Here is a 70,953-nt window from a genome sequence, read left to right on the forward strand (position 1 = left end):
CATATTTATTTCTAGAAATAGATGAAGAATGCAGAGACATTTGCAGTTTTACGTCATTTATTATGCCTGAATGTGTCAGCAGGTGAGCCGCAGGTGACACCAGGAGTGTGTCACCTGCGGCTCCTTTTTTTCCCAGTCACAATTAAACACAGTCCTCGACCAAAACACATGCTCGGTATTGATATACGGTAGTTCATTGTATTCCTAAACAAAGTGTTTTGGCAGCATGTTGGCTGAATAAAAGATTGATCTTAAACTCTTCGACTAACGGAACAATTTTTAAACCACGGGCCCAAAGTGACACCACAGCTACTGTACTCTCTTCCTTCATGAGTTCATTTCCTCATCTGAATAAATGTACTTGTACTGTTTTTTGTACCTGCCACAAGGCAAGAAAACCAGCTTAAAACCTAAACCACACACTTAAATCACAACCACAGGGAGGTTGCAACAAGCTACTGTACTTTGCTGAATTGACACCAGGAGGGCTCAACCAAGACTGCAAAAGGTATCAATTAGTCACTGCCAGCTGTAAGTCACGCCTCAGCACTTTTCAACCATGCCAACTGACCGTTCTTATTGGAAGTACAGCCATGGTTTGAAAAACTGATCAATATGCCTTTCCAGTGTTCTTCCACTCACAAATATGTTTGTAGTGATGTCAGAGACAGTCACAATATAAAGTACAACCATTTAGTGCAGAAGCAAACAGCGCAGTAATCCTGTCAGGATGATACTGAACACAGCTCGCACCACTGGGACACATGCACATGGCCAGATATGCAATCAGCCAAAACTGTGATCAAAAAATCTATAACAGCAGGAGGTCTGGGGGTTTAAGGGAGAATCACCGACATAGGAGCAGAGAATAACCACAGAGAAAAACTGAATGAGACCAAGGACAAAATAATGGATGAAGTAGTAAAGCACAGCGAGAATAATCACTGGCAAGATCGGACTTACCTGTGAGGATTTAATCTCAGCCGCTGCCCGTCTCAAGGAGGTGATTCAAACCTGGAACAAAGAGGAGACCACATACATTAATGGTGCCATGATTAGAAAATCCCTTCCCACTGGACTAACCTCATACCACCAAATCGTAAAATAATGTGCTACTGCAACTATTACTCCTGTATCTATGGTGATATTATGCACTGATGGTTTCATTTTAACTCATTTGGCAAACAATTTCTTCGGTTAAAGTCCTGCGCAGCTTGCATTCATGTAAACTGGATCGGCATTCTCCCATTCCCTAATGAGGATCATCAGGACATCAACGAGCACTTAAATGACATGTTTGTATGACTGTTGGTACAAAGATGCAACATTTAAAACTCTTAATAGAGAACAGAAGTCTTTGGCTGAAGCCAAATGTAGTCGACAAAATATAATTGGGACAAAGGGATACTTTCGGTTCTGAAAGCTAACAGACTTGAGTCCATTCATCAGAAGACGCCAGTGTCTCACACACACACACACACACACACACACACACACACACACACACACACACACACACACACACACAATATGAATACATGGGCACATGCTCCGAGCTCTCCAGGGAATACCCAGTAAATGAATGTCTTGCTGAACACAAGGACGTTCAATCAATAACCAAAATGTCGCCAGTTATTTTTTATTACTTTTACCTCCAGCAGGGGACACACAAACTAAACAGTGCCCCCCCCCCCCACCTCCCGCAAACGGGCCTCCCTTCGTGACCGTGAATGCATTATCATAATCTCCAGAGAGTCTCTCCATTCATCTCACATTAGCAAAACAAATGTGACAGACAAAGAACGGCGGCCCATTTAGAGGTGAGGCCATGACAAGTGTGCAGCGAGCTCAGAGGAGAAAGACCGCCGGATCATTCCAGTCGCCGAGGTCGAGCCGTTTGAACTCGTCGAGTAATGCAAAAAGACGAGGAGGGGGGGGGGGGGGGGGTCTTTGAACTCCCCACGACGACACGGGCGAGTAGCTGCTGTCACTGAGTGACAGAGATTTGGAGGCAGGCCAGTGGCCCAACCCAACCCCACGCCATGACCCGTTACCATGGAAACAGATGGAGAGAGGCAAACGAAAAAAGGGAAAATTATTTGTCAATGTCTGACATCAGCACATTGGAATCAAACTAAACCTCAGTAAGTTTACCCGGACGTGTAAATGTACTAAGTAGGATTGAATGAATTTAATAACCAGGACTGAACCGATCTGAGACCAGAGAGGGCAAAGGCAGATGAGAAGGATGTTAATGAGAGGAGACAGGGACGCACCGTGACATCAGAAAACCCCGGCAGGAGAGGCAGAGCGAGGACGATGGGGGAGAGAGAGAGAAAACATGAAAAAAATGAAGGGCGAGTGGGAATAAGAAACATGCATTATTAACGGGCAAATCTAAAAGCGCTTCATCATCAGCACGCAAGAGAGGGGGGATGGAGAGAGAGACAGAGTAGAAGAAAGAGAGAGAGAGAGGAGAGCTGGGTGATGGCAGAAGAGAAAAGCTAGCAGGCCTGACACCAAGCTAGCACATTGCCATGGAAACGACAAGAGAGACGGACCATATGACAGCAAAGATGCCATTTCCTTTGAAAGGGAAATGTGCTTGTTTGCGCTTTTGAAGCCAGCTAAATATTAAGATTCATGCCACAGGGAGGAGCTGGTAAGCTTGGCTTAGAATAAAGACTGGAACCAGCTAGCCTAGCTCAGCCCAAAGATGACAGTTCAAATGTTGCACATTTATACCTTGTTTGTTCAATCTGTACAAAAAACAAAGTGTGAAGATGACAATTTGCTTTAGCCAGAGACAGGCTTGCTGTTTCTCTCTGGTTCCTGACTTCATGCTAAGCTAAGCTAATGGCTGCTGGTTGTAGCTTGAAATATAACGAACAGACGAGTGGGATCAATCTTCTCATCTAACTCTCTCAGCAAATCATTGTATTTGTCAAAATGTCAAACTGTACCTTTTGAAAATGTCTACTGCTACTTATAAAACACGATGTAGGCCTGACCTTTTAAATGTGTTGAAGCCTGTTCAATAGCTGAAACACTCACCAGCCGGCCAAGTGTGAAACTGTACGCTTGTTCGTACATTTTGATGTATTAGAATACAAACTTCTAGCACACTGACTCTATTTTGAACAAACTTTATTGGCCAACCAGGAAAGAGGAAGAGCAACCTGACGAGCGTTGAATTTTAAAAGTATTCCACAGTACGGTATATAGCGTATGAAGCAAAATAGATCTCATTCGTTCCCTTTATCTTCAGTAGAGAACTAAAATATCTCTGACAACAGTGTGGATGTGAGATGTAAACTCTGTGAATACTTGAACAATCCCCTGGAGATAAAGGCCAGCGTCACTCTGAATATCCTCAAACCAACTCCAGCGAGATCACAACGTCTGACTCCTGAAGCCCGGTGCACTTCCACTCTGATTTACTACCTGCCTCCTGTTTCAATTAGCTGCAAGAGTTTATGGATCCGAACCAGTACGCTGCATGTGTCTGAATGTTTCGGTGTGTGTGTGTGGGGAGGGGGGGTGGGGGGGTTGCAGACTGTGATAGAATAACTGACCCCAGGCATGAATAGAAATGTGTGTGTGTGTGTGTGCTGTAATCAAAATACACACTTAACCAAAATACACACGCCCTGACTGTCTGGCCCCCACACACACTTTTACCTTCATCCTACATAAGAACACATGCACACAAACTGGTGAATTCACATCCCCATTAGAGGGTTTAATACACATCCTTATAAAGCCAGGAGCAGACTCTGAATGTGGTTTGAAATGACTATCATTGACCAAAATGTAATACCAAGTTGCTTGCTATCCATTTAAGGAAGAAAAATACGCTTGAAATTCAACATAACATATTAAAGCCTCGATATTACACGAAGTAGCAGATGCACTGTAAACATTATGCAAAAGGATTTCTTCACTGCTGCTGGTCTTATTGCAAACATGAATTGCTTTTAAACCGTTTGCGTTGTCCTTCTGTTAACCATGCAGCTGGAGCCATGCAGCTCCGAACATGTAACTCCACAAAATAAAAGCAGGTGTAAACTGCCATCCAAATGGATCCACTCTTAATCCTTTGGCTGTTCTCTCCCACTAATAACAGAGGGAATAATTGAGCCCAGTGCCCTGGCTGCCATGGATGAAGTCGGACTTTCTCACTCCTGAGAAACTCGTTCCAGACTAGTTACCCTGGAGCCGGCTGTAGTGCAAACAGCAGAAAACACACGTTTGCTTCTTTAAACAAATACAGGGCATCAGCTGCACACCAACAAAGGAAAGAGGTTACAGGCAGGGACAAAAAAAAGTTTGTCACCAAGCAACGCAATGTAAAGTACACACCAGGCTTGTGAGACATGCCACGGTGACTTGGTAGTCAGCTATGGAAGCACCTGGGCAGCAAGGACTGTCTGGAGCCTTGAGCTTGTCTGTTCATCACGTATCAGATTGAAGTGTACGCCTTGGGGTTATTTATTACCCTGTGTGTGTGTTCTGTGCCAATGTGCATCTGTCTACATTAACCAACAGTCAAAGAAAATGACGAATGACCTAATTAATATCGTCGCCATGTTGGGTTCAGTGCACCGTGTGATTGTGTCATATGGATACAATGTTCCACACAGACATTTACAAAACCCCATGAATCTCTTTCTCACCCAGATCTTTTCCTACACCCAACCAAGTTGTTTCCTGTAAACACAGAAGTTTATTTTGGCAAGATGGCCCGTATGCATGTGACAAGTGGCAATTGACACACGCAAAAGTGACACGAGAGGGGTAGGAGGAGTGTCGCAGTTTGAAGCGTAGGGCCATAGCAGCCGCATTTGACGAGTTGAGAGCGAGGACACGGAACAGTTTAGAGTTTCCACACGCATGGCTGACAAAAGGATGAAATAGCACATCTTTCTTGAGGTATGGCTCGATTAAATAATGCCACAAGCCTGTGTCAGGATGGCGTTTACAGCACACACATTCCCTTGTAATGTGTGTGTTGGACATGGAGACTGAGAGGGGGGGTTGGTTACCATGGCTATTCAAAGCTTTTTCTGTGAGCATCCTTCAGATGACAGACAACATACACAGTCCAGTCTCACACAAGGAGGGCAGTCAGAGGGAGCTGGTTTAATCAGAGATTTACTGCCGCCTGAATGTTTTTTTTGTTTTCTTCCCTCTATAGAGGTTAAAAGGGACAACTCTCCCATCCCCGCTGTTCCCCCTCCACAACACACAATGGAGTCATCGAGAATGTCACGCACACACAGAGCCGGTGAGAGCACGTAGGATAAATCAAGATTAAGGAACAGTCTGGAAGTAGCATGCCGTCGCTGCTGAACCTCTACGATAAGCTTCTGCAGCTGAAGGCCAGCGTATTGTAAAAGTGTCCGGGTTGTGGGAGCCCTCTTGGGGATTGGATCCACTCGTCAGAGTCATTTTACAGCCCCGGCGGTGAGAGCGTATGAAGGGGCGAGAGGAAACGGGGGAGAATGACGGGGACGAACAGAAGAGTGGGAGGTCCGGAGCAACAGATGAAGAAACGGGCTGTCGAAAAAAGAAGATTTGTAAGCCGACTGAAAATGAAGAAGGCAGTTGGGCCACCGGCAATGCAGATGAGACACCTCGCCATATGGTGCTCCGCTCCATCAAATCATTCACAGTGATTCATAGAGTTTGATTTCTATGTTAATGCAAGGTTTCTGTAGGCTGTGCAGAGGTGTTACTTTACTTATGCATTATTAAAATACTTACTTATTGATATCCTGACAGGCTGAATCCAACTGCGGGCCTCTTTCTGTAAAGACATTATGCCACGTCACAGGTGGAACAATGACAATAATTATGACTGAAGTCCATTTAGCTGCATCAGTTTCTTGACATCCTGCATACTGGCTCACTCGAACATAACGGTGCCATCGTTGACGTTATTAGCAAAACCTTTGCTTTTCCTCCGATGATTCAAAATGTCTGCTGTTAAAAAGAGGCCTTTATATTGTAATGCAGATTTTCGATATCATCCAACCATATCAGGATGTTGATGATATAAAAGTGGTTCAGAAACATTTGATACTGATTTGGGCAGATATTAAAGTTATAGATATAAAACTATAAAAGTATTTTCTGAAAACAATACTCACATGGCCAGAGTTTAACAAATTAAGCCATTAAGTATTTTCCAATTCTTGACTTTACAGAACACAAATTGTCTTCGTGATGTTAAAACTAGCAGAAAGTGAGCTTTTTATATCAATATGCTTCCCATTTGATGTGACTAACTCAGACTGCATTGCTCATATGAGCTTTATCTGAATTAGAAGCACTTTTGCATGAAAAGAAAACTGTGGATTTTGTCATTTATCTCTTAAACTGGAGTCAGGAAGAGATGTGTTCACATCCAGTGTGGAGAGGAGGAATTATTGCAGCATATCAACTGTACGTATGTGCACATGAGTAATGTTTTGAGATAGTCTTGAACAAATGTACACTTGTCTTTATAAATGACGGGACTTTCCTAAAGCCATATTCGCAGAAGAATACGAAGCTTGACAAAACAGCCCGAGGGTTTAAAGGGTTAATGTAAACAATCCACCGAATGCTGTGTCAGCCATCACAATGAAACGCACAGCAGTGTCTGGCCTTGAGGGCATTTTGCATATACGGACACTGTAAAACAGTCAAGACAATCATTGTTAAGGGAGGAGATGGGGAAAGACAACAATTGTTTCAGAGTATTTCCTTTTATTAATTTCTCACAAAAAGACCAGATAGTGGCCAATATTGCTAAGGAAACCAGCTCGATCAAGATCTGAGAGGCTGCATCCCCATGGAGAGAGTAGAGCTCAGAGTGCTTAACTGAACAGAGCTTGGCCATCAGTGACATTGACATGTCAGAAACACGTTGGGAAAATACCCATGCAGCCGGCAACGCAGAGACCATCTCGTCTGACGGAACAACGCAATAGGGAGGCAAGGGAAAGACAAAGATGGAGACAGATGTAGAGGGCAAGGAGAAATGTAAACGTGGAAATGAGAGCGTGAGGAACAAAAGGGGCCGGGAGGGCAAACAGTGGAAGGTATAGACCCGTAGGACGCCTGGGAGATGTCTAATATTGACATAACTTCAACCGAAGACAGAGGAAAGACAGGAGAAGAAGAGAGGATTGAGGCCTGCTGATATTAGTAGCACCAGTGGAGAGGGATTTCTTGATGTGATCTCATTCATTTAGGACTCCTCACAAAAACCTTGTTCTCAGGCTTGACGCTGTGCTGAGGAAGCGGCGAGGTAACACAAAGGCTGCTCAGACACGCCACAACGGCTTACTGTGTCAGTGGGGCGTAGATATTACACTTACATTCTGTTTGGCAGTAAAGCTGTAACCAAGTGAGATTACTGTCAATGGACTCTCTCTTTCTTGGAAAAAATAAATGGTTCAACAAAGCCACCACGTGGACAGCGATGCCAGATTGTAGCTTTATCACACACAAAAAAAACTGTGTGTGCTTCTCACTCTTCTGCTATAGTCTCACACCACACAAGCAAAGCACCTCACAGCTGTGTAATCGGTCTGTCCTGCAGCAATCGTGCGATACAAGACTCTTTGAAGGCAGCTCAAAACTGAAAATGAGCAGTGGCAGCCGATGACATTACTGAATGTGCTATTTTTAGAAAATATCAAGGAACCATGGGGACTGGTGTTGCAAGTATGCCTCCCTGTATGTACGTATGCAAATGTGGGTCAAGCATGTCCTCCTGGCAGCACATCAAACATTAGAAATGTTCTGATGCCATTTTTTTCCCCCATTGCGATACCTCAACTTGCGTATCGTCCGATCCCATTAAAAGAAAGAAGCGATCGTTAGATACTTCCATCATCGATTTCGGTATATTTCATTACAGTCCCAAACCAGGACTATTGCACCTTAGATGAACTGAAGGTGAACCTCGCCCATTGGGGATTACCGGTAGTAGCATGATTCTTCGCATGGATCATGAACTGGCCTGCTGGAAACAGAGGGTCTATTTTGTCTGGCATAGGTTTGGAATCGTTTCAATGATCATCATTGTAAAAACACAACATTTCAGATGCCGAAGGCCATTCTGAACTGGAGACAACGAATGATCCAGGACCTCACATGAGCAACACAATGAAATAGCTTGGTCGGACTCCTTTGGATGCTGTCATGGTTATGTGACGCAGCAATGTTGTTGCTTCCTTGCTTTCCGGTGATGCAGGATCAACGTCTCATGAATTGGACACACGTGCATCTGTTTATTGCAATTCATACCCATGGATTTCCACAGACATACACATGAACTCAGGCCCCAGACGGACGCTATTTGCATCCCACGTTTGCCCTGATTTTCTTTAAGCAAATTCACACTGACACAACATTGACCTGCAGTCAAATCCAGTGAACAAAGCACACATCTGAGAGGCTCAACGAGGTGTGTTAGATGAGAATATCTGACAATGACAATCCATTGAGAAAGGACTCTGTGTGCCCCAATAAACTCATTATTTGACACCAATCTTGGAACTGAGGAGGAATGCTTGAATCTATCATTTCACACCCTTACATGGCTTTTTGAGCAAAAGAAAACAATATTTGAAGAGATGTTTTTTTTCCACATTTGCCAATCTCTGACTATTCCTTAAAATAACTATGATCAACATCTCTTCCCTTGAGTAGCCTCAAGACCAGTGAGTCTCTCAGATCACTTAAATAACAACGTCCAGTTATAATCAGCATGTTTGATTGATACAACAAATGAAACCTCTAATAGTCTGTACTTTCAAGCCGCTTAACTCACCTGTTTCGATTATTTAATCACCCTCCTTTAAGCATGCTGTTTGCTTTGATTGCCGCAAAAGGCAAAAGTCATTGGTTTGTACTCCTCTTGCCATACCAGCGTAATGTTACCATCAGGCTAAAAGCCAACATGTTCTGAGAACACAGTTAGATACAGAACAACATTTTGTTCCCTGTTTGGGCAGGCCCAGACCTGCAGAGTAAACGTGACTCCACGTGGACAGAGATCTGTCCTTCCTGTAGACCTAAATGACTGCAGCTCCACACGTACATTTAGCAGACCCTATAGCAGCTTGCTATCACTCAATCTCTCGTTGCACACGTCCACACAGGCGTACTCCATTCACTGCTGCCCACAGGGCTGTACAGGCCTGTGGGCAGCAGTGCCGAGCTCGTGGCGGGCCAGACAGCACGGACCCAGCTGTAAAGGCTCTCTCTATACAACGGCCACAGTCAGCACTTTGGTACTTTTGGTAAAAACACATGCTCGCCTTGTTTGAGAAATATACCGGTGTACATTATGATAGAATTTCATTGTTCTGTTCAGTAGATCTTTATTGTCTCACCTGGTTTATTTTGTTGCTTTGCTGAACAATGAAGTGGAGAAAAGCCAAAAGGAAGGCGGTATTGAGCATTGAAACGTGATTGATGCATGAAAACCGTTTGTCTCCGTCGAATAAAATGCCCATCTGACTGCTGGTACATTGGCTAAGCGAGAGAAACAGAGTCAACCCACTCCGGTCCGTGCTAATGAACTGGTGAAAGATCACACAGCTGTCCAAAAACAGGGGCTTCCGCTTTCAGCAACACTGATGCCCTCTGGGTCCCCGTGCCTAACCCCGGGGATCAATAATCTCATTGTCAATACAACCCCACGCAGCAGACACTTACGGATGTGTGATATCTGATACACACTATTAATCAATGTGCGTTAATGGGAATGCTCTGGTGTCGGTCAAGGGTGAGAACAGCCAGTGTCACAGTAAATTCCAAATCACTAAAAAAGGTGAGAGAAAGAAGAAACAACAGCCGGAACCAGAACAAACAAAGATTTTGAGACAGTATCCCTCTTCCGTTTATCCGACAGAACAAGGGCCGTGCATCCCCAATTAGCACACATTCAACCCTAGATGTAGGATTGTGAGTGCAAGTGACAAGAGCGGCACGGCACTCAATAATTCATCGCTCAGTATAGTATTTTGTGGCCTGACTTTGATACACCAAAGCAGTGGCAGGGCTTCTAAGCAGGAATATATATATTTTTTTGTTCATATGTGAGAGGATATCAATTATTCACTTGTAATATTCCTTGGAAGCTTGAAGCACACTAGACGGTGAGTAAAAAAACACCTTATAATATAATGTACAGCCGAAATAGCAGTTCTCAGGTTTTAATTCAATGTCTGAAGCATTCGAAAGTGTCATTATGTACAGTAGGTGGCTTTGTAGTTATGGTTAGCTGAATGTTTCTACATCCTTTTTTTAAATACTGTAAAATTGAATTATGTGGCAAGACAATAAGGCTCAAATATCAGTATGCCAATCACAGATAAACTGAGGAATAATGGTCATTAATGGGCCGAAAGACACTTAACAGCTTGACAAAAATGGCTCTCATTTCATAAATGTTCCTGAGAGAGCAGGCTGGTCACTGCCACAGCATTTATGGAGCAAATGGTGGTCAACATTGTCAGCAGTCCCCTGAGCACAAAAATAAGTGTACTATAGTGTATTATCTTAGTTCTACAGTCAAATGTAAGGCAGACACGCATCAGTCAGGTCTTCCCTGAGATCAACAGTCTCTGAGGAGAGGAGGATAAAGATTGATGTATGAATAGATGGATAATAGATAGGGAGGCAATAAAGTTGGGGAGTCAAAATGCATTAGAACAGCATCTAAGCTGTATCAGTCAAGTACTAATGTGTGTGTATAGATTAATAAACCAATGGAGAGATTTACAAGACTTTAAAATAATTGTAAGTCACACAGCTACATCGCCGCCGACCGAACAAGTTCCTGTGATCCAACAGTTCCGGGACCCTCCCGGGACACCTGATAGCTTACCTGGTTATGTGAGTGTTTACGCGCAGGACACCAGCGTGGGAAGAGTACGTGATACCCATTTAAGAAAGGTTCCACTTATTAATGGGTCTTTTGTGGAGTGAATAACTTGCAGGTAATATATCACGTAGCCGTAATGGATGACTGGCTTGAATGAACATGTAACAAAGTGGAGGGGCTTCCTGTGCTTCAGAAAGGACACACTGATACATTGTAGCCATCAATACCAGTCGTCTTTGAGCCAGTGTTCTCTTCCTTTTCTTCTCATCTATATTTGCTGGCATATGTTACCAAACTAAAATTGTCAGAATTTAAGTGGTCAAGTCCTAGAGACAAATATATATATATAGTATATATATATATATACACACTAATAAATAAACGTCAACAGTACAACAATTCCATAACACTAGCAGAAACGTGAGATTTGCTGCTTGCAGCCATGTGGGGAAGCAACCAAGCGCTGGGTAAAGGTTAAACGGGCTTTGTGAGTCATGGATCACAGCGGAGACTGGAAGAGCGATGGAGTGGGTAGAGGGTCAATACCAGTGTGTGTATGGTGGGAAAATGCTGGGAGGACACTGAGGCGTAGTGCAGAGCGATTATGAGCGAAGTGATTATGTTTTGCCATGTTAACTCTGTAGAAGGTGTTAATATGTCAGTGTTGTGTTTACAGATTGTTACCCTGTGCCCAAGCTGCAAAATCAATTCATGTAGGTTTATTTTTATTTTTTTTATGCATTTGCATGACCAACAATTAATCGTACATCTCTAAAGGACTGGTAGCAGCTTCAGTCATCGTATCCTTCGGGCAGGTGGCGCGTCTGAATTCAATCTCGCTGTGCGAGTATCATCACTGTGCATCTTCGCAGTCTGAGCAGGGGCATTAGGGTTATCTCCTCCCCGCAGAACAGACACCGGGAGAACAATCTGTTCCTCCTTTTGATCAGTATCAGCCACAGAGTTTCAGAGAGAAGAATCATTGAACGTTTGTTTCATGCTAAGCTGGTATCTACAGCTCTCACGTGCAACTGTAATAAGCTAAAGTGCTACAACAGCAGCCTGGCGCTGATAGGACAATGCAGAAGTATCTGGCAGGCCCAAAAAAAACAGTGGACTCAGCAGTTTTAGGGGTGAAAGAGATTGTGACAGAGAGGACAGAGTGGCAGGGTGGGGCATTACCACTAATGTGAAACGCCATTGACTTTTATGGGCCGACATCCAGAGGCATCGGATGATGCTGAGCAGGAACAAACAGGAAATGACTTGGTCTTTACAGTACGTCACAGAATACACAGTCTGGGCTGCATCGGGCTCTGTTGACAGGAAACACGCGCTGACTGTACAATAAAATGGGTTCATGTGGTGTTTACAACTGACTCATCAAACTGGCTCTTAAATCAAAACTTCTGTTTGCTTGTCATCTTTTAGCAAGTTTGGCTTCACCACACATGGTGTTTAGAGTCAGTAAAGGATGGATTGTCTCTATTGTAGCTTGAAATCACTCATTTGTATTGCAGATGCAAAGAAAATAAATACACTTTTGGCCAAAAAGTTGATATTTACCCTTTCTTGTGATGGATACATTTTGCATCTCCTAATCCACCATGGCAGTGGTGTGTTATACAATGTCCCAGTCTGGCCTCTCTTATGTAATGCATGTACATGACATGTCATCTCTTTACATAACCCATTGAAAACGTCATAATTCCCTGGAGCAGCACTGTAAATACGTCATATGGATGTTTTTCTGCGAGCCTGCACCACACAGTGTGGGCGTGTGGATTATACCGTTTTCATAAAAAATGAAAAGTTGGAATAAACAAGGAAGTCGAACAAGGCAGATGCTACACAACTCCCTTTCTCTCTTCAAGGCCCAGAAAGATGGCCGTCCTATCCGCCTTTAATTGGTTTATCAGTTAACAGACACGTCTTAAGCTGATAGATTACTTTTCCACTCTGAGAACTGCTTCTGTTCTCCGTCCTCATCATCTGCTCGCAGGACAGTTTATTTTCCGACAAAGACATTCTGTCAGTGTGACCGGAGGAGGGCTGGATTTAGGGCTTTGGAAGGGCCTTCTCTAAGGGGGTCAGGCGAGCAGGATCGAGGAAACGCATGCGGGCTCCATTGAACCGGAGCCGCTTTGTCCCCCACGCCACACACAAATTGACGATCAGCAGATGCTCAATGAAAGGTGTCCCCTGAACAACGGAGGCCAGACGAACTAACTCGGAGTTCCCCTGAACGCCACTAGAAGACTCGACTCCACAAATGCTGCTGAGAGCAACTTTTGCTCAATAATGGCGAGAGATTCATCAATACACATGGTAAAATGTGCCAAAATATGTTACCAGCATATTGTGCGGATATGAATGCCCCCTGAGGTGTAGGAAATGACACCAGTCTTGCGCCAGGGAGCATTAGGGGCCCCGTGTAGGTGTAGCATGAACACAGTCGGCTTCGGGCCAATGAAATACCGTAAAAAGCAATACATAATTACACACTCTACAAATCATGTGTAAAGGCTCTAAAGATACATTTCCCATCAAACTAATCTCTCCTCATGGCTGGGGGTTAAAAATATGTCGACCTTGGGGGGAAAAGAGAAATCTGTTTTTAAAAAGTGAAGATGCAGATAAATAAATCATCCATCGCTGACAGATTCAATTATGCCCTGTAACAACATCTTTAATAATCATTGTTTACGGCTGGTTGCCTGGTTGCTGGTGCCTTGAGCCAATTGGATGTTTGTCTTGATAAGAGGAGTTCTTCAATGGCTTCTTTGACCCAAATCCTCACTAATCATTTTACAGCTGTGACAAAGATTCTGGTGGATGGGGGGGGGGGGGGGGTGGGAATAATGTTTTTAAGCCTACTGTACAATGGATTAAGCTCCCACCACTGGGATTTGAACATTCCTCCTTTGTTTCCCTTAACGCTTGCTAAAAAAAAAGAGGATCCATGTGTAAATATATGAACCAGGCCTTTGATCTCTGTTTACATATTGTCTTTTCTCTCATCAAATGTCCCGTTTACTTTTTTTTTAAACTAGGAGTGGATTAAACAGGATTGGGATCACCTGTTATGCTAAAAAAAAACGAATCATCTTTGCCTGCATATGGCTCGGTATATCAAATGAAATCACCCGTTCAGACGGATATTGCCGACATGCTTTTACACTCGACAAGTCACAGCTACTACCAGTCTGGCAACTCCTCTGCTCCCGCCCACTCTCCCATCTGTTGCCCACCTGATCCACACGAACAACCGTCGAAACAAGACTCACACCTACTCACACGCTCTATTCAAACGAGACTGAGGACACGAAAAACATGTATGTTGGAATTATTGACTTTTTAAGCGTATATCATGCATCAGGTAGAAAGTGTGTGTGTGTGTGTGTGTGTGTGTGTAGTGCGGGAGTGGCGTGCTACGTCTCCTTTTATTAATCTCCAGTCTCTTGCTCTATTTCAGAAAGCTGGCACAGCTGGCGATCACAGCAGCTCTTCTATCAATTCTTCTTTACTTAACTCCTCCTCACCGGAGCTCTTCTCCTCTTCCTCAGTTATTCCCTGTACACGCTTTTCTTTCTCTCCTCTTTCTCCACTCTCCTTTCCCCCCGCTTGTCTACTCTCACCCTTTCCTTTCCATTCCCTTTCTCTCCTTAACTTCCTTTTCTCTCTCCTTTCGATTGCTCTCCTTTCCCCCCTCAACTCTCATCCCTCCTCCTTTCCTTTCCTCTCCTCTCCTGGTTTATAAACCTCAATTGATGATTTACAACATGGTACAATAAACTGTATACAGTGTTTAGTGTCAGGTTGGAACCTGGTTGCAACTCACAATTCTTTTCATGATCAATTCATCTTTAATCTGTGTTGATTATTACATCTATAAGACCGTCTATAAAACTTCACAAATTGTGAAACATGGACATCACACTTTCCCAGAGCCCCAGGGTGACATATTGGATGTTCTATCCAACCAAGAAAGGCAGCAAAGCAGTTTTTGCTTGAAAAGAGATTGTCGGAGTTGTTGAAGATTCATTTTCTGTCGATCGACTCATTGATCACTGATTGTCAGCTTTGGCTTCATGTTTAAAAATCACGTCGGCAGAAACATATACGTGTACACCTGACATTATAAACCCTTATGCTAAAATCAAGCCCGTCTTACACAGTTGGGTGCAAAACTCCTCATAGTCCTTCATTGTGCAGAAACTAGGTCTCTCCCATCTCCAAGCAATAACATCATCCCAAAAAAAACCCCATCTGTCTTTATGGAAGGCAGAGAGAACAACATCTGCTCTCTCAGAAGTCTACCAGCAGCAAAGTGTCACACTCCAGACCTGGCTTTAACTTTCCCCCATCTTCCAATTCATCAATCCTCAGTCATGTTCATTTAATGTGTCCCGGTCCCCTAATGAAAAAAAGCCACCCAAACACGCCCAGCTGTAAGCCAAGGGTGTGGGGGCGTTTATGTGCCTCCCGCCCCCCCCTAACCCGCCATCATCGCCGCAGGGTGCTGATGCTATTAACCCAAAGCATACAGAACAATATGATGCTAATTGTATTCATTTGGCGGCAGCTTCCACAGCGGTCTCAGGGACGCGAGCGAGGGGTTTATGAATCTAACCCGAGACAAAAACCCAGGATGGCTTCATTAACACGTGCACCTGCAGACTTTACTGGCGTTTGCTGGGAGTGAGCTTAACAAACTCCAGGGATGAATTTAAAAAAGAAGCATTGTTTCCCTCGTAGCAGCAGCAGCGCCTGTGGCAGTGCAGGGGCTGATAACCAAAACCATAATTGCTGCATAATATGCAGTGTTATAAACACACAAAGTCAGATGTGCAAACCAATTTTCTCACAGCATTTCCTCAGTATATCAGGAATGGTGTGGCAAAAACCAAACTCCCACTCATATCATATGGGTCATCACTATGAGCTCATATGATATGAGCTCATAGTGATGACCCATATGATATGGGTCATCACTATGAGCTCATAGTGATGCTATATGCAGTTTTTTGACATGCTTTGTTTAAGGTGAATATTATAAAATGAAATATTTGCTGGCACTACGTTCTCAAAATTGGATTTTGTTTTAGTTTAACACTTTAATTTATCCCTGCATATTCAATATCTATTCGTTTTGGACTCTTGGTCAAGACAAAACATAAGTTCATCATGTTGGGTGTTCAGTACTCGTGATGGGCATTTTCCACTATTTTTTTAAATATATTTCATCGGTGAACAATTCATAAAAAAATGAATTATGGAAAACAGAGCTAATACAATTCATTGATTATTCCTTCAACAGAACTACTTTAATACTCGACTAATCAAATGTGAGAATTTGCATTTTTTTTCTCTGCTTTATATAATTGTAAACTGAATACCTTTGGATTTTCAACCGTTAGACAAAACAAGCAATTTGAAGGCATCACCAAAACCATTAATTAATTAATTAATAAAGAAAGAAAAATAATGCCCAGAACATCATGTCACCAATGGGGATGGTGGTGCCAACGCACAATATCACATTGCATCATATGATTCATTTTCAAAATTAGATGCACTCATCAAACTAATTGATTAACGCTCAGGTAATTAAAAATAAATGACACGTAATATAATGTTTATTTTGAATGTGGAAAGATTCATTTGAGGCGTGTCTAATTTGATAAGGTATGCTTGAACATTGGGTATTTTTCATAGCAGACATTTTGACTCATTACAGTAGGAAAAGCACAGCTGTTCCTCATAACATTCACGATCAAGTGTCTTGATGGAATTCACCCATCGTTTAAGTTGATTGTTTACACCTGTGTGTCTCCCTCCGTGACGTGTCACGATGTCGGCGGTGAAAACAGGCTTGTTGATGTAACTTTGTGATTCGCAAACAAAAAAAGGTCATCCAATGGTTTAAAGTTTTCTTTATAGAGGAAAATACAGAAATCAGTGAGAGTATATGACAAACCTCCTCTCATGTCTCCTCTCTTCATATACTCCTACACAGATACTGACTGGAACTTTCTGAATGCCAACAGGCTGGTATTAGCAGTCTAGTGCAGCTTCAGGATTGCGCAACAGAAGGCTTCGCATTCACAGCAATTGACAAATACAAAGTTTTTTTTATATTACAAGATGGGTAAACATATAATACAGGGACCTATTTGCATGAAGTATGGCCGAGGGTCAAAGTCAACTCAATGCAACATGTCATCACATCACATGGTGTTACAACAGCAGCAGATGCTGGTCTTCAGCAATGGACCTGTCATGATATAGTTGCATCACACACACACACACCCCCAAGTCGCGGCTAATCACGGTCAAACAACGGTGATACAGTCTGGTTCACGGAAAAAAGACACCAGACTTCACCTTTACTACAAAACCTGGGTCTGGAGCGGCCAACTAAAAGGGCCCCAAACATCAAATAGATCTATTATGATGATTAGATATGAATATTATTCAACTATGTTACTATTCTAACTCATTATACTCTGAAATGACTTACAAAAGGCTGCCGAATCACTTTAAAATATACAACTCAGCTGTGTAAGCTACTTCTTACCGTTTACCGTGTACAAAGAGAAGGAAAGTTAAGGAAACGTTTTGAAAATGTAGTTGCTATATCCAGCATAAAGCAGCAAAAGTCAACTGCAATGAGCCGACGACATGCTGGACTGAAGAGCCCAGACGCTCCGCCCTGCTGCTACAGAGGGCTGTGTACTTGTTTATTTATTTTGTACGTGTCGCGTGGACCGATACACAGTGAAGTAAATGGGAATTAAACCACAAGTCAGTTTGTTGGCAATTCTCGACCACTGAGCAACAGGACAACACTGCATAGACGTCATTTTATTTCTTTAAATCACAATGTGGAAACATTATAGGCCTTTCTATGTCACAGTCATAACAGCATGCATACAGCTTCTATGACATGGTCAGCAACTGATAATAGATGAATCATTTTGTCTAGGCCTCTAAAATGTATGAAAATAGTCAAACTGTTCATATTTCTATCACATATGACGAGGAAAATTAGCAAATCGTCACATTTAAGATGCTAAAACCAGAGAGCGTTAACGATTGACTCGTATGATTTACTGAACAATCCTTTCAGCTCTACTATACTGACTGCAAGTTCCCGATGATTCGGCTTAGGAATCTTTAGCAAATGGGTTTTCAAATCCAAAAGATGAAATCCGCTTCTTTGATTGACTGTAACCAATCCAATGTCAACTCAAGCTGCAGAGTCAATCTTAAGTGTCATCCACTCCGTTCTGCCTTCATGTGCCTTTGCATTTGAAGCCATGTAGAAATATATATGAAACAATACAAATAACCTTCCATCATGGAACCCTCAAATTCATTTTTTACAGACGAATCCATAAAAGACCATTGATCAACAATGAATGAATAGGAGGCTGTTGCCCCCACCCCATATACTGATCATCAACAGACCCCTGCTGACTGTTAACATCTCCACACAGAATACCTGCAAACAAAGAACCAGTGCCTGCCTTGAAGTCCAAACCGTCATATGAGCTACATATGGCAGCATCACTGGCAGACATCAAATAATCCTCTCAGCCTGTGGGGCCTGCATGCACCGGCCGGCGGCAGCAGCAGCAACAATAAGCACAAAACCCTGCTGCTGCAACCCCCCCCCCCCCCCACATTCACTCAGCACAACAGCCGATCAACACATTGCCATCGCCTCCCTCTAGTTGCTTTGATGGTTCCTTTTCAAAATGCAGTGCATGCAGTGCTTCGAGGCTGCCTTTGATGCTCAGCAGAATCCAGATTTTATTTTTTATTTTTAAACGACAATCGGCGTCCATATTGCTATATTATTTGCACCTGGGCATCCTCGTCAAGCAAGCAGCACCGTGCAAATGAAAACGCAGACTTGACACATCCACTGCACCATTATCCTCAAGCTACCATATCGCTACAATGTGTTTAACAGTGAAGACAACGGGGTAAAATGCAATCTCCATCTTTAATAAATAAAAAAAAATTTAAAGAAAAAGAGGCATATTTAAACTCACCGTCTGCTGCAAATCGGCTGCTGTTTCCTCTCCCGGCAGTGTGTGTGTGTGTGATGATGATGCTGTAGAAAATGATGAGGTGTGAGTGTGTGTGTGTTTGAATGACCGTGCCTGGCCAGTGTGTGTGCGTTCCCCACTCAGCCGCTGCAGCAGCAAGCTGTGGTCCACACGGCTCCTCCGCTCTCCTCTCCAGCTCCCCCGCCTCTGTCAAAAAACCAGCAGCGACAAAGATCGTCTACGCCTTCGTGAGGATGACGCACCCCTGAGCATAAACACCTTGCCCACTTTCAAGACCGATTCGATATATGTCGCCGACCCGTGGTGCCTTATTTTCTTCCAATAGATCATTGGAATCAATACATATTTAAGCCTACACTTCCTTTTTTTAAGTGTAGTTTTATTTCGAGAATTACTCTGCATTGAGCTAATCATTTGGTGGCAGCCAGTATTACGTCTTTGCAAGCATGTCCAAAGCGCCACATTTCTGTATGTATAATAAATAAAGCAATCTATCTGTTGACTTCAATTGAGTTTGGTCTAATATGCATGGCTGCATTGGACGACTCCAGTCTCTGCCTTATGTCTGGTAGATGGATATTATATCAGAGTGAGATCTCTGTCTTTCTCCTCAACTATCTGTCAGTCGCTGCCAATCCGGAGCCGAAAGACAGAGACACAAAATCTCAACTACAGCGACCCCGTTTCAACAAGCGGCAGCAGTGGGACCTGCGTACAGATATGTGTGAAATAAACAATAACACCGCAGAGTTCTCTTGTTGTTCCTCACTGTATCTAATAACAGCTCTGTGTGTTCCTGAAATAAGTCGCATGTACATCTGTGGGACTCATGAGTAAGTTATTGTGTTGGCTAGTAGGAGGCCTATCTTTTAATGTGCATTTTTCCATCTGCTATTTATCATTGGATTGCCGAGAATAAAATATTATTAAGCAAATTAATCACTGGTTCTTCTGGTATCTTTATGGACTCTATTTGGTAAATACTTAATGCAGATGTTTGTGCAAAATAGTATGAGAAATGTACCATTAGGCACGGGTTTAGGGTCCTTGTTCTTCGCTACCTGTCATGTCACTGCTGTCGACTTGACAATAAAGCTTTAAAATGCCAAAATAATTTGAGTTTGGGAAGTTCTGGATATTTCCCATGCTGGATACGAGACACAGGTGTTTCTCTGCCATCAACACAGGACAGGTGTCTCATGCAGACGCTGACACGGTGGTGTTGGTGTCAAACGGCCCAATGCACATCATTACTGGCCCACCAATCAACGTCACATTTTGAACTGCAGAACTCACCCCTCACCCCCTCCCACATCACCCAATCCCAACCTGGGACAGACCAAGCATGTCTCACACACATTGAGGCCCCGTCAACACCCATCAGTACCAGTAATGTCCACTCTCTCACTCGCTTTGTCTGCCGGCCAAATGAGTGGTGAAGATAATCGACTTGACATCTGTTCAAAGGGCATATTTTCACAATGTTTCACGGCCACGGCTTACTCAGTCAGACTTCCCGGTCATCAGCACCGTGTGGGGAAAAATTGGCTATACATGTCAATTGCATGTTACACTCATCCAGGCTGAGGGCCATTAGCATTCACGACTGAGTCGTGTACCGTTGCTACTGGTGACAAGTCAATGGGAAGGCCGGGACCAAGACAAAAGGAGTTTTAATGATGGAGCTCTTCTCTCAAAAAATGATGATGGAAATGTGTTGGCTCTCTGCATACACACACAGACAACGTTCTGCACCAGCTCACTGAAGTAAACATGTTATTGTTTTCCATGGGTGTGCCTTTGAGAACATCTTAAGGCCAGAAGATTGAAGTTTACACTGCACAGACATTGCAACGGTTGGCACAGACAGTGTTTGACATTCATTCAGGGCTATTGGACAAATAGGATGCTTGCGTGTCTGTGTGTGTGTGTAGGTGTGTCCCCACACTAACTGGCTGGTGGAGATCCACACCACCGTGTAAACTGTTCTGCCGTTTCATGTCAATGAGACGACGCGGCAACAGACAGATGCGTTTGTTTACAGCGTGCCGGTACAGACATACCGCTGTGGGCTGTGAAATACTCCTTTTGTTATTTCCATTCCTGAAACTGTCTGTCTATAAGCATCATACTGTGTATCAAAACAAATTGAGAGCTGAAGCTAAATTGTTTGTGTCATTTAACTTTTTTTTTTTTGGATCCACGCCAAGCCTTCTCTAGAGCGCTGTGCACTTCAAAACCAGTTTGTACAGGCCAGGCTATATTATAGCACCACGATGTCTCGTTGACAGCTACCAGCTTCCTTACCGTTACCATTGACACAACAGCCTTCCCAACTTGGTCAGAGAGCTGCATAGCCCGAGACGACCCAGGTAAGAAGACGGGGGTCAGCCGGAAGAAAAAGTTACTGTATTGAATTTTCCTCAAGCCCTTTGGGGGATTTTGTCCTCTGCGATGACAGATGGTATGCATGGATCCTGTGTGGGCTTCACTCTCACACACTTCTAACCCCTCGGGGACTATTTGCTGGTTTGTGTCATTGGAGCTACTGTGTCCGAGATTAAGATCCCGTTTCGGGGTGGTCTCTTTGTTACATAACCGTTTTTATAGATTTGCATCTAAAGCCCACTGGGTGAGCGTCTCACACTTGCAGTGCATTTAAAAACAAAGCAGAGCCATGACGAAAAACAAGGTGAGACAACTTGTACGAACTTTTGCTCGCATGCGGCGCTGTTTGTTTAAGAACGTGGCACATCCTGGCAGACGTTAAGCTAATAAACGGAGCTTGAAAACAGGAGCAAATTAGAATGTGAAGATTTTTTTCTTTTTTTGTGCTTTACAATGTCAACTGACTAAAACCCACTTACATCGGCAAATAAAAAAAAAAAAGGTTGATTGCGTAACATTTCTGCCAGATCAGGGACAATTTTAGGCGAACGTGGGCACACATACATTGAGGGGATTGTAAACGAGAAGGGAACTACAACAGTTGCTAGGGAACACCGTGAGACCAGACAATCTAATTCTGCTTGAGGAGGAGGAGAGACCGACAACAAGCAACTAATAGCGCTGTGGTAGAAACTCCATATATCTCCCACTCCTTCATGTAAACACAGCCTGGCAGACTTCACTTTACCGTGGCACTTTGGCCTGTCACGCTCGAGGAAATTGCCAACAGGATGCACATCGCCAGAGAGCGTTACGCTCACGTTCACCACATTTGTCTGACGAACACACTCGAGACAAAGACACTTCAGTCTCCACACCGCTGGAAAGGAGACAAATAGGATGTTTGTGCTGTGACGATGGAATTTTTGTAATTTGGGTGAACTTCAGAAATTATTTTTTTACTCTTGCATCTGGAGCAACGCTGTTGGTTCCAAGAAGTGCCTCCATGCACCGAAAGTATTTTAATCCAACGTCCCATCAGCCCCAAAGACGTTCTCAGTGACATGAAACTTTGACATTCTCTGCCAAGTTGCCAGCTTTCAACCTAGATTCTCTTGTCGGTCACCCACTGAAAAGGCCCTTCTGGAACAAGGCCAAGTGGAAGCATCACAGCCATGAATCAGACCTTGAGGTTTGGGTGAAGCTCAAGCTGGCATTGAAAAAAAGAAAGTGCCATCAATCTATCAGTCAAGCCAGTTCTAACTTTGACCGTTTGACACCAGGAGAGAGGCATCAGTCAAGACGCGTCTTTGTGTCGTGCGTCATTGTTGTGGGTGTTTGTAGGTGTGCCTCCTCGTGGCGTATTGCTCACATTGATTGGGGCAACAACAGTGTGACTGGGAGGAATGGCGCGATGGAATTTGAGTGGATCTTCAATGGGATCAAAACAATAAAAGCAGAAAATCAATGTGTGCGATTGGGGAAAAAGGTAATTCATCATAGGAAGACACTGAGCATTCCTTTGTGACAACTCTATTGTGGGTCTCTTTGAGAAGTGTGTGGCATCAGAATTTAAAAGCAGATAAAACATGACATACATTCTATATCCACTAACCTTATTAAGCAGACTTTTAAAACAAATCATACAGAAGTCAAAAGGGAACAATATTTTAATCACGGTTTTGAAAACCCAAGTTTTATTTTTTTGCTGACATTGTTTTCTTTTTCGCATTCCATCAAGCAATGAATCCGGGCAATTAGGATTCTCACAATGTAGAAAGTGTGTCAAATGTATAAAGAGCGTCATACTGAACAATGGGCCACATTGGAGAACATGCTTTGTGCCATGAAGGGAAACAGATACGTTGTCATAAGTATGGGAAACAAGAGTTCAGTGTCTGTATGTGTCAACACAGCACAGTGGCATTAAGACATTTATTTTCTCAAATTCTAGGAACTCAAGCACTCAAATAAATTGACAATTACATCAAATATTATTTACATTTTCAAGGTTAAGAATTCTTATTTTACAAAGTGCATGAGGGCTTTCTTCTGTACAGTGTTATGAAGAGGATGTTTATGTTTTCACTGTGCAATAGTGTATTAATTACATCTTAATGTATTCAAGTTGCTGAAAATGAAAATCAGTGTTTGTTTTTCACAAAATAACTAGTCATATGAACAATATTCTTCATAATATGGTCGTGTATTAGTGTCATATTACCGCCATTGTGCGTTCAGTCAATCAACACTTTTTAACCAGCTAAAAATTCATAAATTTATGAACACATACATTTCATCGGAGTGTCAAAACTTGCTTAATTATTTTCAAATTAGATAATTATGTCTCCATATTAGACACATTGCATCACATTTTTAATTTCACACTATTTACAGAATACTATTGAATCAACATAGTTATACATTTCTCAAACAGTCCTTTTTAGACGATGATCAAAAGCTTGCCCCCTAATCTTTCATACCGTTGGTAGTTTTTACAGCCCGTGTCTTCTTACCTTAAAAACTCACTTGTGGTCAAACAGTTGGCGAGCCACCAACTACAGCTTGGAGACGAAGGGGAGGCCCTGGTACATGTTCGCCTTGAGCTTGGTCCACTCGGCCAGCCTCTGAATGGTGCTCTTCTCCTGGCCCAGCACGCCGGCCGCCTTCCTCAGCTTGGCCTCGTTGCGCTCCAGGTAGCGCTCCCCCTCGCCCTTGAGGAAGTTCAGCTTCTCCGCGCGGCTCTCGTTCATCGGGATGTCCTCGCTCATGTAGGGGTTGAAGCGGAAGTACGTGTCGGGGGGCAGGAGTGCGTCCAGCATGGTGTGCACCTCTGGGAAGAAAGACGGAGGCCATTAGCTACAGATGCTGGACACTAGTTGCCGGCATTTCCTCTTCAAGAGAGACTGCAGAGAAACTCGCATCACACTGCCCGTGACCACGCGCCTCTAATCTGGGGGTTTGTAAATAAATCTGCGTGGGACGTTAAACACATGCAAACATTTGGTTGTGTGGTCCTACCCTCGGTATCTGTGGCACTGCTGATGACGTGGCTGAGCTTGGTCTTGAGGCTCGTGTAGGCCGTGCTGTTGTTGCCCGCCGTCTCGTACCGCCCGGTGCCCAGAGACAACACGCACTGCAGCGGCGTGTTGGGCCACAGACACTTACACTCGTGGATGGCCAAAGCTGTGGGGTTGTTGATGAGTAGTCCTCCATCCTAAAAAAAAAAAAAAAAAAAAGGAGACAGATGGGAAATGATAAAAGGGGAACTGTGGTTGATGGGATTCCAGAAACTGTAAAGTCACCTTGCGTCAGTCACGTTTGCTAACTGAGCAAGGTTAATGCACATATAGGACACTTTGTTTGTAGGGGCCTATAGGGACAAATGCGGTGAAGTGGACAAGCTGTCCCAGAGTAGTACAGCTCTGGGGCCCGAGGAAAATAAGCTCACTGGCCAGAGATGTGCTGCTCTGGCAAACCGCCCTGTTCATTCAGAAGTGAACAAGAAGTCTTTTAAGCAGCTAAAATAAGTCTGTTTTGTTATTTTGGTCTGGAATCCTGTTAAATAAAGAGTCTACTTGCTGCATTAAGTGTCGTTGGCACAGCATATTACATTTGAAAATTCTAATCTTCTTAATTTAGAAGCTAAAGACTGTTACTGGATTCATGAAAGAGTTGCAAATCTCAGCGGTGCCAACAAGGACAGAAAGAGGACAATCGAGCTGAATGGATGCCTGGACCAATTTAGTGCTAACTGCTCTTTGCTCAGTCTTTCCCCGAGTCCAGTCCTGGACGATGTCCAGCCACTGAAGGGCTTTTGGCCCGGATTAATAGACCTGGTGAGTGTGGAGCACAAGTGGCCTGACCCTCCCCAGCCGAGCGGGGGTCGAGGTCATTTCCACGCCTCTACAAGGGGCGGGAGAAAAGAAGAGGCTTTAATCCACTCCTTCGTTCGGATAAAGCAAATAACCAACCAACCACACACACACCTCATTCATTCTCCATCTTTCCAACTGCTGTCATCCCATCCCAGTGCGTGGGAAACTCAACACTTTTTTAAAATTGTGATTCAAACAACACTGAAGCTGATCAATAAAACAAACAAAGTTACAAATATGTTAAAAGTTGTATTTCAGGTGCTGGTTAGTACGGTGCTGGTTGGCTAATAAACAATAATTCTGCAGAAAGAAATTAATAAAAACCAGTGACAATCATCCCCAACAGGTGGATTGTTTATAGTAAACATTATTCACTGGTAAAAACGAGTAGCTAGAAAAGCCTGAGCTCGGGTAAACGACTAGTCGGTCATTTGTTTTCATTCTAACTGCAGAGCTTCGGTCTATAAACATGCAAAGTGAGACTGGAGATTAGGATCCGCTAATGACTAAAACATTGGGCTGTCAACCAGAACTCTGGCATGAGCAAATGGCAGGGGAGAGAAATACTTGTTAGAAGCAGGGACAAGGCTAATTTTGCTTAAGTAGGTTATCAAAATGAAGCTAAGCCTGCAGCATAATTGCTGCCCATAAAGACCATCTTAAGATATCTGGCCTAATAATCAAACGGCATGAAGTAAAGGCACTCTGTGATGTGGACTCAAGCGTTAGAAAAGTGCTCCAAACACTGTAGTCATTTATCAGATCCCTCAGCAGCCTGCTGTTCATTAAATAACCTCCTACTTAAGCCTAAAATCGACCATTATTGAAACTTATATCGAGCATCCATTGCCTAATGCACTATTTATTATTCAGTGTGAACGCAAAGGAGGCACATGAAGCTTATTTGAGAAAAAAAAAGAAAAGAAAAAAAATGTAATTTCATCCTGACTCTGCCTCGTATCAGATACAAAGATCTCCAAATAGTGATGGCTGATATTTAAACATTATCAGATAATGTATCCAGCTGCAGACTGTGTCACTTTGACATTTGATGCAGTCGGTAGCCATGAGACGCAGCACTACCGTCTTCCTCAAACATACTTCAGCAGGACAGAGAGTACTCGCAGCTTAACTTTTCACTTGACAATGCATTCACGCTTCAAAAACCATAAAAGTGGTGTTCATTTGTGAAGATTATCTTGCTGAACAAGATATGCAAGTATCATGAACTTGTTTGCCACAGAGTTTATTTTTTTTGCAATAATCCAGAAAACAGAACAGCGCCGTTGGCTTTTTGTCGAGTGAACCAGGGCGATGCTAACTTCTGGGGCTGACCCACAAAAGTACTTCATCCCTCCAGCACTCTATTCTGTTTAACAACTCAGGGACTGCCTTTAAGTTTATGGGTTCGGTAGAGTTAAATAAATTTTCACACATACCCTTGATGTGTGTGTACACACACACACACACACACACAAGCACAGAGTGCAGTCTAAACTCAGTGCTTTTGTCCTTGGCACTAGGCAACGCAGTGCCACAGCGGAAGTGTATTGATTGGTAAGATCTCAAGGCAATGACTCCCTCCCACTAAACTAGGGCTCTCAGAGAAATGAGACTTCTTAGATCACTATGGTGATCTGTGCCGCTGCTGGTGGAAATCTCCTCCGAGGACAATGTCACAACATTATTGATCATGTTGCTGCAATCCTCCAGTTCTCGAACGCACCATCGACTCTGCAACCTGCGTTGTTCTCAACCTCCAGCATACTAAACGGAGCTGACCTCCTCTCAGGTCCATGTCGTACCTGATGCAGGTCTTTTCCCAGGACGAATTCCTTGAAGTAGCCTGGAGCGGCAGAAGAGGCCCTGATGGCCTGCCACATTTTGTGGTTGCAGTCTCCGATGTAGTGGGATCTCACTCCTGGCATGAGTGTGTAGTTCCTAAACACGTAGGCCTTCAGGGGTAAACCCCTGTTCACAATGGTGCTCACCGCTGACACCTTGTGGACACAAAAAGGGCACATTTAGAGCAGAACATGCCAAGTAATGTAGATTTTTACAGCATTTCAACAAGGCACGCTGGTGTTTTCCTTCGTGCTTTGGGGTAAAAATATAATTTATTTTAAATATCTGATAACACAAGCACTTGTGGGTCTCTCACTATCGTTATACTGCAAATACAAATGTACTTATGAACAATTAAAGCATTTATCTAAACAGTGTAGAGCTGAAAAGTCATTTGTCTTACTTTAGGGCAGTGCGGGTCCCTGGCACTCTCAATCATACGCCCCTCACCCAGCCGTTCCCTAAAAGAACAACCAGATTAAAGACACAGCCAACTACATATACTATATAAAGACTACCCCAGGATGAAAGAGTTGTAAAGGAATGTAAATACAGGATGAAAGAGCCCTGCAGACTAACTTGAGGATGTTTTCCCATATTTCGCTGTCATAGAACGCATGGCTCCAGCTCATCTTAACGGTTCCGACGATGACGTTCTGTTTGAACACATCCGAGCCCAGCTTCCTGTACATCTCCTCGCACTCCTCTACGGGGATCTGAAAGATTCCCAGCATGAAGGCCAAAATGGCACCTAAAAGTAGAGGGGAACAGCTGTGATGTGCCGTTGAGGAAGAGAGCATCGGGAGTTCACATACATTCCCCATGTAGGGTAAGTGTTAAGAGAAGAGTAATAGAGAGCACAACATACCTGTGCTGACTCCACAGATGTAGTCAAACAGCTGGTGGATTCGTTTGCCAGTCAGGTTCTGCAGTTTCAGGAGCGTTTGCAGGGCCAGCAGTCCCCTGTAACAAAGGAACAAGGTTCACAAACCTACACTGACCAAATATGCAGCCGTTAAATATAATCCACTACAGCGAGCATATAGAAGTGGTCTTTTCCAGTAGGCCTGCAATGAAAGGTCACTTTATATTTCTCTGTGGTGTAATAGAGCCATATTAGTTCCCATCATTTGTTTTCTCTGGATTTTCTGTTGGTACTCCCGGTGTAGCTTTACCTTGTTCCGCCTCCGTCTATGGCCAGGACCCGAATTCCTCTGCCTTTGACTGGTTCGGCATAGCCAACCAGGGCCAGAGCTTCTCTCACAGCAGCCTGAAGAGGCGGGTCTCTGGCCTGGCGTAATCGCAGCAGGCAGGGCAGCACACTCGCCTAAAAAAGGTCACAATCGTGCACAAACATACCGGTACTCCCTCTTAAAGAAAAAAACACACATTTAAAAGACATGTGCAATACATCTGATATTACGCTGAGCTGCAGGGTACATAAAAAAAAAAAATTAAATTCTGAAGCTAACCGTGATAGCTACACCTCGCGTCTCGGGGAACTCCAGGAGGTGAACGATGAGCTCCTCCACCCGACTGGTGAGAAGCTTGACATCAGTGACTCTCTGCAGGCCTTTCACCAGAGCTCTGGTCCTGTTGTCCACACCCACCCTGGCTGCTATCTGCATGAGAAACACACACCATCTGATAAACATAAGGCATCCGACACACTTTACTTTAAAATGTCTGAAACGTAAAACCCAAAGCAATAACAAGTGAAATCATAGTTTGCCATTTAGATTTTGGACTTCCCTAAGAGACACCGAGCGTCTTACCTTCTCTCTTTGAGTCAACAGCTGCCGCTTCACTTTCTCCTCCTCGCCGTCTGTCTTCTGTCTTGCCTTGCCCACAGCGGGCTCCTCCATGGCGACTGCCGAAGACTTGTCTCTTTCGGCTGCGATGCTCTTGGAATCGCCTCTGAATTTCGGCACCAGGGGTGCGATGTAGCTGCCGACGAACGCCTGAACGCTGGGCCGAGGGTAGGAGAGGTAATGGGTGAAGCCTTTTTTAGAGGCGGTAGCAGGCGCAGGGGTGGACTGAGCTGCGCTTTGAGTGGCAGGGATTTCAGAGGAGGGCATCCCTGCTGGAGAGCTGAGCTCTTCTGATGGAGATGGAGGGGGAGGAGAGGTAGTGGGTGCTTCAATACTTTTAGCCTCTGCCACGGACGACAAAATAGGAATGGGGTCCCGAGTTGTCCGAGCGACGGCACTGAGAGTGGGCTCAGAATGCTGCCGCTGTGGAGGTCTGTTGTCTCCTTCTTCCTCTTGATTGCTGGTGCCAAAGTAACTATTGATGTGCTGAGCTAGAGTTCTGTAGGTCTCATCCATGTTGGTGGACAGAGCTGCTGGGTGAACCAGCGGCATGGATTGTTTTGCCGTAGTCGGGGAAGGGCTCGGTGCAGCCACGTTCGCTGCTGAGGCTAAACTGGACTTCTTTGTGGCAACAAAAGGATTTTCTTCCTCCGCTGTGCTCCTCTCGCAGCCTTCTTCTTCCTTCATGGTGGTTTCTGGTGGCGAGGCCGTAGCTGTGTTAGCGGTTAAGGTCTCAGCTTTGACCAGCACCTTTTCCGCTTGTGTGCCGTCGACTGCCGCACTTCCAGGCTTGAGGCGGGAAAACTTGGAGAGGAGGTCAGTGCTGCCTACTGCCTTGGTGACATTGTCCAGTGTGGTCCTGATTCTCGACATGCGTTCGCTGGCTCACTTGGAACAGCGGTGGAGAACTTGAAGTTTATCGGGCAATCGGATGCTTAATGTCTGTGCATAAATGATGCATCATTGTGGCAGAGTATCTGCCATCAGCAGGTTTTTGGGTAGAAATCCCATCATTTTGCTGCTTGTTTTAATGTTTCCTGGAAAAAAGAAGAAGATTGAAAACAATGAACATTAATATTTTTAGGAGCCAGCGTATTACACTGCGAATGGAAAAGTAGGCCAACAGAGGGGCCATTTGCATCCTGGTAGCCATGGAAACTGCAACAGCAACAAAAGCAGATGCAGACAACTGTTACAAAGAGGATGGAAGAGGACCGGCTTTCCCTGGATCTGAATCCAGAGTCAGCTCTACTTGTGAAGACTTCGCTGGAGAGACACCACCACGCTGTCGGGCAGCAGGTGGAGGACTCACCGGACAGTGAGATGACTGCCATCAACTGGGTGGCCAGCAAAGATTTCACAGTCGCCGTGGGGGAAAAGCAGATTAGAGAGTATATTCAAACGTGGGAGCTGAAGCCCTGCTGGCTTTACAGTCTGGCCTTCCTCTCCTCAACCGAGGAGGAGCACCGTACCTTCTACCACTACCGGGCCCGCTTTAGCACCCCGACCTCGCGGAAACCGATTCAGGCCACGGCTAGCGTCTATTTCGTCGTGGGCATGTCTCAAGTTAAACCCCAAACTCTGCCCGTGGAGGTGCACTTCGTGGTGGAGTCGAACCGGCTGGTGCACACACCCGGGAGGACCAGGTTCAGAGCCAAGTGGCTGGCGGACGTGATTGAGAGCAAGACTTTGCTCGGAAGAGAGGTGGACCTTTGACCGACGAACCACCTGGAAGAAGATGTCTGGAAGCATTAAAAATCAGACAGAATGTCTTTGAATGTACTGTTGCTCTAATGAGTATCACTACACGTCGAAATAAAATGATGTAACGTTATTTTACTTTAACAACGTTAGCGTCTGACTTGCACGTTGTGTTGGGCCCTTTTTTTGGTGTCTGTAACGTTAACCCGCTGGCTAAGTGAAGCTAGCATGAAGGTATTTCCACGTTAGCTTTAACGCAAACCTATCCAAGACATCGAAGCAGTTTGCGTTAGATAATGTGCATAAAATAACACCTCACGACCATGATGTTTGAAAGCCGAATTGCTCGGCAGATAGCTGACAAATGTGCACACTGGAAACGTTACATTAGCTGCTGTTGGCTAACGTTGCTTAGCTTTAACAGAGAGCACATTGTCGAATTGTACGCAATGTCATGAAATAAACAAACTTCTTCTTACCGTACGAAACCAAGACGGTTAAATATGTTGACCGGGCATTTCATTCAATGTGGTGCTGGGCTGGTACAGCCGACGTACGCATAATAACTGTTTGTTCGAGAAAAAAAAGAAAACAGGAAGAAGACAGGATGTGACGATTTTGTCCCTGCACAGTGCAATGCGCTAGTTATGCCACGGAGTGTCGACAAACCATCTTCGGAATAAAAAAGAACAAACATTTCGCTGCAAAAAATTAGCAGCAATTGAAAGATATAAATAATCCACAGTGTGCCCAGAATGCTTATGCTCTCAGGATCACAGTTGGCTTGAAGTAATTCATTATTCAAACGTCTTGTTACTTGACTAGGAGTTTGTGACATAAAGAACAAATGGCACCTCATGTTGCAAATGCTTCCTTGAAAGAAATAATATGAGTCAATCAATACCTAATGCTATGCTGCACAATGGACCTTTCTCAAAGGAGACATTTTGACTTATCCGACTACAAAATGCACAGGTGTTACTAATAACACTAACTAATGGCTCTATTCACTGCAGGTGTTCCAGTAAGAGTGACAGTGGGCCACCGAGCACGTTACAGGACCCTGAAATCAAAGAAGCTAAATGTAACTCAGCCATCATTGTTCAATTACACCTTTTTCCTGCTGTGAAAAGTCAAATTGTCTTCAGTGAAAAAGGCCTTTTAACTAGCTCTTTCTTGAATAACATGCACACGTACACACACACTTGTCAATCACTCCTTTTCTTCATAATTGCTTTTCAATCAGCAGGGTGACACAGCGCACAATTATTTTTTTTCTTCAAATAATTGTCCCCAACAATTCATAAGATTGTCATTTTACAGTCAACACGAAAAACGTGATGTGTGCACTGATAATAACATACCATCCGTCAGATACAGTCCACTGGCTGTACTGCTGTAGGTCAATGCATGTAGAGGTGTCTTTTCAAGAAAGATCTTGTTGACATGGTGAGGAATGAAACCGCTTCTGTCCAGCTGTTCAATTGAAAATCACTTCTTTAAGGAGGCACAGTGGAGGCTTTAAATGGCCATAAATTCAGTGTTAGTAATCAGTCATCATAATGGTAAGTGGGTAGAAAATAGACTGGTAAATACTCGGATGGTAAGATGGAAAATGGGTCACACTAAGACCAGTGAAACTGATGCCTAATGCCGTTACTATTATATGTATTGTTTTGCAGCATAAAGCCATGGAAATAATGGGATAAACAAATAAAAAGTGAGTCAAATATTGCACTTGCTTTGGTGGCAATACCTGAAGCTCTTTCAGGTTCAATATGAACTCTTCTTCACACAGCTTCAGTGTTATTAATATTAGTGTCTCCCTTTGTTGTCACTCCTCCAGTATGGTGATTGTACTGTACGTCCATGTCATCTACTGGTAACTGCTGCCTGCACAGGTCTCTCCATTATGCTACACTGTCATGCACACTTTGATGAAATATAAAGAGAGAAAAATAAAGATGCATTTTGACGGAAAGTGGACGCATTTCTGTGTCGTGCATGCAGTGGTTTAAAGGAACACGTTGTGCATCAAAGTCAGCGACTAGTAACTCATCTCGGAGAGTGCTACCTGTGAATAATGCAGTATTGTTATCTCTGAGCTTTAAAAGCTCTGAGAAAATGATCAGGGTCATCTTGAGACAAATATCTGGCCAGAAAAACAGTGTAGAACTGAGGGCATTGAACAGAGCATCGGGACAGAAGGAGTTGCATTATAGGAACTGAAGGCTATCTTGCAAGCCCTACAATTGCATCACTGGAGTAGCCCTTTCATTCATATTTCTCAATTTTGAAATGGATGACCTTGACACTCCACAAAGTAATGCCATGATGAAATATTTGGTGTGACAGTTCATTCATTTCCTTTCAGCTCTCAGCCTCCATGGCATTTATTTCTCTGCCACTGCAATCCAAATGTCAGAGCTTCCTTGCTAACTCCTTGTGCGTGTCCCTAATAGCAGTGAAGTACTGTCTGATACTTTGTTTTATTGTTATTTCAGTTGTGCCACAACTCAATTTGAAGATGAGTTTCATTAATAATTAAAGGTTCAATGTGTATTTTGAAGTTGTGGGTTTGATTATTGCAAAATGCCACGTGAGAGAAATCTCGTCTTTTTTTCCCATTGGGGTAAATTCTAGTCTTATTTGTGTATGTGTCTGTTTCTGTATGACAGTATCCCGAGAATCAGTCGTCACTGGGTAGACTGACCCCCCTCACTCCTCCAAGTCGATGGCTTTCCTTTGCCGTAGCCACAGTCACTTGCAACACGCGCGCAAAGAAGGAAAATGCCTCTGCGCCAACACTAGATAATGTCAGTTTACGTTTTTAATGGGAAATACTGTAAACATCCGGAGTGAAATGGGTTCCAGCAGCAACAGTTCAGAAAAGGCAACAGTTGAGGATGGAGAAGTCGTGTATGGACGTTTTGCGCTCATCAAAGCTGGGATTTTGGGTTTGGTTTTTGTGCTTGCAACATGTGGCAATCTTTTCTTCCTGGGCAGACTTTGGAAGAGGCGAAAAAGAAACACAAAGACCCAGCTGTTCCTGTTGCACCTGTGCCTGGCAGATCTGGTGGTCGCCTTTTTCCAAGTCCTACCGCAGTTTCTCATGGAAATTACGCACCGGTTCCGAGGCACGGACTTCCTGTGCCGGTCCGTGAAATACTTGCAGGTGGTCGGAATGTTTGCCTCCACGTACATGATTGTGGCCATGACCATAGACCGGTACCATGCGGTTTGTAAGCCGATGGTTTCCTTCTTGAAGGGCTCGTTTCGGAGATACCTCTCCATAGGCGCAGCGTGGCTCATCTCTCTCGCCTTCAGCGCTGCTCAGATCTCCATCTTCTCGCTCCAGGAGGTCGGGGAGAACCTTTACGAGTGCTGGGCCACATTTATTGAACCGTGGGGGAGCAGGATCTACATTACCTGGATCACTCTGTCAGTGTTTGTCCTGCCTGCAGTCATTGTGCTCTACTGCCAAATAAGAATATGCACAACAATCTACTTCAACATGAAGAGAAAGGCGCTGCAGGCGGGGCGCGCACGCACGAAGGGGGTGTCCAACGCCATGCTGAAGACTGTGAAAATGACATTTGTTATCATAATGACATACACAGTGTGTTGGAGCCCATTCTTTGTTGTCCAGTTGTGGTCTGCATGGAGCCCCAGCAGTGCGCCTACTCAAGGTTTGTCTCAGAGGACCAAAGATGCCGAATATTTAATGTCACTGTGGTGTAGGCCCACAAGTTATATATCAATGAAAAATAGGATATTTAAGTGTTTATGACAAACTCACCAATTGTGCACCTCAGTCATTTTCTGCCGCCTTCCCAGTCCCAGTTTGTTTACACGTTTTTCTGTCTCTCATTCTCTCACAGGTCCAGTATTTGCTGTCATCATGTTGCTGGCCAGCCTCAACAGCTGCACCAACCCTTGGATATATCTCTACTACACCTAAAAAAAAAAAACATGGACTAGTTACAGATGCTTCATATCAAGGAATATGTCATTTGAGATACAATCCATGAAGTCCATCATGGATGCTGTGTTTTAAATATATGTTGTTGTGCATCTGTCAGCATTGCTGTACACATGAGTATTGGCATCTTGCAGTATTTATTCCAGTTAATGTTTGTGTTCTCATAAATAAAACACCCATCATGCATGTAAGAAAAGCACACATTTTTTAAATGATTTAGCAGAATAGTTTGCCGTGAAACAAGCATAGACGCGGTGCTTGATGCATATTAATAATATGCCCGTCATCTTTTCCCCACACGAAACCCTTGTACAGAGTGCAATACCTTCTTTCATTCAGTGCTGGAGGAAATAGGATTTTTTAAATTAACTTCCAATAGAAATAGCAGTCAGGACATAAAGCAACATTTTCTTTGTACACGTACCGAGAAACATAATGCCAGGCTATACACCATCCTCAGACATGTTTGATATATGTATTTATTTGATATATTTGCATGTACTGTTAATGTTTCTTATGTAATAAAAATGTAAACTGCACACATCTATTTACATCTCTTCCTTCTGCTTGTACTAACCTGCCTTTCTGTGTCTGATCACAAGTACACTTTGAACACTGTTCCAAATATATTGTGTAATAAATAAATGATAATTTACCATCAACAGCATTGGTCCCCTACAATAGACAGGGGGATGTTATTTGTTCTGTACCATAGATGTGAAAACACCTGTTGGAATTCATTATTTCCCTTCCAAATGAAAAAAGGGAGGAACGGCTTGTTTTTTTTCAATTTTTTTTATTGCTTTTAGGCTGTTATATTGCCAGAAGGCCTTTTACTTTATCTTACATTATCTTTTACATTATCTTTGCTATAGCCCAGTCATTCTTCGCCAGGGAAATGTCACCTTGGCTGTTCACGTGATGCAAAGACCCTGGAGCCATTTGAAATTGCACTTCACAAATCCTTTCACACGTGCAATCAACGACATCGGAATTGATTTGTAACCATTTCACCGTCTCCTAATCCCATTTAAGATCTCTGCATTTGCCCCTCACACGATTCGGATCTGTTCCACAGATTCTGTGACCAGGCCCTGCAACAGTGCAGAGACCGCCGATGGCTCATCCTGGAAAGCTGCTTCAAATAGGATTAGGCACCTCACTTGGCCAAAATACTATGTTGACTAATTCGGAGCCCAAGGGGGGAAAAGTGGAAGATAAATCCGGCAGCTGGTTCATGTTCACATCATTGTGGGGGTTTAAAACAATCATCAGGGATATAAGATAAGAGATAATCCTTCATTTGTCCCTCAGTGGGGAAATTACAGGATTACAGCAGCGTTGCTCACAAGTAAATAAAATAAAAGATAAAAATCAAGTAATATAATAAACTAAACAGTAATAAAATAAGACAGTAAGAAGAATATTAAATAAATATCCAGTATATACAGAATATACAAACGGATCAGATAAATACTTAAACGTATTGGATATTGCACCAGGTGAATAAATTAAAGTTAAAGTGTTCAGAGTGTTCAAGTGTTAGTGGTCTAACGAGAGCAGTTTGTTGTGCAGCCTGACAGCAGCGGGGAGAAAGGACTTGCGGTACCTCTCCCTCAGACACCGGGGGTGAATCAGCCGGTGACTGAAGGAGCTGTGCAGAGCTGTCAGAGTGTCCTGCATGGGGTGGGAGGCGTGGCTCATCAGGGATGAGAGCTTCGCCATCATCCTCCTGTCTCCCACCACCTCCACAGTATCCAGTGGACACCCCAGCACGCTGCTGGCCTTCCTCACCAGTTTGTCCAGTCTCCTCCTGTCAGCTGCCGCGATGCTGCTGCTCCAGAAGACCACTCCATAGAAGATGGCTGATGCCACCACGGAGTCGAAGAAGGTCTTCAGGAGTGCTCCCTGCACCCCAAAAGACCTCAGTCTCCTCAGCAGAAAGAGTCTGCTCTGACCTTTTTTATAAAGGGCGTGACATTTAAAACGGTTTCGAGCATAATTCATGGTGAGTCATTAAGAAGTTATGAGGTATAACTGAGATCCAATCATGAAAACATGTAAATATGTATCAAGGGTGCATAGCAACAAGCCGCCACGAATCAATGCTTCAATGAAGATTTGAAACGCTTCCTGTGACAATGGTCCTACAGTGCCACCATGTGGACAAACAGATAACTTAATTTTGTCACAGCAAACATGTTGACTTGACATCGTAAGAAAAGCACAGGGGCGACTAAGTGCCTCAATAAGCCAGGATCTATGTATGGGAGCATGTGCAACATTGCAGCAAGTGATTTAATGGTAACAATCAGAGCAACATGGATGACATATAATCTTCCAAAATGTTCTGCTTCTCTTTGAACACGGCGCCATCTCTCTTCAGGAGGGCTACCTCGGTCTCCAGAGCGCGGATTTTGGACAAGGTGCTCTCCTCTCTGCGATCTAGTTCCAAGATCTTTGCGTGCAAGCTCAAGATCTTACGCCAAAACTGATCTCTGTCCGTGTCCGATCTGCAGTACGAGTGCTCGTAAACGTGTCCCCTTTCCTCCAAGAAGCAGGCCGCGGGTTCGTCCTTGACCATCTCCACGGGGACAAAGCTATACGTCTGGCCCAGCGCCGCTTGGAGGGCCGCTGCGTCCACACCTTGCTCTCCGTCCGAGAAAAGGCCCAGCGACTCGCAGCACAATACGGTCACAAACGAGTCCGCCCGCTCTTGAGGAGGGGGCTCACTGCGTGGGGACAGTGCGAGGCGGGACACCACTCCACCATCACCTGGAAACTCACAAGGAGCAGTCCGCATCTCTGAGAGAGCTGAATGACGGGAGATCCCAGTGTCCGACACCAAAGGTAGCTCAAATATCCTCTCCGTGTGTTTGGCAACGACGCTGTGGATTTCTTTACACGTTCTGCTCAAAATGGGCGGCCTCTTGCTGAGAGGAGAGTCAAATCCTGCCGGCTCGATGTCACAAGGCATGGGTTTGGCCTTGGGGCTTCTTTTAATGCTTGGAACTTTTTTCTCGCCATCCTGAAATGAAAAAAAAAGGAATCTAGTCAATCACAGGCATTGCAATGTAACACAAAATGAAGTGCAGGCTTGTTGCACACCAAAAACTCTCCATGAGTCTAAAGCTTCTTGGAATTTCCTGAAAGGGAAAGTGCGCTCTTCGTACTTTCAGAAAATGTTTAAATATATACTAGCGGGTTGGTCCAGAGCTATGTTTGTGATGTGCAGCAAGCCCTGACTTTATAAATGAACTGTGACGGGTGTCGAGACAAATGCATACGTCCTCGGTGGGGGGAAACATGGTCGGGATGGCTGTGCTCTTCAGGTAGCGGATGCCCCATCGAATATCGAAGCAGTCCTCTGTAAAATGTTCGCTGCACAGGTACTGATGTCGACTCGGGGTCCACTCCTCCCGCCTCATGTTGTCCACCCATCTCTGAAGCCTGGACTTGTCTTGCAATGGAAATCTTTGGGGGGGGGGGGGATAAGGACACTTAAAATAAAGGGCTTTCTATATCAGTTGCCACTTGGCTGTGGCATTACCTCTAACGTTGTCATTCCTCCACATTCACTCTATCAGTCTCAGTCTCCCCCCTTGTACCATTACAAGAAGGTAACCCTGCCATACATTAATATACATGACATGACATTATTGTCAACCTCTCACTGCCTCTAGAACGAATAGTATCTTTGTCTGAAGATTCTAGGGGTAACAGAAAAGAGGTAAACCAAAAAAATGTAACTCGGAAGCACATAAAACAGAAATAAGACAACTTACGGGTAAAAGCTAATTCTTTTGTTGTCTTGTCTAGTTGCAGTTCCCGCGCGGTTTCTGCAAACTTTCACAGCGCAGTACCGTGGCATATCTGCAGCGAAACTACATGAACACGCGTTACAAAGACAGGTTTGTTGATTTTGTTTTTTAAAAACGAACCAGCTCGTAAACCAACACTTCCGGGTCGCCGTCCTCATAGCGGAAATCACGTTTACTCCAGTTCTTAAGATACCGTACAATATAGAATGACAAAGGGTTGCACAACTACGAAGAATAAATCATAGTAACTTAGGTACATGTCTAATTTAAGCGTTCATCACCTATCTTCTGCCGAAACAATTAAGAGAGCAAACATAAATTAAATTATAATACATTTACACCGTTTCACTACCAAGATAGTTAACGTACCATCTAATGGTTAACAGTTGGACAACTGCAAAGGGGAATTCATAATACAGACACGTCTAATTTAAGCGTTTATCACCTATTTAATGATGCAAAAGAAAAACAAGGTATTAAACATAAATGTAATGATATAAATGACGGGGCTGTAATCAAGTTTAGCTCTCACACCTCACTCGATAGTGTCAAAATAATAGAGCAAAGCGAAGGCGGAAGTGTATGCAGTTTACCCTCTTGCTTCGCCTGTATTCTTTGCGGAAACTCCCCGTTTCACGTGCGCCCTATTTTCACCAATCACAGCTATGTGAGTCATTGTGTAAAGAAATGGACCAATAGCGTTGCGAGTCGTGGTGTTGTTGCTCAGGAATGCAGCTGGTCAACAATCGCTAGCTATCGTTTCCCATCAGCTGGAGCTGTCGGTGGCTGATATAAGTATTCTCAGGCTGTGCGTGTCACCTCGTCTCCAGGTAATCCCTCTTCTTTTCTCAATACGCATTAACGTTATTTGTCGTGGGAAGTTTTTTTTTTTACGACTGAGGACAAACAAGCGATTATCATTAACAAGCTTATTGAAGTTTCTGCCTTCCACAAAAACCCGTGAGTTCCTTGAGCCCAACGCCTCTCTGTTGAAACTAGCAAAGTAACGTCAGTAGTAACCTGTGCTGGCGATTTTTGGGATAGTTCGTTTATCTTAAAGTTTTAACCCGTTTTTAAAGTCCACCTGGCTGTGAAACGTCGTTGACCGATGTGTCCAACTGCTCTCTTTACAGCCCGCAAAGGTGCGCCAACCCAACAGTATGGCCACAGCACAGGCGGCGTTGCTGCTAGCTGTGCACATTTTGCTGATCTCCGAGTTCATCCTGGCCAAGAGGGACTACTACGACATACTGGGGGTGCCCAAAGATGCCACCGAGCGCCTGATCAAAAAGGCTTTCCACAAGCTGGCCCTGAAGTACCATCCTGACCGCAACAAGGGCCCCGACGCAGAGGCGAAGTTCAGGGAGATAGCAGAGGGTAAGCGAGTCACCATTCCAGGGCAATGGGGCAAAAATGGGGCCTGATGCAGTGAATCTTCAAAAGGAATTGCTTTGATCGATTCCCTGAAAATGGCAACCATTCAATGTATTGTCGACAGGTGCCTAACTAGCGTTATTACGGTCATATAATCTCCAATAAGACATTCTCTCTTGTTGTACAATAGATGGATGATGAACATAACTACATTACTCGAGATTGAACTTTTAAAATGTGTGATGTAATGTGTTTCTACCAGCGTACGAGACGCTATCGGACGATAAGAGGAGGCGAGAGTACGACCAGTTGGGCCACGGCCCGTTGCCCGACGAGGGCCGTAGAGGAGGCGGCGACTACAACTTCAACCAACACTACCAGTCCTTCAACTTCGATGACATTTTTAAAGACTCTGACACTTTCAGTCAACAGCAGCGACACCACTTTCACTCCCAAAATCAAGCCCACCAAAAGAGGCACTTCGACAGCCACTTCCAGGCCCACCGAGAGGCCGTGGACCGACAGAAGAGACAGTTTCAGCAGGGGGGCTTCGGCGGGGGAGTCTTTGATGACATGTTCGAGGACTTGGAGAAGATGTTCTCCTTCAACGCGCAAGGCTCCAGGACCGGCGGCCGGTTCCAGGGCTCGGGGAAGCAGCACTGCAGGACGGTGACCCAGCGTCGGGGCAACATGGTGACCACCTTCACCGACTGCTCCTGAGGCGGGCAGACAACAAACAAAAAAACCCCGGTGCTCTACACAGAGCGCGGCCACTCGGGACACTGCTGGGTTGTTTTTTTTAAGCTGCGCTTTTTTTTTTGTTGAGGGGAATTGAATGCTAATTTATCACCGGGTGGAATAGAGACTGGTGTCGCGTGGCTTTTGTAATTTTCTGTATGTAATTTCCCTCGGAAACAAATATCCAAGCTGACCTGATAAAAAGGGCTGCTACCAAGCAATAACTCGCTCACAGCACAGCCCATTATTTACCTTTCCAGGTTCATTTTGTTTACTTGTGATGGTACAATCTATAGACTCAGGTTAACAGATTTGATTAAATCGTTTTTTCTTTACACACCGCAGAAGCTAATAAGGCCATACTATTCTTGTGCTCTCTCTAACATTAACCTCTCGCTAATGTAAAGCCAGGCTCATCTTCTCTTGTTTTTTTGTTTCATTGATTATCTTAAGGACGGCAAAGACGATACAACTTACGTCTGACAAATTTCAAGTTGTGGCATTTGCATCAAATATTTGTGTGAAAATTGAGCTTCCCAATCCTGAGATGTGTGCGAGTCGGCCATCATCAACTGTTACCTCGTTTTTTTCGTTTCATCTACCTTCACTCAGAGTAGGAAGTTAACATCAGTCTCATGACATTTGCTGGGGGACTTAGGTTTGTGTGCTTGCTCAGCTGTTTTGTAACCAGTTGTTTTGATGGTTACAAAAAGCCTCGGGCTCATCTACCAGCGAAGCTGAACTGATCATAATGTGCAATATTTAGCACTTTCTGCTCTTCATGTTGCCTATCTTTCATAGACGGTGCTTTGTTAATGTCACTGGCTTATGTTTGCACTTTGTGTGTGCGTGTGGAGAGTGACCTGAATTTGTTCGGTTGGAGAATGAATAAAAAATCTTTCAAGAGCAAATGTTTTGTATTTGGAGGGGACAAAGTGTGAGAAATGTGTAGAAGTAAGTCATCGGTCATACTCATGAATATGACTTAATGTTAATCAACATAAATAGTTTCTTCTGGGCCCAACACTAATCCAACATTTCTTTTCAGATCGTACGTCCGCCTGTTGTTCTAGCTGCTCTCCAGCAGAGAGCGTACTGCTGTAGCACACGCCTTAGAAAGCAGACTTGTAGGAACCACAGCGAGAAAAGAGAAACGATGATATTAAGCCACTTTCAATGTTTCAAACTGAAAATGATCAGAAATAATAAATGCGAGCTGATTATTACACATTTCACACTAGTATATTAAGCAGAACATGTACAATTAAGTTTTATTTAAATGATTTGTTAAATAGCTTGCTTGATTTCTACGACGTAGTAGTAGTTAAGGCCTCTTTATTTGCCACCCATATAAATATCAAAGGGCAAATTTATCAATATGCTTCGCATAAATTCTATTGAGTTCCACCCGTCACACAAATCAACTTTTGTGGAAGAATAGTTTTGCCTTATAGCAATCAGCTGAATGTCAACGAGATCTGACCCCAAAACACATAAAACAAAATGTATAGTTTGTTTTTTATTATTATATTAATTAACTTATGTTTTACAGGAAATTACCACTGAGATTTAGACAAATCCTTTACAAAGGAGTCCTGGTCAATGTGCCAAAATTATTCACTATAATTGTGTTGAAGGTTTTCACTTTCCCGCCAATTCATGCAATGACTAACCGCGATTAGTCAATGAGTGACCTGACATACTTCACCATTGTGCAGTGTGTTGGTATAGCAAACCAAGGCATCAGGGGCTTTAATGACAATGTCATTTTTTTGTGATTTACATAAACATGTTAAAAAGTTGGCCGGTACCTTAAAATGTGGTCTCACATCCGCAAATCGCAAGGCCCTGGAAGAAATATCCAAAATAATATTACCCCATGTTACTTCTGAGCCAGTTATTTTGGGGTAATTTGAATTTAGATTGGCTCTCAAAAAACCGCCAGACAACAAGAACTGTGCCGAGTGCTTCATTTACATCAGTTGATTTCTAGTCCTACACGATCAAACAAATCCAAGCGCTTTAAATCAACCATAATGAATCTTATACTCACAACAATCAACAATAAAAAGCACCAATCATTTAAAACGTTTTATTGAGCAAATGTTCAAAAAATGATTTCTATCTTGAAAACATTTCCAACTCTGGCTTCGCTTTTAATCATAAATATGCTCCACAAACATTTCCAAAGCTCTTTATAGTCACGAATGCAGCTTGGAAGGCAAAACCAACCATCTGACCACATAATTTCAGCCATCAACGGAATAACTGTCTCAGATTTAATAGAAAAGCCATATCTAACTTCTACTTGTCCTCACTTGCAAACACCCCTGGGCAATGCATCAGTGTTGGACAATCATCAAGTCCCCCGAAACTCCCCCGCCTCCCCCTAAAATCTCTTTATGAAATCAAATCACAACAACCATATCCAATATGTATGAAGCGTTTAATCGTTAAGTCATTTCTTCCAGTTCACTACAACAGACATACCACTGTATGTCAGTGCTCGCTCTCCAATCTGCGGATTCTGGCACTAAGTTTAGGTTTAGGTCATGAAGCCAAAGTGAGACAGAAAACGAGTCAGTTTCAACCCGAACACATCTCAGATCCTTTAGATCCCTCCCTGCTTCGCCCCAGTGCTGTTTAAGTTGCAGCACCTCCAGGTCACATGTTTAACTTATCATTTGCATCAGATAAAATGCTGATATGGAATACATGGAAGTCCGCACAGGTTATCCCAGGACTTAAAGGCGGTGATGCCAGTGACTTAAATAACTACCGACCGTTGTCAAAATTGAAAAAAAAAAGACTGGAGTGCTTAATCATTTCTTAACTGAGACCATTTCTAGCGTCAAGAGAAAACATTACAGCCAGAGCAGTCATAAACAACAATAGCGCCATTATTTGTATTTAATGTTATCGAAGCCTTGAACAATCAACAGAGTTCATCGACCTGTTTAAAACATTTGAATCATGCTATTGTATTGGAAGAACTATCAGTCTCCCCTCTGTTGCCTCTATGTCTGCCAATGGCATGATTCCATAGACTGGATCCATGACGAGACGAATGAAACCCAGATGCACTTTTACCCCTCCCTCCCTCCCACTCTCTCTCTCTCACTGACTTCTACACCAAGAGGCTGTCACTTCTCTCGGTGCAGTGTAGTGGACTGAAAGGCCGCAACACACGATCCAACATGATATCTTCAGTCACACTCAACAATGGAGCCAAGATGCCTATTGTGGGTATCGGAACATGGAGGGTAAGGCTGAACATTCTATTGTTACGATAAATAAAGTGTAGACAGATGGATGTTTGGACTTGATACTTTGTCTCTACTCCTTCTATCCTCTCAGTGCCCGACTACCTCTCAGGGATTCAGATTGTCTCTCGTTTTCATGTTACGAATTCTCCATCTTCTTGGATCGACTGCAAACTAGGTTAAAAACAACCGGGAGGACGGGGCATGAGATAAGCAGTGCAAATGCAGCATAAACCGATAAGCCCCAGGCAGCGAAACTGTTTGCAGAGGGTTTGTCACAGCGTACATATTAGCATTGTACTGCACAAACCTCTGCCCGATTACATTTGGTAGTACCAGCAACGATAACCTGCTCTTCACATTATTTTCTTGTCAATAAAGCCAAACACATTTTTACTGAATATATTGACGCTTATCTGCAATTGTCCTTGTCTCTGCTCCAGAAGGAAGATAATTAAGTCTAAGGCCTTCGAGTGTTCCTCCAGATCGAGTGCCACCCATTCGTGACCCAGGAGAAGCTGATCAACTACTGCCACTCAAAGGGCATCTCAGTGACCGCTTACAGCCCCCTGGGCTCCCCCGACAGACCCTGGTGAGAGGCAGTGCACCACCTATCAAAAACAGCGCTCACAGGAAAAGTGTCAAGACGTCACTTATTCTGTTGGGATTTACAAAAGGGCTTCTTCTGATGATCCCTCTCTGCTGGAGGAACCGAGGATCAAGGCCATAGCCGACAAGTACAACAAGACTCCAGCACAGGTAATTAAACAGCAGAGTGTTGTGCAAAGATGTTCGGTGAGATGCCTGAATAATGCTTACAATGCCGACTACCCACCAGGTTCTCCTCCGGTTCCACATCCAGAGGAACGTGATTGTCGTAGCCAAGTCAGCGACCCCCCCCCCCATCGCATCAAGGAACATTTTCAGGTTTGCTCATCTTAATAAGTTCAACAGCTGACGACACACTTTCAAGAGGCGTATCACGCGTAGGCTTACATCTATTTTGGTGAGTCTCTTTTAGTTGTTTGACTTCGAGTTGAGTGAAAACGACATGAAGACCCTGATGAGCTTCACCAGTGAAGTGAAGAGAGCATTCTCACTAGATTGGTGAGTTTTGGCAGATCAGATTATGCCCGATATCTCTTTATCTCTTTCACAGAATTAGTTTAGGCTATGGACCAGGTTACTGGACCTATTACCATTATTAAGTAAAGCATGCTCCTCTTATTTTCTGTGCAGGGCCTCAACACACAAAGACTTCCCTCTGAACGCAGAATATTAGCTCATCAGACAACGTGCTGCACCGTTTCTACAACTATCAACTACCGAGCTTTTTTTATGCAAAATCTACAATACTAATTAAACTACGACCCAACTAATGTGACAGAGCCTGAATTATTATCTTAATACGTTTCTACAGAGTCATTTTTGTGCAACGCTCACTGTTGAAATAAATAATTCAATGAAATGTCTTTAAATAAAGTAGATTGTGGAATAAAATGATCTTTTGTGCACAATGTTTAGGTGCACAGACGTTGAGCGAGATCACTATAAATGTAGTTACTGAAGCAAGCTGCTCGTTGTAACAAAGTAAGAATAAAAAGGGTTCGAGGTCCAGCACAGAACGCAATCTACCTGCTATGAAGAATGTAATTATGCAAGGAACAATTTAATGCTTTTCCACTGTGGTAAAAACTAAACGGGCATTATAGAAATGTTTGGGAACATAGCCCAACATGATGCACATTGCGCCAGACAATAAATTAGAAACCGGAAAGGTTTGGGGTCGGTGAGGTTAGCAAACTCAAAATCCAGTATTAACGCAGTGCTCGTAACACTGATTTAGTTGAGGACACCTTCGGCGCAGTCACTAAGGCGTGCGCGCGCGCACGCACGCACGCCTTAGTGACTGCACGCGCACGCACGCCTTAGTGACTGCACGCGCACGCGCGCGCGCACGCCTTAGTGACTGCACGCGCACGCGCGCGCGCACGCCTTAGTGACTGCACGCGCACGCGCACGCACGCCTTAGTGACTGCACGCGCACGCGCACGCACGCCTTAGTGACTGCACGCGCACGCGCGCGCACGCACGCACGCCTTAGTGACTGCGCGCGCACGCACGCCTTAGTGACTGCGCGCGCACGCACGCCTTAGTGACTGCGCACGCACGCCTTAGTGACTGCGCGCGCACGCACGCCTTAGTGACTGCGCGCGCACGCACGCCTTAGTGACCGCACGCGCGCGCGCGCACGCCTTAGTGACCGCACGCGCGCGCGCGCACGCCTTAGTGACCGCGCGCGCGCGCACGCCTTAGTGACCGCGCGCGCGCACGCGCACGCACGCACGCCTTAGTGACAGCACGCGCGCGCACGCCTTAGTGACAGCACGCGCGCGCACGCCTTAGTGACAGCACGCGCGCGCACGCCTTAGTGACAGCACGCGCGCGCACGCCTTAGTGACAGCACGCGCGCGCACGCCTTAGTGACAGCACGCGCGCGCACGCCTTAGTGACACACACACACACACACACACACACACACACACACACACACACACACACACACACACACACACACACACACACACACACACACACACACACACACACACACACACACACACACACACACACACACACACACACACACACACATATTTTCTCCCACAGGACTTTATTTTGATGCTTAACAAAAAAGCAGCTCCCACGAGAAGTGGAAGTGACAATTCCACAACAGGGTTTAATACACGTGATGTTAAAGTGCCATCTATGACTCACAAGTAAATATGGGAAATACTCTGTAAAAAGCAGAACATACCTTCGACTTGTCCTCGGGATGACAGAGTAAATAGTGTTTTTAATTTGCATTCACAAGTGCTGACATAAAGGAAAAACAAGTTCAGTCAAATGAGGAGTGCTTTAAAGATCTGTGCTGTGAAAAATGTGTCATCTTCAATTCAGATTTGATTTTTTTATGAGAATAAACTTTTTTTTTTCCTCAAACGTGCCAATTGTAAAACGACAAATAATACAATGACTGAGGTCCATGCTAATTCTGTTCTCGGAGCTGTTACACTTTAAAATGAGTGAATCTGGACTGAGCGCGACACACATTGAGCTTCTTCAGTTACTTGAAATGTCAGTGACGGCAAAGTAATACCCTAGAATTTACTCGACACCAAGACAGCAAAAAAAATAAAAAAAATCAGCTAAGACACTTGTCTGCTGGCTGACACTCAAATATACGAGTGCTAAACTCATACCCAATGGTCATGATCTGTGTCAAATGAGCGGCTCAAATTGGGATTTAATAAAAAGGAAAAACTGATTTTCGTGGAGACAAAATTGATTCCTGAAGAAGTCAATATTTCTCCTGAGAAACGTAACATTAAACTCTGGATCAAGGCCACACATATTTTGCAAACTGCACTTAAGAAATAGTGAAGCGAGCAGCTAAGAGATGCAAACTCCAGTGCCCCAATGTAAACATCTGTATTTTTTTCCATTTCAGAACTCAGTGCTGAATGGATAGTCCTTGTGCTTCAAGCTCCTATGGAAAAACAGAAAAACAGAAAACAAACATTGCTTGACTCGTGACATCTTAACAATATCACAAACGAAAACAAGGACATATGATCTCACCATTCCATGGGACAGGCTCTCCAGTTCCTGTCGAATCCTACGATGGTCTTGATTTCCTCCTCAGTTAGTTCAAAGTCAAACACCTGCAGAGATTTAAACAAGTCTTCATGCAGGAGCCAAGTTAAGTGAGACACATTGGAGGGCTAATCCTGGAAAACATCTGAAAAAGTCCCACAGCTAAATTACCTGGAAATTCTCCTGAATGCGATGAGGTGTGATGGACTTGGGGATCACGATCACTTTCCTCTGGATGTGGAAGCGGATCAGGACCTGGCAGTGAAGGAGAACGGGTATGTGAACGTGATCAAAAGGTCAGAACTACAAGTTGAGGGCCACGTGCATGGTATTTGCACATTCTTCTTCAAGAGAAACAAGCATTATTTTTCTTGTGTGAGCACAAACACCATATAAAGTGTGTTTAGTTCAGTGTGGTACCTGAGCGGGTGTCTTCTTGTGCTTCTCAGCTATGGCTTTAATGTTCGGCTCTTCCAGCAGTGAGGCGTCTTCAGGTTTAGCCCTGTAATATAACAAAATGCATCATCCTGTACTATATGGAGGACCTGCACACATTGCACTACTTTGCCGACAGTCAAAAGGTGGACAAAATAATGGAGATACCTCAGAAAAGGGCTAAACTCTGGATGCACTTAACTCGAATCAAACACTGCGACAGAGGTGGGCAGATGTGAAAAAAGACACAAAAAACCCCCATAAAAACAAGAGGTCATTAAATAATGTGTAAATCAGGACAGAATATGTCACATACAAACTACATTCACAAAGAGGAACAACAGTCACAAGTTGAAACCAACCAAAGACATAATACTGAATCAGCATTTCCAAAAAACAAAATGGTTGGTCGTGATGTAGCAGTGCGGTTACAAGTCCTGTCTCGAGTTATTTTGACACAACTGACCAGGGTCTGTCAGGGGAGCCCAGCGGGCTGTAGGCCGTCACGGCGATGCCCTGAGAGTGGCAGTAGTTGATCAGCTTCTCCTGGGTCAGGTACGGGTGGCACTCCACCTAGCGGGACAAACGCGCCACTCTTAGGATGCATTTCAAAAGCAAAAGGGGAGTGTATATGGTCGGCTTCAAACTGCCGACTGTACTGTTATTTGATGGTTGTCTTCAGGGTTAAATTGGCTCCTATTCGACATAAGAGAGTCCTTTGTTCTGCGCTTTAATCGGATAAACAGCGAAACAAAGCAAGACATTGTTGGTGAAGGATGGTTCTGAAAACCAGCAGGAATATAAGGTCACCTCAGCTAAGTGGTGCAGCCTGAGGGGAAACTGCTGCGGCCCATTATGAATTTACAGGACATTTATTTCTCAGACCTGATACGAGGACACGGATGATGCTATTATGGCCCCTTTGCTCTTTAAGAACAGCAATCTTGACGTGCATCTGTTTTCTTGTGGCTCAGAGGGGCTGCAAACTGATAACGATTTTGATACTACCGGTACATTAATCTGTCAATTAAGTAATCTAAAAAGTGTTTGTTTTTTGCATTTTGTTCCAAAAGAAAATCAACTTTACTACATTTGGGGACGAAGCCCTGCACTGAGAATAAAAGTGAAATGTGTCACACACACACATGTAGTTTATATATAGCTTCAAAAACAGCTGACTGGCTTACTGCCCCATGGAGACATTGCCATAGTGTGTGTCTGGCATCCCAACAGATTAAACTAATTGAAAACCAAATTTGTCCTTTTTTTTTTTTTTAATAATCACTACGTGTGATACAAATGTCTTGGGAGTACCTGGTTAACGGCAGGCTTGTATTTGAGGCCTGGCTTGTTGAGAATGGCTTCAATCTGGTCCTTGTTGAAGTTGGAGACACCGATAGCTTTGACCAAGCCGGCGTCCACCAGCTCTTCCATTCCCTGAAAAATTGACCATTAAAAAAAACAAGAAAAAAAAACAAAACATCTCATGGCTGAGCTTTGGTTTAGAAACTGTAGCTCATAATAAATCCTATTTATGCTCTTAAAAAAATCTCTCATTTGTCACATGACATGGAGACATATGAGCTTTCAATTCAATGATTCTGCTCTTCAATCCTAACATGAACCACATACAGCTTTTTACAGGTTTTGACAGGTTGTGACAGGTTTGTCTGCTTAACTCACCTCCCATGTATCCAGGAAGTAAGTATCGTCATTGATCGTCTCTCCTGCGCTGTCCAAAGGTATAAGCTCACTGCCAGCCTGTAACGTGACAAAAGCATCAAGAGCCCCCCCGAGGTCTACACCACATTACTACGACACTGACAATGTGGAGGCTGCACATTCCTGCCGATTCATATATGCACACAATGCTCACGAGACTGTGCCTACCTTGAAACCCATGGGCCAATGCACGAGAAAGAGGTCGAGGTAGTCCAGTTTAAGGTCACTGAGGGTCTTCTCGCAGCCTTGCCTCACCATAGACTTCTCATGAAAAGTGCACCACAGCTAGAACAATGAAAAGGACTGAGAGGTCAACGAGCAAGCGTGCATGTCTAAATAAACAGGCAACATGGGTTCCGTAGCCTTTTTGTGGAAGAAATAAGCATGTGTACATTATGAACCCACAACTCACCTTGCTGACAATGAAGAGATCCTCTCGCTTGACCACGCCGTCCTTGATCATGGCCCGGGCACCCTCTCCCACCTCCGCCTCGTTCTTGTAGACATACGCGCCGTCAATGAGCCGGTAACCCGCTGAGATGGCTGCTTTCACCGCCTCGGTGACTTTGCCAGGGGGAGACTGGAAAAGACGGGGATGGTTAATTTTTGTGGCTCAGACATAATAACATACATACTTTTTTTTTTAATATGGTGTCAGTATTCAGCATATTAACAGCTCATGATTTGCATTATTTTGCTTGAGAGTAACTCAAATAAGAATTCCGCGCAAATGCCGTTGTCTCAGCTAAAAGAGAGATTTAGTTCCTGATTGTGTCCCCCAGTTGAGCTATTGGGACTGTTTGATTAAAAAAGGGCATTTACACCCCATCTGTTTTTTGGGCAATACTAATTGCAACTATAATTGGATATTTCATGGAAGAAAACAGATGATGTAAAGCAGGAAACAGCAGTAGTCTCAAATAATTACAGAAAGTAATGTTGCTGAGATTAAAGTACACAAAAAATCGGGCTATATCCTGACTGGAAAAAGCTTTCTAAAAAAAGAAAGGCAAGACCGGAAACAGCATTGTTGGTGTCCATAACAGCACTTGAATTAAGGTAATTGTGACTTATCTGGGTCACACTGAATAAAAGTAGAGCATGTCTGTGCAGCGTAACTTGAACCAGGATATTTGCACTCGACGGACGGGTTTTCATGAACCTGCTGCTTGCTATGCATTCGCCACGGTTTCTCTATCAGCCGTGGGTCTACAAACTGAACTAAAATATCCACCACAGTTACTCGTAAAACAGCATGCAGTTACTGCCGAACTCATATTCCTACATCTAGCTGTTGTTTTGAGGAAAGCCAGCGGTAGTTTTGGCGACTCGTTGCTTCCTGTTGGCACGTGCAGCTGTCTTGCGTAGTAACGAGTTCATTTTTAACCAACGATCGAAAACAAAACATTGCATATGAACCAACAACGCACCTTCCACGTGCCCAGTCCCACGATGGGCATTTGTGCACCGGTGTTTAGTATCACGGTTGTAGCCATTTCTCCAGAGGACGAGCAGACACTGGATGCGCCGTTAGTCGAGGAGAAGGAACAAATGCTGCGGGGACAAGTTCCGGTTCTGGAAAGACAGCGAAGCTAATGCGGAAGTGCCTTGAACTTGCATTATTTCTAATAACCGACAGGGGGGCGACTCCAGTGGTCGCTAAAAGAAATTCGATTGTATAGAAGACGAACTTAAAATGACCCTAAACCTCTCAGTAAATATTGTCAACATGAGTTTATGATCCAAAAACCGCTAATCATGTCTTCTTCCAGACAGCATGATGCTCATTTGGTAAGTTATGGGCCCATTTTGAGGATATATGTGTGACACAAAACTGCACATGTATGTTCATCTGTAACTAGTTTGAATTATTAAATGCAACACACACATTACATACAAGTAAATAATAACCATATGTCTTAATGCATTTCATACCTGCAGTGTGCGAGCTTTTCTATACGTCCTGTAGGGTGGCATTCATTTATTGGGGACCCCTGAGATTTCAAAGTACCCAACATAGTCCCCAGTCCACCGGTAACTGAACCTGAGATCCATAAATAACACCTGCCTTTTGCATGTTTTTGATGGTTCTGTTATTGCGCCACTAGAGGGCACCATTGCCACACTTACCAAACGTGAGCGCATCTCCTCAGAGTACACAACGGAGGCTCCTTAGTAAAATAATCACATCATTTCATACATGAGCTAATATGGCCAGTAATTACAGCGGCTAAGATAAATGATCAGTACTGTTCATTTCACTGAAGGCTCTCAAAAAACTCATCCACACATATTTGATTTAACTCGTAGAAAAAATGCTCTTGGAACAAGCCTTGGGTAAGTTCATTGGCCTGCATGTAATGTTGGAGATAATATTATTTTTAATTACTCTTTAATATTTTTGACTCAAACTTCTTCCTGGCATTATTCTGTAAAGGAGAGGCGCACCATTGTGAATGCGCACACACACAGACAGACCAGCCTTAAACCCCAAGAGACACCTGAGAAAGGGAACAAATACAGCGTGTCTTTATTGTCAGAATCAGATAAAAACCTGACAGACCTTTAACTGAGCCATTCAACACTCTGAGCAGAAGATAAGAGAGGGAGAAGAGAGCAATATGAAAAAAACATACAAAAGAAAAAGTTATGGGAGCCAGCAGCCGCTGTGTACCTCACAATGGCTCTCGCTAAAGTTTGTGTCTCTTCTGATCTTCTCCCAGCTGGACGCCTGCTTTTCAGGGCCCGGTCTCCTCTGATCTAACTTCAGACACTGGAGGGCCTTTTGCCAGCCTGCAAACTGTCAAAGTACCCCAGGAATCAAACACCGTCGCATGCTGTCATGATCAAAGAACCACAGGTAAACCAGACTAAGACACAGCCACATACAATTGACATCTGAAAGAGAGGGGGGAAAGTTTTCATTTCAGAGGCTCTTATTTTGCGTCTGCAGGCGGATACCCGTCCACTGCACTGAGTGCATCGATTAGAATAAAGGAAAACAGGCATTTGAAGATACAACAGAGGCCCGGAGTAAAACCAAGTGCCTCTCAAGGAAACTTTTGGACAAAGAGTGTCGACTTAGGTGAGGTTTTCAGAGTGTGTTGCTCAAAGAATTTGAAGAGAAAAGAGGGGGAAGAGAGAACGGTGGCGGGATAAGTAAATATACAGATCACAATGAGCAGCTGTCTGCTTTTCCATTTTGTGCGGCCATAGTGAATGCTCGGTGCAGCTGCAGGTGTCCATTCCTTCATAGGCTCCTCATCAGAGTAGACACTCCACCAGTAAAACGTGACCTGTCTTGGGGCGATCAAACACCCCATTTAATTTCATGGCCTTTGCTCCATTCTCTCCACCTTTCGTCTCTCCCGTTGGCTTTGCTGTCCTTCTTTTTCTCCGTTCCTGCCAGAGTGCTCTGGGTCATAATCTTCACCCATGAATCGAATGTCGAGTGTCAGCTCCGGCTGAGTTCCCTCACACACTCGCATTCCGCACATTCCCTCTATCGGACAATAACAAGATCAGGGAGAGAAACCCCTACGTCATAAGTAAATCATGGTAATGTGTCAAGTGCATTGCATGATTTTGGATACACTGGAGATTACTGAGGCTGATTTAAACCCTGCAGACATCATTTTTTTTTAAATGATGATAATCCCACTAGTATCTGTATTAGTATCTGAGAAGATGTGCTGCGCCTTTTTCAACATTTTAAATATCAGAATAATTTCAAACATTATCGTAAAATATGATCAAAAATAATTTGGTAAATTTCATGAGGGAAAGCGTCACCGCAGCATGCACAATACTCCCACTCTCTGAAAGAAATTACATGCAATTTCAGACAGTATAGAGGACTCTAATGTCCACTGATGTTGGTGTGTGAACGGTCACACAGCATTACAATCGTGTCAAGGCCTTGGTTATGTGAAGTCAATTTATTCAGTTAATGGTGCGGAATGTATGTGTGAAAGAGCCTCGATACTATCTTAAGCCATCAGCAAATTTGGAGTTTTTCTAATTTCCTGGATTCCCTTAATGCTTTTAACACTTGGCACTCCTGTCTAGAGAGCAGTATTTGCTTTTATTTCACTTGTTTTGTTTGCACTACATGAATGTACCCCTTGCATGGAACGTACAGCTGCATCGAATCAAGCCGTATCTTCCTTAAATGCTTCTTGCAGCTGGTAAAAGTATCTGGCCTTGGCTTTGTCTGTTGTCTTGAATTGCATGTGACAGACAGAACCGAATAACCGCGTCCTCATGTAACCACAAAGAAATTAAGATGTTGGATGCATTTCTTATTCTGATGAGGACGATGTGGAAATAACAAAATCATAAAACACAGACAGTATCTCTTCTGTCTCATTTCAGCTGTCACACTGCTCCTGAGGTACTACTGCTAGTATGAATACCATACAGGGAATAGAGATCATTTAAAAATGTATGGTCAATTATGTTTATTTATAACATTTTTGAGAATGTGGGTGTTGTGTACGTTGTGAGGGATAGATCTCAACTTCTGCCAGAAGCCTCGAATATCATGTAAAGTCATGGTACATTTTTAGCAATGCTAAAAATAGTAGGTGGTCCGTCCACCAATTTGGTCCAGACTGTTGAATGGATTGCCATGACATTTTGTACAGACATCCATGATTCTCAAAGGATGAATCCTAATGACTTTGATGATCCCTTAACTTTTACTTGAGTTGCCACCATGAGGTTAATTTTTGTGTTTTTGAGTGAAATGTCTCAACAACTATTGGATGAATTGCCTTGAAATTTGGCAGACATCCACCCCCAAAGGGATGCTAACGGCGTTAGCACGGCTTTGCCCTCGGCTGCCAACGTTACCACAGTCTTGTAAAGGGAGGGGCGAGCGGAGGGGCATTTTGGCTAGATGCCACCAAATCATACACACTGTCCCTTGAACGTGTCATAAACCTCAATGAGCAATACCTGCCAAAAAGCTATGAACATTCACTTCAGCCTCAGCTGTACATTGTGTAAAGAGCTCAGTAATTAGCGAACGTTAGCATGCTAAACTAAGATGTTGAGCGTGGTAAACAGTATACCTGCCGAACATCAGCATTTTTTGCATTGTGAGCGTTTTACAATACTACGTATGTAAACATAAATGTATAAATAAACACAGTAATAAATAAATACATGAAATATATGTCTGAGGAAAAATCAGGCTTGACTTAAACATTGCTTTCCTAACTTTGAAAAACAAAATTAGACAAATAAATACAGAGATAAAAATGGACTGAATTGTTATTTATTTAAATATTGGTATCCAATACCAGATCTGCATGTCATCACCGATAGCTGATTCAGCTATTTGAGTCAGTTTTGGACTGATATCAGAAATATGTTTCGGTATCGATGCATCTGAATAAATAAATAATATTGACGATAATTAATACTATACAAGCGTTGGCGCTCTGTGCAGCAGCGTGGGCGGGGCTTCAGGTCTCTTCAGACAGTTGATGATGTCGTCAGCGGGTCTTTACAGCCCTCTGCTCACTTCTGCTGCTGGATGCTGGATATATTAACCTTTCTAATGCATTTCCTTGCCATAAAACCTTGAATTGCAGCTGTGTTTGAAAGGTGCTGTGACATGAAATGAACCTTCTTGCCTTAAGTTCTTAAGCCACTTTAGACTCATACTCAACCAGCAAAATGTTGCAGAAAGTAATGTTCAGGTGTTTTTAATTAAATTATTCTCTTTAGATGACCAACAGACACTATATTTGGGCCAACATGTCAAATCAGTTGAGCCACCTTGCTGTATATTTTCAGGCTGTTGGGTGCAAATGAGAACTCATCAGTGATTGTCCCTGAATTTATACATCAAAATGTATTTTTACACATTAAAATATTAAACATGACCGTATTACAACTCAGAATTTTCAACAACGATTTACAAGCATGACATAATTAAAACACACATTCAATTAAATTTATTTTTTAATTTTTAATTTTTTTAAAATTAGCCTCAGAGGGTTTTACAAGCTATTGAAGTTATTCCTTTCTCTTCTTCAGTTTCACCTGATGCCAGGGTGCTCTTTCGAGGCCTTTTACTGCAGCTATTTTTGTGTCCTTCCTCGTACACAAATGAGATCCTAAATGAAAAGGGTGCTCCCTATGGCAGCAAATGAATACAAAGAATGGGCGAGCAGAGAGGAGAGATGATACATTTTTTGTTCAAACTAATTTTCGATCGTGGTGGGTCCACAGGGTGGCTGCTCCATGGTGTTTATTCGGGCTGAGCCGACCAAAGGCCCGGCCACCAGACGCTCACCTACGAGCTCCCCTCCTGGGTCTGGCTCCGGGAGGGTGCCCCGGTTTCCCTGGTCCGGGCGAGGTGTCTAAAGTCCGTGGGCTATCTATGGGTCGTTTTGAACCGCTCTTAGTCTGGGCTCTCCCCTGAAACCTCTTTGCCTTGGGCTAATGCCCCGGACAACATAGCTCCCAGGATCACTGAGCCACTCAAACTCCTCCACCACGATAAGGTGGCGATTCGCGGAGGAGATTTATTTATTTATTTATTTTTTTTTTTTTTTAATGTATATATATATATATATATATATATATATGTGTGTATATATATATATATATATATATATATATACATACTTTTTTTATTTTTTATATGTATATATATATTTTTTTTTTGTATATATATATATATATATTTTTTTTTTTAAGGTTTGCAGGACTTCTGCATCTGGCAAATAGTTCATACACAAAGAGTGGTTAGGGTTAGGGGCACCAGATCCTTGATCCGGTCAAGGATCTGGAACCAGGGTTAAGAACCACTCTTTGTATAGTAACTGTTTTCCAAACTGTCTGATGTTTACTGTCTGATGTTTTGACAGTAGGGAGCCGGGCATTAGAAGAGTTTGAACCATTTTTTCTTCTTCTTCTGCTTGTTCTTGATCTGGCTCTGAAGATCTTTTTCAGTGGCCTGAAGATCTTCGGTGGCCTGAAGGAGGGAAGACTTCTCCTGATGCCAAAGAAAACGTTCAGTTTCGAACAGATCTTCTGTATTTTTCTGGGCTGCTTTGATCCTCTTTGTCTCGGCCAGAGCCAGACAGAGATTCTCAAATATCTCCAAGTCAGCCTTGGTGGTAGTTTTATGTTGAAGATGCTCAGTCTCCAGCAGGTCCTGTGTTTCTTTCAGAGCTGCTGCGATCCTGTTTGTCTCCACTCTTTGTTCGTCGAGTTGGGCTTGGGATGCCTGGTCTCTTTTGACCATCTGCGTAGCTTTCTCCTCCAATGTTTGAAGAGTAGCTATGTTCTTCAGCTGGGCATGATCGTGGTCCCTGCAGGTTTTTTCCAGGTGTGCCGTGAGGGATGACTGTTCCTGGGAACGGAGACGCTCAGTCTCCAGCAGGTCCTGTGTTTCTTTCAGAGCTGCTGTGATCCTGTTTGTCTCCACTCTCTGTTCCTCCAGCTGGCCTTCATGGTCTGCCTGGAATCTCTGCAGGGTCTGCTTAGCCTCCTCCTCCATTCTTCCAGAATCAGCTGTGGTCTTCACCAGAGTATGATAAAGTCCCCAGGCTTTTTTATTCCGATCCAAGTAGCAAGACTTCTCCTGTTGCCACAGTACATCTCTGTTCTTCAGCTCATTCTGGGCCTTGATAAAGGCTGCCTTGAGCTTACTGTTGTCATCTCCCAGTTCAACAATTCTAGCCTGATAGAGATTCTTAGATATCTCCAACTCAGCCTTGGTGGTAGTTTTATGTTGAACACGCTCAGTCTCCAGCAGGTCCTGTGTGTCTTTCAGAGCTGCTGCGATCCTGTTTGTCTCTGCGCTTTGTTCGTCGAGCTGGGCTGTATAGAAAGCCTGAGCTGTTTCCAGCTTCTGTTTTACTGCTTCCTGCTCTTGTGCGCGAATGGATGCGATGACCTGCACCTGGGAGTGAAAGTGGTCACAGTTGTTTTGCTGGCGTGCTTTGAGGGAGGACTTCTCCTCTTGCCATTGTAGATGTCCATTTTTCAGCTCCTGTTCGGCCTTATGAAGAGCCTCGCTGAGCTGACTGATTACATCTAAGTGTTCATCAACTGTAGCCTGACAGAAGTTCTTGAATACCTCCATCTCCTCCTCGGTGGTAGTTTTAGGCTGAACGTGACGGGCAGACTCCAGCAGGTCCTGTGTGTCTTTCAGAACTGCTGCGATCCTGTTTGTCTCCGCTCTCTGTTCGTCCAACTGGGCTTGATAGGAAGACTTCTCCTCTTGCCATCGCAGATGACAATTTTTCAGCTTCAGCTTGGCATTAGCCTGACAGAACATCTTAGATATGTCCATCTCCTCCTCGGTCTTTTCGTGGAGAACATCTAGAAAATGTTGAAGACGGTCTTCATTAATTTCTAGGAGGACTCTGTCCTTGGTTGTTGTTCGGGTGAGCCTCGCCTCACTGTCCAACAGTTCACATCTTACCTGTTCCTCCAGTGAACTGAGGTAAAAATCCATTGGAGGTTCAACCTCTTTGGAATTTAATTCCATCTTTGAACCAACTTGGTTTCTGGTGTGAAATACTGTACGAGAGTTTTCCATTGCAATTGTGTTTCTGAACCAACTTGATGAGTACTTTGAGATACTGTATGAGAGTTATCCAATGCAATTGTCAAGTGTGTCTCTGAAAGAATTTGCTATCAGCTGTTAACAACGGTGAGGGACTATATGTAGCTGAGAATCCGTGATGTCATTAGGAAAACATTCTATATCCATGGAGACCTCAACATTAAAAGGCACAGAATCTGTGATGTCAGCAGGACAACATTCTATATCCATGGAGACCTCAACATTAAAGGCACAGAATGCGTGATGTCATCAGGACAACATTCTATCCATGGAGACCTCAACATTAAAGGCACAGAATGCGTGATGTCATCAGGACAACATTCTGTCCATGGAGTCCTTGATGGCGTCGTTACTATGGATACCAGATTGAATGTTTATCTTTGAATTTATGAATGTAATGATTTCTCATGTTCCTTACAATATGGCAAAGAAACAAAACTATATATATATATATATATATAAATAAAAAATATAAACTCTTAAAATGCTGATATAAATGATTGTGTCATGTTTTATGTAGCTGGGCAGATAGTAGATTAATCGTGCAAATTATGATACAAGCATGAAATCTTGGTATCTGGTCAAACCTGCCTGATTGGCCATTCAAAAATCCAAGATGGCCGCTAATTGGGCCTCCCGAAAATTTGGTTTCTTAATAAAACTTTGTATTTCCCCGATTTTAATGATCTTGGTGTCTTATTTGTAGGTAATAAAAGATGCTTTAATAATTACCCACAACTACAACACTAGAATAATGAATGTGCTGATGTCATTGGACATTTAGTGGAAAGATTAACAAATATAAGTGTCAATTAATAATTCAACTCTTTTATTAAAATAATTTCCTTCAACTATGTTCAAATTGAACATTACAAGAATATGATGTCAAACTGGACAAAACTAACTGTATGGCACTGGACACTTAATTCATCTAACAATAATACATTTGATTTTCAGCTTTTCTCTGAAGAAACCAATTTCAGAACATAATTAATCTTCAGGGAGAGATGTTTTGTGCTGTTTGGTAAAGGTGGAACTCAGTCTTCACTGTTGCGGAAAGTAATTGAGGACAGATGATGATTACAAAACCAGGGACTCTGAGAACTGGCTTTGTCACTTCATCGTACCTCAAACACATTTAATGTTGCCACCTGTCCTGTAAAATGCATTTAGCAGCTGTTTTTGATTTATATTACATTCTGCTGTCCCCTTGGCCAGGACCATATATTTTTCCCTTTCTATAAGTTCACTTGAGACTGTTGTATTCATTTTGCTTTTAAGTTCTGAACAAAAAACAAAAAGAGAAAACTCTCAGTACTTTTCATTTATTGAAGTCACAGGAGTATACAAAAACATACTTGACCATGTGGTCATGAAAAATACCCATACACTGAACATTATTTTGGATGATTACAAAGAAATGATATCATATATGGGTTTTTTACAACATTTGGATCCACCAATTTGCCTGGATGGACATATTGAATAAAATAATACTCTATTGTAACACACCAAGGTAAGTATAGTTTGCTGGATGAATATGCTTAACTCTGGGCTAGTATCAGATGGTTATATGCAGTGGCGGCTGGTGGAACATGTTCTAGGTAGGGCTGTGCCACATCCAATCAATTTCAGCAAACATCCCAGAATGATTTAATGCAGGGGTCTCAAACTCATTTTCACTCCGGGCCACATCAGCATCATGGTCGCCCACAAAGGGCCGGTTGTAAATGTAACTACTCGTAACATGTTGTTAAATAACTGTCTGCATTTGATTATTGTTTATTCAAGTGTAAAAATATTGTACATTGTTTTGTATTGTAAAAAATATATTTAAGCACATTTCTGCACAACTTAAATCTTTTTAATTTAGGGTTAATAAACCCACATTAGTCTATCAAAGATCAAACTATTAAAGAAAATAGCAAAGACAAATATCAAACACAAGTTATTACAATAACTTTGTTCAATGCTTAAAATCCTTTCAAGGGTACGTTTGCACAATCCCACATGAAGTACTTGATGTGTTTTAAAGCCAAGTTTAATAGCCTTCAATGTACTCACAATACATTTCCATGTCAAATACAGAAACCAGCCAAAGAGCTGCTTCTATGACTGTGTGTTTAAGTATCTCATCCTTTTGACTTTCAATCTCATAATTTTGATTAACTTTAAAAAAATAAAAATAAAAAATCTTTTATTTTTTGCTGGCGGATTCGCGGGCCACATAAAATGACGTGGGCGGGGAGTTTGAGACCCCTGCTCTATGTGGTGTTAAGAGAGAAGAATGAATGATTCTGCTAAAAGAGCCTGACAATCTTATACTTGGAGATTGGATATAAGATACATGAATTTACTAGTTATGTGTATGGATGTATCCACCTTAAAGCCACAAAACATATCAGTGTCAGTGGAAGAGCTCCCGCTTCTGTGTGTGTGTGTGTGTGTGTGTGTGTGTGTGTGTGTGTGTGTGTGCGCGCTCTGACGGGGGTCAGATCTACATATATTGATTGAACTCGCCTTGGTAAGAGAAAAGTCACGTGCGAGTTAAATTGAGTGGTGTTCCACTGTAAATAAACTTAAACACTGTAAAACAAGGAGATTGGATACGATGATAGAGAGAATCCATTACAACCACACGGTGACTCTGAGACAGCCAGAGAGAATTGGGTCACTAGCTAATTGGACAGAAATACATCAGCCCGCCTTATGAGCACACATAATGGCAGATACACACGTACTGTACACACACGGCTGGCACGCTCACACGTTCAGACCTGCATGAATACACATGCATTTCAAAAGACTTGCATACAGATGGTATACTGGTCCTCTTTAATTTATATTTCTTCCGTACGCTTTTTGCTACTTAACTCCTTCCACATTCTTTAAGCTACAGAAACCGTTCAACTATCAAAATGTTCAGCTCTTTAAGGACATCCCTGCTATATCTTTCAATATTTCTAACCTTTAAACTTTTTGAATTATTAAGCTTTTTGCAGTTTTTTTTGACTGGGTTTCTATGGAGAAAATGTTCAAATCCTCTCTTCAAATTTCAAATCCTTATACTGCCTCATACTTTCAGCTACAGACACCATTTCAACTTTACAATGTTGAGAAAACCCTGAGCTATTGCCACATGATTCAGCTTTTTGATATATTTTACACTTTTTGAACTGCAGCAATTTAACTTATATGATTTTTCAGTCCTTTTCTGACTTTATAATGGGTGTGTATTGCACAGCTTAGAGTGCGTGATGTCACCGCTAGAGTGAAGAGCAGTTTGAGATTCTTGTGAAAAAAACATTTTGCCACTGTGTCCACAATCTTCACTCTTTATGCATAATTTCTGGATGTAAAAGTAGCTAATCTTGTCCTTGTCGTAGACAAATGACTGTGGAATCCCACAGACTTACACATTTGGCACAGAAGCCTTTAATTGAGAGGAAAACCAACTTTCTGCTCCATAGAGACCAATGTTAAATTTTGCTTCAAAAATATCTTCCACAGAACACGGTACCCCATTTCTAGATCGCCAGAATAACTTTGGAGACCAAACTTAACTAAGACAACACGGAGATGGAGAATTAAACTGGAGTCTTGTATTTATTGAATATTAAAATGTTTGAAAACTTTTTTTTCAACAAAAGTTCAAAATGTAAAAGGGGTAAATGGAGGTGAGTCCAACTATATCTAGCTGGTATCGCTCCACCTCCTGCACCAGCTCCGACTCTTTCCCCGCTAGCGTGGTGACGTTCCACGCCGCTAGAGCTAGTCCATGCCGCCGGCGATCGGCATGCCCAGGCCTCCTGCCCGACCTGCTGCCCGGTCTGCATAGCACCTGACCCCGATGCATGTCCCTGCGGGTGGTGGGTCCACAGGGTGGCTGCTCCATGGTGTTTATTCGGGCTGATCCCGACCGGGCCCCATGGGCAAAGGCCCGGCCACCAGACGCTCACCTACGAGCTCCCCTCCTGGGTCTGGCTCCGGGAGGGTGCCCCGGTTTCCCTGGTCCGGGCGAGGTGGCTAAAGTCCGTGGGCTATCTATGGGTCATTTTGAACCGCTCTTAGTCTGGGCTCTCCCCTGAAACCTCTTTGCCTTGGGCTAATGCCCCGGACAACATAGCTCCCAGGATCACTGAGCCACTCAAACTCCTCCACCACGATAAGGTGGCGATTCGCGGAGGAGATTTATTTATTTATTTATTTTTTTTTTTTTTTTTATGTATATATATATATATATATGTGTGTATATATATATATATATATATATATATATATATATATACATACTTTTTTTTATTTTTTATATGTATATATATATATTTATTTTTTGTATATATATATATATATATATTTTTTTTTAAGGTTTGCAGGACTTCTGCATCTGGCAAATAGTTCATACACAAAGAGTGGTTAGGGTTAGGGGCACCAGATCCTTGATCCGGTCAAGGATCTGGAACCAGGGTTAAGAACCACTCTTTGTATAGTAACTGTTTTCCAAACTGTCTGATGTTTACTGTCTGATGTTTTGACAGTAGGGAGCCGGGCATTAGAAGAGTTTGAACCATTTTTTCTTCTTCTTCTGCTTGTTCTTGATCTGGCTCTGAAGATCTTTTTCAGTGGCCTGAAGATCTTCGGTGGCCTGAAGGAGGGAAGACTTCTCCTGATGCCAAAGAAAACGTTCAGTTTCGAACAGATCTTCTGTATTTTTCTGGGCTGCTTTGATCCTCTTTGTCTCGGCCAGAGCCAGACAGAGATTCTCAAATATCTCCAAGTCAGCCTTGGTGGTAGTTTTATGTTGAAGATGCTCAGTCTCCAGCAGGTCCTGTGTTTCTTTCAGAGCTGCTGCGATCCTGTTTGTCTCCACTCTTTGTTCGTCGAGTTGGGCTTGGGATGCCTGGTCTCTTTTGACCATCTGCGTAGCTTTCTCCTCCAATGTTTGAAGAGTAGCTATGTTCTTCAGCTGGGCATGATCGTGGTCCCTGCAGGTTTTTTCCAGGTGTGCCGTGAGGGATGACTGTTCCTGGGAATGGAGACGCTCAGTCTCCAGCAGGTCCTGTGTTTCTTTCAGAGCTGCTGTGATCCTGTTTGTCTCCACTCTCTGTTCCTCCAGCTGGCCTTCATGGTCTGCCTGGAATCTCTGCAGGGTCTGCTTAGCCTCCTCCTCCATTCTTCCAGAATCAGCTGTGGTCTTCACCAGAGTATGATAAAGTCCCCAGGCTTTTTTATTCCGATCCAAGTAGCAAGACTTCTCCTGTTGCCACAGTACATCTCTGTTCTTCAGCTCATTCTGGGCCTTGATAAAGGCTGCCTTGAGCTTACTGTTGTCATCTCCCAGTTCAACAATTCTAGCCTGATAGAGATTCTTAGATATCTCCAACTCAGCCTTGGTGGTAGTTTTATGTTGAACACGCTCAGTCTCCAGCAGGTCCTGTGTGTCTTTCAGAGCTGCTGCGATCCTGTTTGTCTCTGCGCTTTGTTCGTCGAGCTGGGCTGTATAGAAAGCCTGAGCTGTTTCCAGCTTCTGTTTTACTGCTTCCTGCTCTTGTGCGCGAATGGATGCGATGACCTGCACCTGGGAGTGAAAGTGGTCACAGTTGTTTTGCTGGCGTGCTTTGAGGGAGGACTTCTCCTCTTGCCATTGTAGATGTCCATTTTTCAGCTCCTGTTCGGCCTTATGAAGAGCCTCGCTGAGCTGACTGATGACATCTAAGTGTTTATCAACAGCAGCCTGACAGAAGTTCTTGAATACCTCCATCTCCTCCTCGGTGGTAGTTTTAGGCTGAACGTGACGGGCAGACTCCAGCAGGTCCTGTGTGTCTTTCAGAACTGCTGCGATCCTGTTTGTCTCCGCTCTCTGTTCGTCCAACTGGGCTTGATAGGAAGACTTCTCCTCTTGCCATCGCAGATGACAATTTTTCAGCTTCAGCTTGGCGTTAGCCTGACAGAACATCTTAGATATGTCCATCTCCTCCTCGGTCTTTTCGTGGAGAACATCTAGAAAATGTTGAAGACGGTCTTCATTAATTTCTAGGAGGACTCTGTCCTTGGTTGTTGTTCGGGTGAGCCTCGCCTCACTGTCCAACAGTTCACATCTTACCTGTTCCTCCAGTGAACTGAGGTAAAAATCCATTGGAGGTTCAACCTCTTTGGAATTTAATTCCATCTTTGAACCAACTTGGTTTCTGGTGTGAAATACTGTACGAGAGTTTTCCATTGCAATTGTGTTTCTGAACCAACTTGATGAGTACTTTGAGATACTGTATGAGAGTTATCCAATGCAATTGTCAAGTGTGTCTCTGAAAGAATTTGCTATCAGCTGTTAACAACGGTGAGGGACTATATGTAGCTGAGAATCCGTGATGTCATTAGGAAAACATTCTATATCCATGGAGACCTCAACATTAAAAGGCACAGAATCTGTGATGTCAGCAGGACAACATTCTATATCCATGGAGACCTCAACATTAAAGGCACAGAATGCGTGATGTCATCAGGACAACATTCTATCCATGGAGACCTCAACATTAAAGGCACAGAATGCGTGATGTCATCAGGACAACATTCTGTCCATGGAGTCCTTGATGGCGTCGTTACTATGGATACCAGATTGAATGTTTATCTTTGAATTTATGAATGTAATGATTTCTCATGTTCCTTACAATATGGCAAAGAAACAAAACTATATATATATATATATATAAATAAAAAATATAAACTCTTAAAATGCTGATATAAATGATTGTGTCATGTTTTACGTAGTTGGGCAGATAGTAGATTAATCGTGCAAATTATGATACAAGCATGAAATCTTGGTATCTGGTCAAACCTGCCTGATTGGCCATTCAAAAATCCAAGATGGCCGCTAATTGGGCCTCCCGAAAATTTGGTTTCTTAATAAAACTTTGTATTTCCCCGATTTTAATGATCTTGGTGTCTTATTTGTAGGTAATAAAAGATGCTTTAATAATTACCCACAACTACAACACTAGAATAATGAATGTGCTGATGTCATTGGACATTTAGTGGAAAGATTAACAAATATAAGTGTCAATTAATAATTCAACTCTTTTATTAAAATAATTTCCTTCAACTATGTTCAAATTGAACATTACAAGAATATGATGTCAAACTGGACAAAACGAACTGTATGGCACTGGACACTTAATTCATCTAACAATAATACATTTGATTTTCAGCTTTTCTCTGAAGAAACCAATTTCAGAACATAATTAATCTTCAGGGAGAGATGTTTTGTGCTGTTTGGTAAAGGTGGAACTCAGTCTTCACTGTTGCGGAAAGTAATTGAGGACAGATGATGATTACAAAACCAGGGACTCTGAGAACTGGCTTTGTCACTTCATCGTACCTCAAACACATTTAATGTTGCCACCTGTCCTGTAAAATGCATTTAGCAGCTGTTTTTGATTTATATTACATTCTGCTGTCCCCTTGGCCAGGACCATATATTTTTCCCTTTCTATAAGTTCACTTGAGACTGTTGTATTCATTTTGCTTTTAAGTTCTGAACAAAAAACAAAAAGAGAAAACTCTCAGTACTTTTCATTTATTGAAGTCACAGGAGTATACAAAAACATACTTGACTATGTGGTCATGAAAAATACCCATACACTGAACATTATTTTGGATGATTACAAAGAAATGATATCATATATGGGTTTTTTACAACATTTGGATCCACCAATTTGCCTGGATGGACATATTGAATAAAATAATACTCTATTGTAACACACCAAGGTAAGTATAGTTTGCTGGATGAATATGCTTAACTCTGGGCTAGTATCAGATGGTTATATGCCGTGGCGGCTGGTGGAACATGTTCTAGGTAGGGCTGTGCCACATCCAATCAATTTCAGCAAACATCCCAGAATGATTTAATGCAGGGGTCTCAAACTCATTTTCACTCCGGGCCACATCAGCATCATGGTCGCCCACAAAGGGCCGGTTGTAAATGTAACTACTCGTAACATGTTGTTAAATAACTGTCTGCATTTGATTATTGTTTATTCAAGTGTAAAAATATTGTACATTGTTTTGTATTGTAAAAAATATATTTAAGCACATTTCTGCACAACTTAAATCTTTTTAATTTAGGGTTAATAAACCCACATTAGTCTATCAAAGATCAAACTATTAAAGAAAATAGCAAAGACAAATATCAAACACAAGTTATTACAATAACTTTGTTCAATGCTTAAAATCCTTTCAAGGGTACGTTTGCACAATCCCACATGAAGTACTTGATGTGTTTTAAAGCCAAGTTTAATAGCCTTCAATGTACTCACAATACATTTCCATGTCAAATACAGAAACCAGCCAAAGAGCTGCTTCTATGACTGTGTGTTTAAGTATCTCATCCTTTTGACTTTCAATCTCATAATTTTGATTAACTTTAAAAAAATTAAAATGAAAAATCTTTTATTTTTTGCTGGCGGATTCGCGGGCCACATAAAATGACGTGGGCGGGAAGTTTGAGACCCCTGCTCTATGTGGTTTTAAGAGAGAAGAATGAATGATTCTGCTAAAAGAGCCTGACAATCTTATACTTGGAGATTGGATATAAGATACATGAATTTACTAGTTATGTGTATGGATGTATCCACCTTAAAGCCACAAAACATATCAGTGTCAGTGGAAGAGCTCCCGCTTCTGTGTGTGTGTGTGTGTGTGTGTGTGTGTGTGTGTGCGCGCTCTGACGGGGGTCAGATCTACATATATTGATTGAACTCGCCTTGGTAAGAGAAAAGTCACGTGCGAGTTAAATTGAGTGGTGTTCCACTGTAAATAAACTTAAACACTGTAAAACAAGGAGATTGGATACGATGATAGAGAGAATCCATTACAACCACACGGTGACTCTGAGACAGCCAGAGAGAATTGGGTCACTAGCTAATTGGACAGAAATACATCAGCCCGCCTTATGAGCACACATAATGGCAGATACACACGTACTGTACACACACGGCTGGCACGCTCACACGTTCAGACCTGCATGAATACACATGCATTTCAAAAGACTTGCATACAGATGGTATACTGGTCCTCTTTAATTTATATTTCTTCCGTACGCTTTTTGCTACTTAACTCCTTCCACATTCTTTAAGCTACAGAAACCGTTCAACTATCAAAATGTTCAGCTCTTTAAGGACATCCCTGCTATATCTTTCAATATTTCTAACCTTTAAACTTTTTGAATTATTAAGCTTTTTGCAGTTTTTTTTGACTGGGTTTCTATGGAGAAAATGTTCAAATCCTCTCTTCAAATTTCAAATCCTTATACTTCCTCATACTTTCAGCTACAGACACCATTTCAACTTTACAATGTTGAGAAAACCCTGAGCTATTGCCACATGATTCAGCTTTTTGATATATTTTACACTTTTTGAACTGCAGCAATTTAACTTATATGATTTTTCAGTCCTTTTCTGACTTTATAATGGGTGTGTATTGCACAGCTTAGAGTGCGTGATGTCACCGCTAGAGTGAAGAGCAGTTTGAGATTCTTGTGAAAAAAACATTTTGCCACTGTGTCCACAATCTTCACTCTTTATGCATAATTTCTGGATGTAAAAGTAGCTAATCTTGTCCTTGTCGTAGACAAATGACTGTGGAATCCCACAGACTTACACATTTGGCACAGAAGCCTTTAATTGAGAGGAAAACCAACTTTCTGCTCCATAGAGACCAATGTTAAATTTTGCTTCAAAAATATCTTCCACAGAACACGGTACCCCATTTCTAGATCGCCAGAATAACTTTGGAGACCAAACTTAACTAAGACAACACGGAGATGGAGAATTAAACTGGAGTCTTGTATTTATTGAATATTAAAATGTTTGAAAACTTTTTTTTCAACAAAAGTTCAAAATGTAAAAGGGGTAAATGGAGGTGAGTCCAACTATATCTAGCTGGTATCGCTCCACCTCCTGCACCAGCTCCGACTCTTTCCCCGCTAGCGTGGTGACGTTCCACGCCGCTAGAGCTAGTCCATGCCGCCGGCGATCGGCATGCCCAGGCCTCCTGCCCGACCTGCTGCCCGGTCTGCATAGCACCTGACCCCGATGCATGTCCCTGCGGGTGGTGGGTCCACAGGGTGGCTGCTCCATGGTGTTTATTCGGGCTGATCCCGACCGGGCCCCATGGGCAAAGGCCCGGCCACCAGACGCTCACCTACGAGCTCCCCTCCTGGGTCTGGCTCCGGGAGGGTGCCCCGGTTTCCCTGGTCCGGGCGAGGTGGCTAAAGTCCGTGGGCTATCTATGGGTCATTTTGAACCGCTCTTAGTCTGGGCTCTCCCCTGAAACCTCTTTGCCTTGGGCTAATGCCCCGGACAACATAGCTCCCAGGATCACTGAGCCACTCAAACTCCTCCACCACGATAAGGTGGCGATTCGCGGAGGAGATTTATTTATTTTATTTTTTTTTTTATTTTTTTTTATGTATATATATATATATATATATATATGTGTGTATATATATATATATATATATATATATACATACTTTTTTTATTTTTTATATGTATATATATATATATATTTTTTGTATATATATATATATATATATTTTTTTTTAAGGTTTGCAGGACTTCTGCATCTGGCAAATAGTTCATACACAAAGAGTGGTTAGGGTTAGGGGCACCAGATCCTTGATCCGGTCAAGGATCTGGAACCAGGGTTAAGAACCACTCTTTGTATAGTAACTGTTTTCCAAACTGTCTGATGTTTACTGTCTGATGTTTTGACAGTAGGGAGCCGGGCATTAGAAGAGTTTGAACCATTTTTTCTTCTTCTTCTGCTTGTTCTTGATCTGGCTCTGAAGATCTTTTTCAGTGGCCTGAAGATCTTCGGTGGCCTGAAGGAGGGAAGACTTCTCCTGATGCCAAAGAAAACGTTCAGTTTCGAACAGATCTTCTGTATTTTTCTGGGCTGCTTTGATCCTCTTTGTCTCGGCCAGAGCCAGACAGAGATTCTCAAATATCTCCAAGTCAGCCTTGGTGGTAGTTTTATGTTGAAGATGCTCAGTCTCCAGCAGGTCCTGTGTTTCTTTCAGAGCTGCTGCGATCCTGTTTGTCTCCACTCTTTGTTCGTCGAGTTGGGCTTGGGATGCCTGGTCTCTTTTGACCATCTGCGTAGCTTTCTCCTCCAATGTTTGAAGAGTAGCTATGTTCTTCAGCTGGGCATGATCGTGGTCCCTGCAGGTTTTTTCCAGGTGTGCCGTGAGGGATGACTGTTCCTGGGAACGGAGACGCTCAGTCTCCAGCAGGTCCTGTGTTTCTTTCAGAGCTGCTGTGATCCTGTTTGTCTCCACTCTCTGTTCCTCCAGCTGGCCTTCATGGTCTGCCTGGAATCTCTGCAGGGTCTGCTTAGCCTCCTCCTCCATTCTTCCAGAATCAGCTGTGGTCTTCACCAGAGTATGATAAAGTCCCCAGGCTTTTTTATTCCGATCCAAGTAGCAAGACTTCTCCTGTTGCCACAGTACAACTCTGTTCTTCAGCTCATTCTGAGCCTTGATAAAGGCTGCCTTGAGCTTACTGTTGTCATCTCCCAGTTCAACAATTCTAGCCTGATAGAGATTCTTAGATATCTCCAACTCAGCCTTGGTGGTAGTTTTATGTTGAACACGCTCAGTCTCCAGCAGGTCCTGTGTGTCTTTCAGAGCTGCTGCGATCCTGTTTGTCTCTGCGCTTTGTTCGTCGAGCTGGGCTGTATAGAAAGCCTGAGCTGTTTCCAGCTTCTGTTTTACTGCTTCCTGCTCTTGTGCGCGAATGGATGCGATGACCTGCACCTGGGAGTGAAAGTGGTCACAGTTGTTTTGCTGGCGTGCTTTGAGGGAGGACTTCTCCTCTTGCCATTGTAGATGTCCATTTTTCAGCTCCTGTTCGGCCTTATGAAGAGCCTCGCTGAGCTGACTGATGACATCTAAGTGTTTATCAACAGCAGCCTGACAGAAGTTCTTGAATACCTCCATCTCCTCCTCGGTGGTAGTTTTAGGCTGAACGTGACGGGCAGACTCCAGCAGGTCCTGTGTGTCTTTCAGAACTGCTGCGATCCTGTTTGTCTCCGCTCTCTGTTCGTCCAACTGGGCTTGATAGGAAGACTTCTCCTCTTGCCATCGCAGATGACAATTTTTCAGCTTCAGCTTGGCGTTAGCCTGACAGAACATCTTAGATATGTCCATCTCCTCCTCGGTCTTTTCGTGGAGAACATCTAGAAAATGTTGAAGACGGTCTTCATTAATTTCTAGGAGGACTCTGTCCTTGGTTGTTGTTCGGGTGAGCCTCGCCTCACTGTCCAACAGTTCACATCTTACCTGTTCCTCCAGTGAACTGAGGTAAAAATCCATTGGAGGTTCAACCTCTTTGGAATTTAATTCCATCTTTGAACCAACTTGGTTTCTGGTGTGAAATACTGTACGAGAGTTTTCCATTGCAATTGTGTTTCTGAACCAACTTGATGAGTACTTTGAGATACTGTATGAGAGTTATCCAATGCAATTGTCAAGTGTGTCTCTGAAAGAATTTGCTATCAGCTGTTAACAACGGTGAGGGACTATATGTAGCTGAGAATCCGTGATGTCATTAGGAAAACATTCTATATCCATGGAGACCTCAACATTAAAAGGCACAGAATCTGTGACGTCATCAGGACAACATTCTATATCCATGGAGACCTCAACATTAAAGGCACAGAATGCGTGATGTCATCAGGACAACATTCTGTCCATGGAGTCCTTGATGGCGTCGTTACTATGG

The 70,953-nt window shown here is 43.2% G+C and overlaps 5 protein-coding genes and 1 pseudogene across 8 annotated transcripts; 3 read left to right on the forward strand and 3 right to left on the reverse strand.

Moving 5' to 3' along the window:
• Positions 1-22,519: 22,519 nt before the first annotated feature.
• pnpla8 (patatin-like phospholipase domain containing 8) lies at positions 22,520-31,199 on the reverse strand. 3 transcript variants are annotated; one of them, XM_079294096.1, is made up of 11 exons: positions 31,072-31,199; positions 28,856-29,928; positions 28,553-28,702; positions 28,256-28,407; positions 27,949-28,043; positions 27,660-27,831; positions 27,484-27,541; positions 27,041-27,235; positions 24,379-24,574; positions 23,874-24,190; positions 22,520-22,567 (listed from the first exon to the last, which is right to left on the reverse strand). In XM_079294096.1, exons 2-10 carry the CDS (start codon positions 29,762-29,764, stop codon positions 23,916-23,918), a joined length of 2,202 nt encoding a protein of 733 aa, XP_079150222.1. In that variant the 5' UTR covers positions 29,765-29,928; positions 31,072-31,199; the 3' UTR covers positions 22,520-22,567; positions 23,874-23,915. The 3 variants fall into 3 exon arrangements, with proteins under 3 accessions (XP_079150222.1, XP_079150223.1, XP_079150221.1); XM_079294097.1 differs by lacking the exon at positions 22,520-22,567 and adding an exon at positions 22,691-22,788; XM_079294095.1 differs by lacking the exon at positions 22,520-22,567 and having other exon boundaries at positions 23,010-24,190.
• Positions 31,200-33,455: 2,256 nt separating this feature from the next.
• On the forward strand, positions 33,456-34,553 carry avpr2l (arginine vasopressin receptor 2, like; the record flags this gene model as incomplete). The annotated part of the gene is made up of 2 exons (XM_079294877.1): positions 33,456-34,281; positions 34,474-34,553. 2 exons carry the CDS (start codon positions 33,456-33,458, stop codon positions 34,551-34,553), a joined length of 906 nt encoding a protein of 301 aa, XP_079151003.1.
• Positions 34,554-36,672: 2,119 nt separating this feature from the next.
• On the reverse strand, positions 36,673-38,573 carry LOC306795762 (THAP domain-containing protein 5-like). Its single transcript, XM_079294374.1, has 3 exons — positions 38,360-38,573; positions 37,862-38,048; positions 36,673-37,602 (listed from the first exon to the last, which is right to left on the reverse strand). Exons 1-3 carry the CDS (start codon positions 38,551-38,553, stop codon positions 36,886-36,888), a joined length of 1,098 nt encoding a protein of 365 aa, XP_079150500.1. The 5' UTR covers positions 38,554-38,573; the 3' UTR covers positions 36,673-36,885.
• A 566-nt stretch (positions 38,574-39,139) lies between these two features.
• LOC306795752 (dnaJ homolog subfamily B member 9-like) lies at positions 39,140-41,396 on the forward strand. The gene is made up of 3 exons (XM_079294356.1): positions 39,140-39,225; positions 39,529-39,772; positions 40,032-41,396. Exons 2-3 carry the CDS (start codon positions 39,556-39,558, stop codon positions 40,487-40,489), a joined length of 675 nt encoding a protein of 224 aa, XP_079150482.1. The 5' UTR covers positions 39,140-39,225; positions 39,529-39,555; the 3' UTR covers positions 40,490-41,396.
• A 2,308-nt stretch (positions 41,397-43,704) lies between these two features.
• Positions 43,705-45,052, forward strand: LOC306796100 (aldo-keto reductase family 1 member B1-like; annotated as a pseudogene). The gene is made up of 6 exons: positions 43,705-43,770; positions 44,256-44,362; positions 44,448-44,529; positions 44,609-44,697; positions 44,792-44,877; positions 45,010-45,052. The product of its transcript is annotated as an aldo-keto reductase family 1 member B1-like (transcript).
• Positions 45,053-46,435: 1,383 nt separating this feature from the next.
• Positions 46,436-51,159, reverse strand: LOC306795554 (aldo-keto reductase family 1 member B1-like). Its single transcript, XM_079294098.1, has 10 exons — positions 51,015-51,159; positions 49,997-50,164; positions 49,753-49,869; positions 49,546-49,623; positions 49,177-49,299; positions 48,329-48,435; positions 47,848-47,929; positions 47,599-47,682; positions 47,413-47,495; positions 46,436-47,320 (listed from the first exon to the last, which is right to left on the reverse strand). Exons 1-10 carry the CDS (start codon positions 51,078-51,080, stop codon positions 47,278-47,280), a joined length of 951 nt encoding a protein of 316 aa, XP_079150224.1. The 5' UTR covers positions 51,081-51,159; the 3' UTR covers positions 46,436-47,277.
• Positions 51,160-70,953: the final 19,794 nt, after the last annotated feature.

Source organism: Melanostigma gelatinosum, assembly GCF_949748355.1.
Source record: "Melanostigma gelatinosum genome assembly, chromosome: 22".
In the NCBI taxonomy this organism is placed as follows: domain Eukaryota; kingdom Metazoa; phylum Chordata; class Actinopteri; order Perciformes; family Zoarcidae; genus Melanostigma; species Melanostigma gelatinosum.

What these genes read in the sequence shown, in the direction of transcription:
- pnpla8 (XM_079294096.1), bottom strand. Translation starts at nt 29,764, where the DNA reads ATGTCGAGAATCAGGACCACACTGGACAATGTCACCAAGGCAGTAGGC. An exon ending in ATAGACGGAGGCGGAACAAG is followed by an intron (nt 28,044 to 28,255) that starts GTAAAGCTACAC and finishes CCTTTGTTACAG; the next exon opens with GGGACTGCTGGCCCTGCAAA. An exon ending in CAGTGCCACAGATACCGAGG is followed by an intron (nt 24,191 to 24,378) that starts GTAGGACCACAC and finishes CTTTCTTCCCAG; the next exon opens with AGGTGCACACCATGCTGGAC.
- LOC306795554 (XM_079294098.1), bottom strand. Translation starts at nt 51,080, where the DNA reads ATGGCTACAACCGTGATACTAAACACCGGTGCACAAATGCCCATCGTG. An exon ending in ATTGGCCCATGGGTTTCAAG is followed by an intron (nt 49,624 to 49,752) that starts GTAGGCACAGTC and finishes GTCACGTTACAG; the next exon opens with GCTGGCAGTGAGCTTATACC. An exon ending in GGCTCCCCTGACAGACCCTG is followed by an intron (nt 47,930 to 48,328) that starts GTCAGTTGTGTC and finishes GTTATATTACAG; the next exon opens with GGCTAAACCTGAAGACGCCT.
- LOC306795762 (XM_079294374.1), bottom strand. Translation starts at nt 38,553, where the DNA reads ATGAGGACGGCGACCCGGAAGTGTTGGTTTACGAGCTGGTTCGTTTTT. An exon ending in AAAAGAATTAGCTTTTACCC is followed by an intron (nt 38,049 to 38,359) that starts GTAAGTTGTCTT and finishes CCCCCCCCAAAG; the next exon opens with ATTTCCATTGCAAGACAAGT. An exon ending in TGTTTCCCCCCACCGAGGAC is followed by an intron (nt 37,603 to 37,861) that starts GTATGCATTTGT and finishes TTTTCATTTCAG; the next exon opens with GATGGCGAGAAAAAAGTTCC.
- LOC306795752 (XM_079294356.1), top strand. Translation starts at nt 39,556, where the DNA reads ATGGCCACAGCACAGGCGGCGTTGCTGCTAGCTGTGCACATTTTGCTG. An exon ending in GTTCAGGGAGATAGCAGAGG is followed by an intron (nt 39,773 to 40,031) that starts GTAAGCGAGTCA and finishes TGTTTCTACCAG; the next exon opens with CGTACGAGACGCTATCGGAC.